This window comes from Condylostylus longicornis, unplaced genomic scaffold (assembly GCF_029603195.1).
Source record: "Condylostylus longicornis isolate FDR11 unplaced genomic scaffold, ASM2960319v2 ptg000017l, whole genome shotgun sequence".
Lineage (NCBI taxonomy): Eukaryota > Metazoa > Arthropoda > Insecta > Diptera > Dolichopodidae > Condylostylus > Condylostylus longicornis.
Genome location: NW_026577986.1, coordinates 5,937,287 through 6,009,375, shown reverse-complemented (window position 1 = coordinate 6,009,375; position 72,089 = coordinate 5,937,287). Strand labels below are relative to the sequence as shown.

Sequence of the window (72,089 nt, the reverse complement as noted above, 5' to 3'; positions counted from 1 at the left end):
TATTGTGTCTAAACTTATGTACGCAAAAATATATTGAATTTAATAAAATTATGCATTATCATCTCTTTTATCCTTCTTTCGCATGTTACTGTAAAACTTATCGATAATAATATTACAATTTAAACATTCAAATATCCTTATAAAATACGAAGGGCAAGAAAAATTATTTTCCGAAAAAAAACTTTTGAAATTTTTTATTTGTTTTCATACAATGTTATGATAGAAACCGGAAATAGAAAAAAAATGTCATAATTTAATTTTGTATGTTTCCTTTAAAAAGGATTTACTTTAAGCATTTTTATTATTGCGTTATATTATTTTGTCTGCACATACAAATATACAATTAGCTTAAAATTTTTATAAAAAAAGTACCTCTAATTCTAATATTAAAATTTGGCATTGATATTCGATTTTCTTTTATAAAACTTAAAAATATTTAAGGATATTTGAATGGTGGGTGTTCCAACTGCTGGACACCTCAAGCATATAATTATAGTACAAATTATAGCGAATTAACTGAGCGATAATTATACCAAATAAATGAATAATCTAAGACTAGTGAGAAAGACTTCATATATTACTATTGAATTTCGTTTTACCGACCGTATTGTGTAAACCATAGGTAGGTGATGTGATGGCAAAAAATTTTTCATATCGAGTTTTCGGTGGGAATGCACCTCTCCATAGTAGGGAAGTGTAAATAAACTATTTTTAGCAACCTGTCGGTCTGTCGGTCTGTGTGTGCACGCGTGTATCTCAAGTTCGGTTGAACCGATTTGCACTTATTTATCATTTTGTTGCAAATTTAAATTCCAAGATAAAAAACCGAAAAATAATGAGGTGTAAAGCATTTCATAGAACTTCTTTATTTGTCTGTTAATTAGGAATAACAGACAAATATTAGGAACGTTAAAATTTCCAAATCTTTAAAAAAATGCTTTTCTAATATTATTTGTAATATTTTATTCCACATCTAGAATCTCATAATCTAAACTACTTATTTCTACATAATATATTTCTTCTAGAAAAGAAATTCTCATAATTATTACTACCAATATCTAGGCAGATTATAAAATTTTGTAGCTCTTTTAAAAATATAACCTTCATTGCCACTTATAGTATTACGACTCATTTCAAATAATGTAAGCAGTTTCTTTTTTTTTATTAAATAATATCAATTAATTGATTTAAAATTAAATTAAATTGGAAAATGAAAGAGTAAATTAATATTTGTATATAAATTATAGGAAATACAAAAGTACAATAAATTATGAGTAGCTGCAATACAGTTATGAGTTAAATAAATTTTGTAATTATTAAAGGACTCTTGAAATATAATATTTTTTTTATGTAATAATATTTCTTAAGCATAATATACATATGCATTACAAAAAATTATAAAAATTTTAATTATATTAATGTTCTTTTTATATTTTTTTTCTTTTCAAATAAATTAATTTTAAAATGATTAAATCTTTTATTAAACTCTTATTATCCTTTCAATTTAAATATATTTTATAGGTAACTATGTAAATTTATTAATGTTGCATATTATGAGTGACAAAAACAAAAAAACCCTTAAGTACACCATCATTCTACTTAATAACGATTTATGAATATAAAAAAAAAATAATAACTTACTATCAAAATTTCAAGGATTTATTATTATTCACTTGATACAATTTCACATATACATATGTGTTACTTGGAATATTAAAATAATTTTAAAAAGTTTTTTAAAAGCACAATGGTGAGCAAAAGGAAAGGGGGAAGTAATATTTTTAATATCCTTCCAGAAAATCAAAATAAAAGCAAAATAAAAAAAAATGTTGAAATAAAATGAAAATTTTTATAAAAAGCCAAAAAAAATGTAAGTCAACAAGTCTAAAGATATTCTAATGGGAAGGAAAAAAAAATTCAATCCATTTATAAAATTATTAAATATTATAAAAGAAAAATCATAATAGTAACGTAGGTGTGTAGTAATGTGTGTGTACATGTGTGTTATAGGATAGGAGTTTCATTCATTTTTTAGAAAAAATTTAAAATCATGTTGTGTATTCAACACTTTTTCAATAAAATTTTTAAAATTGTGAGAATTTCACATTAATTTGCAATAATTTTAGAGCAAATTAATGTGAAATTCTTTTAGAGCAAATTAATGTGAATTTTACTTTTTGGAATTTGAATAAAATTAAAATTGAAAATAAGTTCAACGCAATTATTGAGATATCCTTTTAAAGGGATTTCAAACTTATAAGGGTTAGTAAATTATAAATTTCAGTAAACCAAATTAAAATTGAAGTAATCTGAGGTTTAAATGAATAAATTGTATTCATTATTTTGTCTGCTAACAGATTATAAACATTCATATCGCTTACCGTCGAGGCCGCAAATTCATGTGTATAGCATATAAACTCATGTGGCATCTATGTGCTATGTATAACAACGTAAATTTAGTTTTTGCTTGAATAGTACATTGCCATATCATAGGAAGAGAATAACACAACATGTATTATACTCTTTATTTTACTTTTATTTTTGAGTGAACATAACTTTTCTAAAGTATGATATAAAAACATAATAGTAAAGGAATAGGATAAAACTAACATGTGTAGTAGATTGATTTTACTATTTACACACTATACTATTCATGAATATTATACAGGTGATAAAGAAAAACTATAAGACGTGCAGAGCTGTAAGATTTTTACATTTTGTGATGCGAAATTGAAGATTATTTCAAATTAACTACAATGACTATTTCTGGGCCGGCATACGGATTTAATTTTAAATTTTACTTCCTACATTAGACAAATTATTTATGTAGAGTGATACATACATTCATTTTTTAATTTTTTTCCAATATTTTTGAAAATATTTGAACTTAGTACAAAGGTCGCCAGGGGCTTCAAGTAATGAAATAATGTCATGTTTTTTCATATCTATACGAACGAATGTTCGAATTTGTAAGTCTGAATAGTAAAATTTTTATTATTTTTATTCCTAAGTAAATAGGCATTATATGGATTAATTAACGATTTTGTTAAATTATAATAACATAAAAAATGTGTTGATTATTTAAATAAAAAACTGATATTACAATTATTAGAGTACTATTCCATACGCTAATAATTTATTGTAAATATAATATAATTAAATTTTGCCGGAATATTAAAACTAACAAGGATATTGAAAATTATGCAGGTACTGATAATTTGTATTAAATTAATTTTTAATATAATATGTCACAATAATTCAATATTAGGTTATTTTAATTTCATATTGACTTATTCATGTATCGTAAAATATATTTATTCTTATTTACATTTTGTTAATTGAAAATACTGGATTTAAATATTACAAGGGTCATTGGAGTGGAATTTACAAAGAATATGTAAACAGCGAGAAAATTCGGCAACATTAAATCAAATTAATTTTTGTATTATAAAATGTTTTTTCGAATGAAATTAAAATAATTTAATTTTTTCTTTCAAATATTTTATAAGTTTATTTAGTTATAGTAATTTCCGAGATTATTTTAGAGCAAAATTCAATTCTCATTTTTCTTCATCTTTTGTCTTAAAAACTAAATATCAACAAATAATTAAATTTTGATTTTCTCACAATTTCATCTCTGAAGAAAGCCGAGCATTTAAAGAAAAAAACGCTGCCTTAAATGGCTTTAGAAAAAAATTTATTTGAGTTATTATAAAGTGCAATGCTCTCAAAGTAAAGAGTTCGTAAATAAAAAAATTGCTAAAATCGTCTCATACTAAAATTTCATAGCTTACATAAATATCCAAATTAGTAAATTCATAAAATTTACTATAAATTTTCTATATCTAGCTATCTAAGCTCTTAACCTACATATTATTATAATATTAACCTACACATAATATCATGTGTGTGTACCTATTCTCATTCTTTATAACATTCTACAGTAGTATAGGTTATGAACTCATATGTTGTAATATTCTTATTTCATTTTTCAACAAAATTTATTAGAGAAAATTTTATTCTTTTTGTTTTTTTTTGCATATACTTTCAGGATGTACTTGTAAAACTCATTCAGGACTCATTTTTTCCCTGAATAGATAATTTTTTTTATATATTTTTATTTTTTTTTTTGTAAACTTTTTAAATATAATGTAAAAGTATGGATTGTGTAAACCTATATGTGAAATAAAATTTATTTTCTAATAATGAATTGAATTTTTTTATTATAGAAGAAGAGAGAGGAGTAATAGGTGCATATTATAAAAAGAGGTAGATTGGTCTTTTAAAAATGGCGATGTATGCCTACATACATACAAAAGAATTTATGTTACGGTTTAAAAGAATAACACTTATGGTTGAAAAGATTTTCAAGTATACAAAGTATTAAAAGAATAATATTGAATATTATTTATTATTATACAGGGTGTTTCGCATAATATTGCAAATATTTTCAGAGAAGAATGATTTTTTGATCAATTTACAGTAAAAAAATGAGCGTGGTTGGGGGAGGGGGGGGGGGGGGAGGGGGTGCATTTATGGTGGCGTTTTTGAGCTACAGCCTTTTGGAAAAAAAAGGGCCATAGTTTCCGAGATAAGTCTTGTCAAAGTCAGAATTTTTGTATTTTTTTGTATTTTTTTTTTAAAGAGTCTTCGAAAATTTGTGTTATTTACTGTTTTTTTTTTTAGATGCGCCACAATGAGGTCTAAAAGTTAACATATATAAAATATTTTCTTCTATTTCTTCATAGTTTTGCTAGTAAAACATGTTAAATGTGATTAAAAATATGCGAAAATATTAATTTCGTACACATTGCATGCAAATTAAATAAGCCCTCAATGATTACTCTTCGGCGCATGTTTTCGAAAAGCTATAGCTACACCTATTCCCGCTCAACTTTTTACTGGGAATTGATCAAAAAATCATACCTGAAATTATTTCCTGTCTTATTTGAAATACCCTGTTTATTATAACATCTATGAATTTACAAACTTAAATATTTATATTAAAATATTTATGAAAATTAAAATATTCACAACTTGATTCTCAAATACATGTATGCAATAACATTATAAAATTAGTGAGAAAGAGAAGGGGAAAAATAATGAGAAAAAGAGAGAAAAAAAGGCTTTTAACTTATTATCGCATGTATATCTCGTTTTGCAAAAAAAATTCAAATTTATTATTTTTTAAATTTTCTTAAAGAAAAATTGAAAAATATATACGATGTACACCATTATGTCAACATTCTTAGAAAATAATCATAAGTATTTGGTATATTTACATATTACTTAGACAAATCTTATAGGTACTTAAGGAGTATGACAGTGATTTAGATTTTCACTTCATTTCGGAATTTATTTTTTGGAAAAAATTATCTAAAGAAAAATAATTTTTTTTTTGCCATTTTTATTTACGACTGAAATAATTTAATATCTAGAAATGTGAATACGAAAATTCAAAAATGGCGGTATATAGTATTTATTTATTATGTATAAAATATGTATGTAATTTACTTTTTATTTAAATGTTATAAAATTTCTATATATGTATTGATTTCTTTGTATTTTGTAATATTGATGCGATGTGCTTAAATTATAATGAAAAGAAAATTTAAAGGAGAAAAAAAATATATTTTTAAAAATACGTGAAGGTCTTGAGAAAATTTCAATTGTATAATTTTTTCTTCAAATCATTAAAAATTTTGAAGGTCATGGAAAGGTCAGCAATATATTATTATTTTTACAAGAGATTATACCTTAAGATTATTTGCAATATTTTTTTGTATTATTTAGTTTGGAAATTTAATTTTGAAAATTTTATCAATAATAATAATAACCCCAGTATGTAAAATATTTTTAGAGTGCCATTTAGATCTAAAATATCATTAGTTGCGTTTCAATTACATATTTTTATAATTATATTAAATTAAATTTTGCAAACGAGTCTTCGCGTAAATATAAGAGATTTTAAATTTTATATTAATTGCACGAAAATCCCAAGAATTCATACAAAATAAATAATTTCAAGAATTCAGAAGCTCAAGAATTTGTTTTCAAGAATTCAAAGAATTTTTAAGAATTAATTTTGTAAAAATATTAAATTTTCAATTAATTATAATGAATTTTTACACATGGTAATTTTGTAATTGGCTCTTAGCAAAATATTTTGCCCCCATAATCATATTTGTAATACAATTCCAATCAACACTATTGATTGAACAATAACAAAACCATTTTTATGTGATTAAATGGAATGTATGCATACAGCTATATGCATAATTTTTGCATAAATAGTAGATTCTGAGTTCCAAGGAAACTATATTGTGTTTTTAAAATAATATAGAATTTTTAAATTATTCTATTTTTGGTGCAAGGGTTTTTACACAAATTCGAAAAATGGATGCGAAAATTCGAAATTAATACGAACTATTCTTATTTAATAGTAATTTTCTTTACTCACAAGACAAATTTAGGAGTAGTTGGTCTATTAACAATCTGCCACATAGTTAAAATTTAAAATAATTTAAAAATTCAAAAAATTTTAACTAAAGCAATGACGTTGACTCTGAAAGAAATTAATTTATTTACTCGTAATTGTAGTAAAATACGAAACAAGGGTATTTAGATCGAGAAAATTCGTGAAGATGGTTCTTTTTTTCGGAAAACATAGTACCCAAACAGTGATAGTAAAGTTAAATATTGTTATTATTTTTGTATATGAAATAGTTAACTATTATTTTTATAATACTACAATTTGACATTATTTTGATTTGAAAACTCCATATTGGGAAGCACATTTCGTTATTGTAGTATTGAAATGTTGAATATTTTTTAAACGAAACTCTTCGTCAAATTGGAACAAGAATTATCTAACTCACCTTCAAGAATTACCTTCAATTCGCACTCGTCTATTGGAACAGTAATTAACTTAACTTCATTAAATCAAGTTCTTAAACTTTTAATTTCATATTTAGAATATTATATAGGCAATAGTCAGTGTTGTTGATTGTAACAATAATAAGTCCTACATATCTTTCAATCATATTCTCATTAACGGGATTAAATTACAGCCTTGAAAGCAAAATATTTAAATTTCAAAATATATAAACATTAACGTGAAAATATGCAGACTTTATTCCATTAAATTATGCAAAAAGAAAAACAAAATTAATTTCAAAAATTGAATTTATATTGTTTTCAATTTTCAATTTACATTTTTCAAATAATTAAATAAAAAACCAAAATTTCTGTAGCACATTTTTGAAGGTTTGTTTGTATGTAGTTGTAACCGAAATTTTCCCACAAAAGGACATGTAAACGAAAGAGAAAAACAAAAAACAAAATATTTTAATTTAAAAAATTTTGTTTTTCTATTTTGTTTTGCTCTATTTCTATATTTTATTTGTTTTATTAAAATTTATATTCGAATTATAGGTATGTGCTTATCGGAGCAAGAAATAATGGGTTTCTAGGTACAAATGAAAAATGAAAAAAAAAATGGGAATTTTCAGTTTTGCTTTTAACTGAATACTAAATTTTTCCCAAAAATCACTAAAAATTTAACACAAAAAGCAAAAAAAGGGTAATATCCAAGAACTATTTTGCTGCAAATATTTTTTTTGTTTTTTATCTAGAATTTTTAGTATTTTTAAATTTTCTAAAAATTCCGTTTTCATTTCATAATTTCATACACTTTTTCTTTTTTTTTGTATTCGTTTTTATTTTAGGATTTTTTAAATTCTAAACAATATGCTTTCTGAATTTAAGAATTTTTAATCAAATTTATTAAAGGAATGAAAACGTTTATGTTTGTACAGAAAATTTTGTTCTGACTTTTATTTTATTTCAGTATAAGGGTAAGCAATATTATTCTTTGTTTGGATAGTTGGAATGCATACTATACGTAATAAGTACATTAAGGTGAATATAATTTGAAAACAAAAGGCTATAGTGAAATGAAAGAGCTATACATAATTCCTAAATATTCATATGAACTGATTCATATTGAATGGAAAAATACTCATTCCTTATAATTAAAACCAATTTGTATTTGAATTCGTTGCAGTTAGCATTCTTATCTCGATTTAAAATTAAAACAAAATCTATTTATATGCTTTTGAAATTCAAAATACTTTCGGAATAAAGTCTCAGAAAAACTTTATTTTTTTTTTTTTTTTTTTTTTCAATGTTTTATTTTATTTCGGATTTAATTATATTTGTACATAATTCAAAATAAAACTAAAAGAATTTACATTTATTTTTTGTTTTCTTTTAAAATGCACATGGCTTAAATTTACAGCTCTCTCATTTATCAATATAGTAATTTATCCTTATCCTTAATTATCATTTTTTTTTTAAATTTATATTATGCAATTGATTTTATTTTTTATTCTACTATAGAATTTTATTGTTTTGGTATTTGTGTTGGAAAAATTTCCCTAAAAAAAACCAACAAACATAAGTTTTTTTATAGGTAAAATAAAACTTAATAACTAAGCTTAATCTAAATTAAAAACTAAAACCTAAACCTAATATTTTTCATTTATTTCCAAAAATATTTTATGTTATTATTCAATTTATTTGAATTTGGAATAAATGTGTCATATTTGAATAATTCAGTAGACCTATCATGAATTAAATTTAAATCTATTGGTATTCTTTTATCATTCGCGTGTCTTTTATAATGATATATTAATGGAATAAAATTGTTTTTTTCTACACAGTTGATACGGTCAAGGAAAATAAATCCTTCAGGCGGAACAAATCCCGTATTAAGAGTTTCTAAAATATAAAATTCATCTTCGTACCAGGGGTGGCAAATTAAGGAGTTATCACTAGTCTCTGAACTTCTTTGAATATGATTACGAATAAGACGTATTATAAAGTTATCAATTCTAATGATATTTGCTTTTTCGTAAATTGTTTTGTTTGAGTAGAAGTGTAGATAGTCTGAGGTAGGTTTTTTGTTAAGATTGGTACAAGCGCGTATACATTTGCGCTCAAATAATCTTACCTTTTCCATTGTAGAAGCACTAATGTTGAACCATATTGGGCATCCGTATGTCAATATTGGTCTGATATAGCTTTTATAGCACAGTAGTTTTACCTTTTCATTAAGCGTTTTGTTGTAGAATAGCTTTTTTAGTTTAAAAAAGGCATTTGTCGCTTTCCTAATTTGGTTATCGACATGATTTCTAAAATTAAATAGATGATTAAAATGAACCCCCAGGTATCTAATATTTTTCGACTTGGGTATATCCTTTTTATCCTTGTCCTTCAGACTGAAATCCTTCCAATTCCTTCTTATATTGTTGTTAACTTTATTAATGACATTCCTAAATAAAATTGTTTCGCATTTGCTATAATTTATTTTTAATTTCCATTTTTCGCAATACTTGATGACCTTATTGAAGTTACTCTGTAAATTAAATTGAACAGAATCTACGTTTTCGTCGGCAGAATATATGAGTAAATCGTCAGCAAAAGCTATGCTGTAATTAAATCCTAAACCGTTGTTTAGAAAATCCAGCATAGCGCTTACATATATATTGAAGAGGATTGGGGAGTTCACAGTTCCCTGTTGTAATCCATTGGTCAAGTTAAATTCTTTAGAAAGCTTCCCACTAGTAGAAATTACACTAAAGGATTTCTTGCGTATTGAATCAGCAAGTAAGAAAACCAAATGAAGTGGAAATTCATATCTTAGTAATTTATAAATAAGGCCGTCTAACCAAACAGTATCAAAGGCCTTTTCCAAATCGATAAAACAAGCTGCAATGCATTTGTTACCATTGATATGTCTACATATATCAGAGGAAAACTTCGTCATGGCATGCGTTGTGCTATGTTTATAGCGAAAGCCAAATTGATTCTCGGGAATAATATTTCTTTCATTGGTCTGTTCAGTTAGGTATCTGTTAATTATAATTTCATATATTTTGCTTATATTAGGCAGTAAACTTATAGGCCTAAAGTTGTTGGGGTTATTTGCATTTTTTCCAGGCTTCTTTATTGTAATAACTTTCGCTTTTTTCCATGATTTCGGGAAATAACTTAAATTTAAACTGTTATTGAAAATTATACAGTATCTGTTTATAGCCTCGTCCGGTAACTGTTTTAGTACTATATTTGGAATTTCGTCCATGCCTGATGAAGTTTTGTTTTTTAAGTTTGAAAATATGCTTTTTAGGTTATTAAATGTTGTAAAATAGGAATTGTGCGTTTGATTTTCTTTTAGTTCATTTGATCGTGTGGTATTATTAAAAGTAACGAGTGATTTATTATTATTTGTGTAATTTGACAACAAGTTATTAAAATTATTTATTGTATTATTAACGGTATCATGTATATAAGAAAGTCTTCGATCTGTTTGGTTATGTATTTGTGACAAATGCGAGGCCATGGTATTTACCAAGTCATTTTCCTTTTCAATTATAAATTTTCCGTCATCTAATTGCAATGAATTCGTATCTATGTTAGCTTCTGTTAAAATGGAACAATTATTTGTGGGAATTTTCAAGCGCAAGATATTTTCTTGGTTGTAATTTCTAAAAATTTTTTTTATTTCAGGAAATAAACTTTTATTATTCGAAATTTTTATGTTTCTAAGTCGGTTTTCCCAATAACAATTAACAGATTTTTTAATATTTTGTTTAATCAAAGAAGAAATATTTTTAAGAAGTGAATTAACTCTTACAATTTGAGAATGATTAGTATTTGTATTTGATTTCAAAAGTCTGAATTTGGTTGAAAGTAGTTGACTTTTATGTTTTCTTAATCTTTCTATAATTGGATTGGAATATTTGTCAACACTGTTATTTTCATTTGTATAAGTTGGTATAGAGATATTCATTGCACTTTTTATTATAAAGCTAATTTTTTCCAAGGACCCTTCTATTTCAGCTATTGATAAATTTCTATTATTTGGGAGGTTATGAAGTCCTTCATCTAATCTGATTTCATGCCTTATGTATTTTTTAAATTGGTTCCATTTCGCTTTTTTATATACGAATGTTTTTTTACTATGTGGTACGTCGCACATAAAGTTTTCGTTGTCTATAGAGAGTATTTCTGTACAAATAGCTAAATGATCACTGTCATATATTAAAGTTTCTAACTTGTTGTTTGTTGCCTTAAGGGATAGTCTACAGTCAGCCACAATTATGTCTAGAAATGAGTTACCCCTAGTGTATGATGGTATGATAGAAGAATATATGGTACTTCTATACTGAATAGCGTTCTCATGTAAAAATCTATTTAAAAAAATACCCCTAGGATTATGTTTTGAATTACCCCACAATGAGTGCTTGGCGTTTAAATCCCCTGCCAAAATATAGTAAACATCAGTGCTTCCCAAATTCAAAATATCAAAAAGTTTCAAGAATTCTGTCTGAAATAAATGGTCATTTCTAAACGAAGCATACATTGCCACAATATATAGCAACTTTCTATTTTGCATTTGAATTTTAATTACACAGTTTTCCAAACAAATAAAGTTATTAAGAGCAAATAGAGAGACAATTTCATATTTAATATTTTTTTTAATCAAGATAGCTGTCCCACCCCCTATATTTTCACCTATTCTATCACTTCGTATAATATTATAATGCTTTAAGGTTAGTTTTTGATTTGGACTTAGCTTAGTTTCACATAATGTTGCTATATCTGGATCGTTATTACTTAAAAAATCGACTAGTGATAATTGCTTTCCCAAAGAACGACATGAATTTATATTTATAGATACAAATTTTATGTTTTTTTTTAATAAATTGTGATTATTCATATAGTTTTTCAAATAAAAAATCTATTCTAGAAGTTTGATTTTTAATTTCGTTCTCTAATTTGCCATAATTTTCGCAAAGTGTAGTAACGTTTTTATTAAGTTGATCTAATATGGTCATGATATTACCTATAAAATTCGGATTATTATTGGGAATATTAATGGGATATGAATTTTTATTAGTATTAGAATCTACATTATTATTCAAATTGTTATTAATTACATTTTTACTATTTGATACTACATTTGCAAAAGAAATATGAGGGTTAATAAATTTATCAACAACATTAATTCTCTTAATATCATTTTCTTGTTTTTTTTGTTTACTTATCTCTATTTGTTCCCGTCTCTTTTTGTATATCGGACATTGTCGATAAGAAGATGGGTGACCAGCTGTATTGCACAAAACGCAAAACAATAAATTAGCCGGACTGTTCTTTTTTATTTCACACAAATCTGCACTGTGATTTTGTCCACATTTCACGCATCTAGCTTGCATGTTACAGTTGAATGAAGAGTGATTAAATCGCTGGCATCGAGTGCACTGTACAATTGATTTCTTTTTTAATTTTTCCCATTTAATTATCTGATTGTCTAAAACTTTGATTGCCAAAATTTTTTCTACAACACTTTCGGGTCCCGCTTGGACTATATATATTGGTAACTTTACATTTTCAATTGTTGATTTCTTGTTTGTCATTCTCACTATTTTGGTGAAATTAACATTTTCGATATTCATTTCTTTTAGTAATTTTAGTATTACTTCTGGTTCGTAATTGTCATGTAAACCTTTTAGCACGAGATTTATCGGTTTATCGGTTTTAGTTGTGTACGAATAGCATTCTACGTTTGATTGTTTTAGTGCATCAAATATACTTTTATATTCTGCAATATTTTGAGCATATAAAACGTGTTTATATTTATTATTAGATTTAATTATGAAATTATCAATTTTTAGTTGCAATTTAATTAATTTTTTTATTGTATTTATGTCTTCAGAAGTGATTATTATAGGTGGAAGTTTTTTAATAGTAGGTTTTTTTGTGTTTATATTCTCATTGATAATTTTATTATTATGTGCTTTAGATTGTTGCTGTACATTATTTTTTGATTTTTTTATGGTGTTTTTTTTTTTTAGTACCTCTATAAAATCATTGTTGTTCTCATGTTCCTCGATGAATTCATCGTTGTTGTCATGTACCAATTCACAGTCATTAATGCTCTCAGATAGTTCAACATTTAGTGATTTAGCATTATTTTCTGTTTCCATTTCGTCGAGTATATCAAAACGATTTGGCGATTTATTAGCATTTTCATTAAGTAATTTATTAAGTTTCAGTTTTATATTATTTAATTCACGTTTCAAATTTGCGTTATCGAGTGAAAGTGCTCGTATTTTTTTATTTTTATCTGCTAATTTTCTAGCAGAATTCACATTTTTATCCATAATAATATGCGTTTTTATTTTACCAGATAATTTATTTTTTCTTTCATTGTTAATAGGTGCACTACTAACCATGTGCTTTTATACAGACACACTCATCCACAGAGCGTATATGCATACACATGCACACTTTATAGTATAATGTTAGTTTAATATCTTATTGAAAATTTAAATTTAATATATTTTTAATTTTTAGAATATTATTTTTTTGCTTTCAAAAAACCAAGAGAAAAAAAAAAAAAAAATTGAAGTTATTAATATATTATCAATTCAATTTTTTATTTTGTAAGAGGAAAATAGTTTTTGCAACCGTTCAGTATGAGTATACAATCCAAACTCGAAAAACTTTATTCTTTACCGTCATATTATATTATTTTTGATTGCATATATTGAGGGGCAGAAGAAAAAAAATAATTGAAAAAAACATTGATGTTTTGAGGAAAGTATTGGACCATTTGCGATGATAATTTATGTCAGGCCTATAAATATAACAACATTTTCTGATTACAAGTTATTACCAGTTTAATAATTATATTATTGCTTATATATAAAATTTATTTATGCTTTTTTTTGCGGTGGAAAAAATAACTTCAGTTTTAAAGATTATTTTTGATTGTTAACAATTAGCTAGTAAGTTGTCAAAAAATCACATAAATGTTTAGGATAATGTAAGACCCATATTCGTATTCGGAGTGAGAAAATTTTTTTTTAATAAGAAAATAGGTTGTGTTTTAGGAAGAAAATTTCAGCTCTATTGGACCAAATGAACAGAATGGAATTGATAAAAAAAAATTATTTTATTTATTAATATTTCAGTTAATTATAAAGTTGCTAATTGTTATTTAAGTTAAAAGTTGTTATTTAAGTGAAAATGTCGTCAGTTTATCCCAAGAATATGAAATGCATTTTAAAAATCGTGTATATATTTTGGAAATCTATATAATTTTAATTAATTATATTATAAAATAACCTTAAAATATTTTTATTAATCTCGTTTCATTGCATGATCGTTTAATTAGGACTTACTTTCTGATTTCAAGTCAATTAACTTTGATTAAAATATATATATTTTTTTTTGAGAATTCAAATTAATTAATCCAATTTTTTTCTCTTTTTTAGATGAAGAAAAAAATAAGCTTTCAACTATTTTGTTGCATGAATAATCTCTTTTTTTTTCGGCAATTTCTTTAACGTACGAACTTGGAATTACAGATATTTGCATGTTTATAAAACAAAAATAAAATGAATTAATAGCAAAAATTCATTTCAATTAATTCATTTTTAATATAAAAGTTTAAGTTGATTACTTCATTACTTTCAATGCATAAAAAGAAAAAATTGTTGCTTCTTCTTCTCTTTAGATTGAAAAAAAAATATTTATGCACATCCTTTAACAGTATTGAATTCCTTGAAACGAATTTTTCAAATTTTTTGGCTAAAGAAGCCGCTTTTATTATTTATTATAATTTAGATTTTTCGTTTTTAATTTGTTATGTGTGGAGATTTTAAGCATTAAGAATATTTAAATAGTTGTAACTAAAGCTGTCATAAATATGCAAACGATATTATTTTAACAATAATGATATTACCTCATTATTTGTTTATTATATTTTATAAATTCATTATTAAATCCATTATTATTAATTTTTAATAATAATGAATTTTTGAGAAATTAAAATTTTTTTCTTTAAACGAAACTTAAATAAATTTAAACTAAATGGTATTTACGCCTCATTTAATGGCAAATAAAAACTAAGGAGCAAAAATAATCAACTCAAAAGAATCATAATAGAATCAAAATTTTTACAAAGGTGAGAACACAAAGAATCTTAAATCCTAAATAAAATCCTAAAATATGCCAAATTTAAGAGCTTCTATACTATTTTTCCCGTTTAAATAAAGCAAAATTATATAAAAAATAGCTTCTCTGGAAGATCAGTTTGAAATATGCTGCAAACCCCTGCCTATAAAGAATGGAGATTAACACTGATTATGGTATTAATATTTTATTGTAAGTCACCACTCTTATTTCATTTCATTAATAATTTATAAATCGAGACAAATAAAAAAATCTGATGTAATCAGCACATAACCGACCGCATTGTATATTGTCTAGTTAAGTGAAAGTATTACAGAATATTATTAAAATGTCTTTTAAAAACTTCTTTCCAATTTTTAGGACATTAGTAAGCTTATAGTTAACATACCTAGAAAAATGTAAATTTGGCTCTTAGTAGAGTTTCACTTTGTGCTACCCGAATTCCCTGAAATGCTCGAATTACTTACACTTCCCTACTATGGAGAAGTGCATTCCCACCGAAAACTCGATATGCAAAGTTTGTTGCCATCACATAACCTACCTATTGTTTACACAATACGATCGGGAAAAAGAATTTTTTCCAGAAAATTATTAACAAAATCTAGCATATTTTTATTAATTTTGGAAATTTACTATTCATATGATTCTTATGAATAAGACAGTGATAATCAAAAAATTTGCCTTTCAATATAAACAGGAGAAATGAAAAAATCCTTTACAAATTTCCTCTATAATGTTTCAAGTTCAACCTTTTATATTTTGATTTTCCTTATTATTTCTCTTCCTATTTTAAAAAAAATAATATTTTTTTTTAATTTATTGTTCAATTGATTCTTTTGATCCCATAATTGTTTTGTGTTCGAATTATATTTTTATTGTCTGCTGTTCTTTGTTCTTGTTAAATTCTTATTCCGAATCATATGGTTATAGTTACTTGTATTAATAATTTTCTTGAATAACGTTCATTTTTCTTTTACATTTGAATGTAAAATAGAACTACGCTGTACTTTTTTTTTTTTCAAATTTACCATTTTGTATATTTTGTGCACCCATTTTTCTTTTTTTTTTTTGTAACAATTCTGTTTCTGAACGGAAATAGGAAATTTTTTGTGTTTTTGTTCTTTTTTTTCAAATCGAAACAAAGCGATTTTAGTTTTTCTTATTTTCATTTGCTTTATGTATGGTTCGTTCCTTTTGACAATAAAGGAATAAAAATTTTTTTAAAGTGAAAAAAAAAAAACGTTTGGAAAAAAATTGCATATCTCTAGGCTATCATGATAAGCTTTGTTTTTAAAATATTTTTTTTCTGTTTTTTGTTCTATATGAATAGTTCCATTCATGCTTTGGTTTTACGAGGATGTGCCTCAAGTACTCTACTATGGTATACAATAGAGAAAAACACAAGAAAAAAGAAGGGAGAGATTAAAATATATTTTTTTTTCCGAAAAGGGAAAAATAAAATAGAAAAAAAAATTTGCTTAAATTTTGGAGGTAGAATAAAAATTTTCTTTTTAAATTTTTTATCTGAAAATGAAAAAATATTTATAAAGCGATATTTCAAATAGGAAGAGGCTGAGATGTGAAGGATAGCCCTCTTATTTTCTTTTTTTTTTTGATTCTGGAACAGATTTGCTTCAATTAACAAAAGTGCAATAGAACTGAAAGAAATTACTAATGAATTCAAAATGTAAGTATCATGATAAGAAAAATTAAAAACCCTAAAGTATTTTCAAAGCTTTGAAATACAGTACGAGTGTTGAATTTTAAAATCATTTGAGCACATACGGTTAATAGACTCCCTCATCTCCATCATTTTGTACATATATCCAAGTATAAGTGCATTATGTATGGTAATAACGCAATTTCTATTGATTTAATCTTTAATAACCTCCTGTTTTTTAAACTTTATTTCATATTAATGTAATAATATGTAGCGTAATATGTAAAAGAAAAAAAGAACTGAAAATTAAATTGTGGTTTTCACATTTGAATAAGCAATTTAAAATGAAAATGTAGCTATGTATAGTTTTTTCTTCATAAAAGTACATAGATTTCTAGTAGATATAGATTGGAATATGTATTTGAAAACCAGCATGGTTACTGGAATATTTTAACGTTTCACATATATTTACATATACAACCATTATTATATTGTATATTTGTTATAAAATTTTCCAATTTTTTTTTAATAACTTTTAAAAAGTTGGTAACTTAAGAGAAAATAAAGTGAAAATAAACCGCATATGTATTATTTAATTTCTGATTGCTAAAATGGATGTAAATATGATGTTGTATAAAAGAATGTATTCATCGAATATTCTATAATAGTTTTTTAAATTATTTTCCTTTCCATATCGTCGACATTGTATATTCTACGAGTAGTAAAAGTCCTGAAGTCAGAAATAAATTCGATAAAATACGAAAAATGTTGTAAGGAGTCCTATACAAGAAATGCGAACTGAGCACATTTTCCATTTTCAATGTTAGAACCATAGCTCGACTTTATTTTGTGGCTTGTATTACTTATTAAAGGGTTAAGACTATGCTTTGTATGCTTTTCCTTTATTTAATTTAAACATGAATTTTTTATTTATAGAATAATTAATGTTTTGACTCGAACTCTTTACCAAGATTTGCCGATATTTTGTTTTTTAAATAATCTTATAAAATGTTCCAAGTTATATGTGCAACAACGTTAAGAATACCAACTACGGTTGCGCTAGAATGCTGATAATATGGAACATCGGAGTAGACCGTTTTGATTTATATTGTGTTTTCAAATTTTAATATGAAAATTCTCTCCTTCCTTTTCTCCATATTATTTTATTTTCTTCTCTTTTCAATATAAAATTTTTAGTATGACTTTTTCATTATAATAGAAGTTAAATGAACTGTTAATTTTAATAACTGAATGAAGTAAAATAAAATTAAAGCTAAGGAACTATATGATTGCGAAAGAAATTTTTACTTTACATATAAAATAGGAAGCGGTTTAATTTGCTTAAATTTTCTTCACAACATGTGTTAAAAGGAGGAAAAATTACAAGAAAAAAATAAAACAAAATCTTATGCTGTTATATAATTTATTATTTTTTTGGATGAGGAGTAGGAAAATGGAACAAAAACTTGAAATAATAAAAATCGGATTCAATAAAAATTTTTAGGAGAAATTTCAGAGTTAATTTTTGTTTTTAAAATTTTGAAGAAAATTTCTACTTTAAAAATATTATGTCTTGGAACTCTCGTTGTTCCTTTAACGATTCTCTTAATTGTATAATATTATGTTTCAAATATTTGCATGTTGATTTGCTAGCATTATTTTCTATAAATTCGTTCGATGGACCGTATTTTTTATTATTATCCCTAAACTGTAAGTTTATATACCTGTATCTATGCCTTAATAAGTTTTTCTGCTAAACCCTTTGTTGTGCTTTATACTGATCGTTTATTTTGCTGAGATTTGTTGGTAAGAGGTACTACTTTTAAAATTTCAAAAGTTAACACTGTAGGCCCTCTAAACGGTATTTATTTTGGAACATTAATCAAAGATCGTTCCAAAGTTCTTAAAATAATATTAAGATATACTTCCTTTTTGAGAAACAGCATCAAATGATCATGGAGTAAAATTTCGGCAATCTTGACACTATTTATATTTGCGCTTCAAAGTAATGAGGATAACTCCAATGTAAAATGTTCCGATACCCATAAATTCCAAAATAACCTGACCGATACGGGTATCGATTTTTAGCGATTAATTAATAAACGTTGCTCTTGAGTTCTGATAATGTTAAAAAAAAAGTTTTTTTCAGAAATTATTTCATAATTTAAAATAAGTAGACTATTATTCAATTTAATGTTTTTATATTATTTTATATTTTATGAAACCTGCCGTGTCACGAAAAAATAACTTCCTCTTATGAATTTCTTAATATGAATTACGCCATTTATTTTATTTATATTTCGAAGGCGTTTAAAAAAAAAATTTTTTTCTTCTCTTCTTAAATCCTTAAAGTTTAAGTTATCTTCTTGTTTTTCTCCTTTGTTATAATATTTAATTTTTTTAAGTGTTAAGGGAGTAATACTATGATTATATTTAACAGTGTTCACATATATACATTCATTCACATAAAAGTATTAACATAAAAAAATATTGGTGTATCGTACAATGTAAGTGATTGAGTCATCATAATATTAAGAGAGAGAGAAAAGCAATGAAAAGTGATCCTCATATGGTGGATAGATTTATGATACTCTTTACATAATATTAATAAGAAAAAAAAACAAAAGTAGAAGAAGAAGGGAGAAAATAAGAATAATAAGAAAAGCAAATAAAAAGTACAAAATCATTTCAATATGCATGCATTTTAAGAAAATTGGGTGATATCAGTTTATATTATGAGACCTTTCTGCAATTCTCAAATATATAACTAGATATTTACATATATGTAGTTACACATATGTACAAATTATAAATAAATTTTACATATATCCTTTGCTAAGAAATTAAGAGTTTTATATTTTGTAATAAGGATATTTTTTGTTTTTGATTTTTTTCTCTTTCCTTTGATTGATTTTTGGGAGCAACACAAAAAAAATGAATACTCGTATTTATTTTAGAGAATACAGGAAATGTAAAGAAGAGAAGCAATTGAATATTGCATATTATCATAATTTTGTAATCACAAATTTTTATCTCTATTTTGTATAAAAGTAATCATACTAATGAACCTGGAAACAAACGAAAAAAGAGAAAATCAAAAATGAGGATGAACTATAAAATTTTCATTTCTTTATTTATCATATCAGATGTAAAAAGTTTTTAATTTTTAAATTATATTTTAAAGGTAAGAGTCATTTTTACCATTGTTATATAATAATATGTGCATAAACATAGTTAAATTGTATGATTGCATTGCATCTTAATAGACTTGCAATAAATTACCCCATTTAAATTGAAAGGAAATCTCAGAATTTTTGATTCGGGAAAGGTGAGTGAAGATTAAATAATTTTTGAATTGGAATCTTTTAAGCTCATACCAGGGGAATATTATGATAATGAACATAAATCTCTCTCTAATTTACATAATCAATGCTTTTTCACTCCCTAGTAAGTATAATTTGCATTATAGATATAATATATTATTTTATCTGTGTAAATGTAATAAAATATTTGAATGTAATTCTAGTCATCATCTTGCAAAAAATTGTCACAAACTAGATCATTTAGAATACTCTCTTTAATATGGAGAAATATATCAATTGTACTGGAGAAAGTGAGCGCACATAATAAATTTTTTCTTTGTATTTTCTTACTTATGACGAGAAAATTACGAGAAATCCGGTTTCTTAGACAGTAAAGACAGTTTTCTCGTTACTTCGTCGAGAAGTACTCTGAAGTAACTCTTTTGTTTTAATAAATTTTTTTAATTAATAATTTCCATGAAATTTTCAAGAATATAAATAATAAATTTGGAAATTTCCTTTCTTCTTTAAAAATACTTTTAATCCCTCGTCTATAACGAAAAAAAAATATACGTTTTGTCAATAACCAGACTCAAAATTTAATGTTTTGAATGTTAAATTTTGAGGAAAATTTTGGTGAAAATTTCTTTGAAGGATTTATTTTATTTTTTTTAATATTTTGAAATATATGCGTAGAATCATTTTAAACTAGACAGAGGAGCTACTTTCCATTTTAATTAATTATTTTTTTTTTTAATTCTGTTCATTTTTTGTTTTAAAACCTAACAAACACTTTAATTTTCTACAAAAATAAGAGTTTTTATAATTTTTTCTAAATGCAAAAAAAGTATCAACAGGACTTGTAACGTGCCACGTAACGTAAACGTAAAATATGATATCTATGTAATTTTTAATTCTCGAAGGATCTTCCTGTACTAATATTTTTATTTCTTAATATTAAAAAAGTTAATCAAAAAAGAAAAAAATCATTTTTTTTTAAATTGTGTCAACAACCGCAACAACAATATTTTTTTAGGTGTAATTTATTACATATATAACATTGCATATTGGTAGGCGTTTATATGAAAACAAAAGAAAAAGAACAGAAAATTTATCAAAATGTATGTAAGTAATGTTAAATAAAATGAAAAATTCTGTTACCAGACGTTAAAAAACTCGTAAAATTTTATTACCCTTTTTTCTCATTTCTATGTTATTTTGTGTGTTTGTTTTTTTTTTTGTTGATAATATTGCTTTCAATTTGTTTCCACCAATTATTTTGTTATAGAACACATTTACATTTCTATATAAAATTTCTATAAGAGACGGTTTGTAAGTATATATGGAAAGTGTATCAAATTTTCTATACCTATGTATATATTATGACTTTTATCCGCTACCACAAACGTTAGGTGGCTTTTGAGTAAACGCCATACTATATTAAGCTTATGAAAATTTTGTGGAAACTCATTTTATTTTCCATGTCTTTTCGTTTTATTGCTTCTTCTTTTCTTTTCTGTTTTTTGCGTTTTGGTTTAAAAGCTGAACATTAGATTACTTAAAAATACTCATACCTAATATAACATATCTACTCACAATAATTGCATTCATATTCAAGAATAAAAAATATTACTTACATACATTTTATATTCATATGTTTATACCATTGATAAAAGATATATTCAAGTATATCTGAAATTGTAAGTTAAGTATAATACTGAAGGTGATACAATTTTACTTGTATAATATATCTAAATGCAATATGTATGTATATACAGGTAAAGAGTGGCCCAAAATTCACGGAAGTTTTGAATTTTGCGCCATTTGTGCGCCATTTGCTAAGCAGAACACAAATACAACGTGACAGCTGACAGTTCAGGTTTATAAAAATGGAACGATATACAAAAGAACGACGCATTTTTAGTCGTGCAGGTCATTTACCCGATATGCTATTCCATATATCACCGTATTTTTATTTATAAACATATGTTTTCTATCAAAATTATTTCATGCGTGAATTTTGGAACACCCTTTACCTACACTGTTTGTGTATGTAAAAATAAAAAGTAAGTGAAAAGCAGTTATCTACTTCAATTGAGATAATAATAATATTTTTTTTAGGCGAGAATCCTGCAAGGAAATAAAATGAATGATTTCAATTTTGTGGTTCTTTAAAAATTACTTTAATATTGGGTATCATTCAAATTTTATATGTATATATATATATATATGTAGATATTGTATAAAATATAAAGGTAATTTCTTCTCTACCTCGATTATATTATTATTATGTGATAAGAAGATTAATAAATTTTATGTATGTATATACATATGTATATCTTCGCATACATATATCTACAACCACATTGAATACTTCTCACAAGAGAATATTGTGAATTATAAATGTTATTGTGAATGTGAAGTTAGAGAATTTTAATTTATTCTTTTATTAATGTATATGATATGTGCGAGAGGTTATTATTAATGGGTAAATATAAAGTACTTTTTGTCGTGTGAGTTACGATACGATTGAGATTGGGAGAAAAAATTATTTTTATTTTATCATATTATAACTTCTTCCTTTCCTACTCCACTCTCTTGTGCTTTAAAAAAAAACACTTGCATGATAATAAATAAGATGTACAAGAATTACGTTTGTGTATTTTTTTAACTACATTCATTTTATCATCAAAAAGCATAATAATATTATTAATACGATTTAATGGTATCAAAAGTACTATGGATGAAAAATATACGAATAATATAAGTAGGTGGTAGGTAAAATAATTTAATGTTATTGTAATATTATAACAAAAGTGTCAACGTCAGTATGTGGTGTCAGTGTACTTAATATCATCCATTCATTTTTTTTTTTTAAAGAAATATTTTAATTTTATACCCCTTTGTTGTAAAAATATTTAACACGCAAATATTTAATTTTCACACTTTCTTTCTCTAAATTAAAAATATTCACCGTTGTTTAGTTAAGTACAATATTTGTAAAAAAAAAAAGAATTTTTTTTTTAATCCGTAAAAGAATATAAGAACTGTCGACACAATCATTGTCGGCAGTTCTCATTTTGCTTAAACAATATTTACACTAGCGTGATGAAAATATTATTAAAGATCTTACGTGAAGAAGTTTTAGTTAGATTTGCATCTGCTACAGCATTTTCATGGTTGTATTGCGAAAACTTGAAATAATTAAGCTATAAATTTTATAAATATTTACAATATTTCTTTTACAGTTAAAAAAATAAAGCTGTTAGAGAAATCAAGGTGCTTTTAGAATCTTGTAACTAAAATGATATAAATTAATTTGAAGATTTTTTAATTTAAGACTTTGAAATTTTTGTTGAAACGTAATTAATTTAGGAAACTTTTTTTTTTAGTGCAGGTGTTAAAAATCATCGAAGAACAAAGATAGACCTACCCAAATTGTCGTCAGGCCTATTAATGGTGTGGGTCTTTGCCTTCTACCAACTTAAAACGCACCTGGATGGTCATAAATTCCCAAGGCTAGTCAAAACTGAGTAACAATTAGTTTTACTCTACCATGTCATGCCAAAATTCCTTATTTTCTCAATTACTTGGGTGTCATCCAAATCCCTATGAATTTGACTAATGCAAACATACCAGGAAGTACCATGATGGATAATCACGATTAATAAAAAAGAAAAATAAAAATTTTCATGTTTCACAATGTTATTTGGGACCATGTGGTGAATACTATATCATCTACTAAGGTGAAATCAGAAAATGTGGCAAATAGTGTAAGTTTTACTCTTTCAAAATTCAAAAAAATTTTTGTTTCTTTCTTGCGATACACAAAATAGCAATAGAAAATGTACAATAAAACAATTGCATTGATGGTTATGCGTCCTTCTTTCTCTACTAATTTTATTACTGAGGCAAATTTTCAAATTGAAAATGAATTTAATTTAATAAAATTCTTTAAATTTAAAAACATATTTAGATTGTAGGCATAAAAATGGTAGTTTCTGAAATTCGTTATTAACTGAATTTTCTTTAATTCTCATTGCTTATTTTATTCTTTTGTTCGCATAAGAAATAAACTCGAATTTTCCTTAAAATTTAAATTTTCTTAAAAATTCTGAAAATCTTAAATTTTCTCTCAATAATTTTGTAATTTAATTGTTATTTCAATTTTTTTTTCTTCTGTTCATTATGAATTTTCAATTTTTATTTTAGAATGAGAAAACTAATCGATAAAAAATTCTTGTAAAATTTTTCTTTTAAATCATTTTTACCCCTAAAACCTTTTGTTTTTATTCAGAATATAAACACAATTTTTATATAAATGACGTCTATAATTTCAAATCAATATGAAGTATGTGTATAAGTGCTATTAAAATGAAAAAGAAATAGAAGAGAAAATAGAGAAAAAAAAGATTTTTCTTGAAGATTTCAAAGCAAATAAGAAAAATCAAAATTCAAGGACATTTTTCGCCCTTATTTCCTTTTTTATATATATTAAAATATTTTATTTATTTTCATCCCTTATTCCATTTTACTTTTAAAAATTGTACAATTTTTCTATTAGACATTAAAAGAATTATATTTTGTAAATAATAAAATATCCTTATTTATTCAGGTGTATTTTACAAATACAGACCAAATCAAAATAATAAATTATATAAATATTCATTTGATATAGGGTGCCATCTGCATAAGAATATATAAAAGGTTTTCTTGTAATTAATTATTATAGAATCTGTATGAAATAGAACAAATAATTTATAAGTTGGTATTGTCAATAAAATTCAAAAATATTGATAAAATATTTAGAAAATGATAAAACACAAAATAAAATGAAGAAATGAGTCGAACCCTTTGTTTATGAGAGACTCTTTATTTATTATTCTTTTTATTTTTCTTTACGATCCTACAATACTGCCGCAAATTAACACTAAAGCTAAAGTTTTTATGGTAAAATTTTTTAAGAAAAAGTTAAGAGGGCATTTCTATTATACCTCTTTTACAAATGCAGTGAAGAGCCATTTACAATAACGTAAGACACCAAAAATAAAAAATTTGAAGTGGGAAAGGTAAAATACCATAAATTCAAATTTGAAACACTATTCAAATAAATTTCAAATGAGGCAAGCAATATAAATTGTCTCACTGTTTTATTAGAGTAATTTAATTGCATACTTTTAGGGAAACGAAGTATTATGATAAAAAAGTCTATTTAAAAAGGTTGTTGAATTAAAACGATAATCAAATCAATTTTAGCATTGCACTGCATTTTTAAATAGGAAGCATTGAATGATTTCTTTGAGTTCATAGACATTTTAATAAGACCTGAAAAGTTAAAGCAATAATTGGTAAAAAATTATTATGAAAATCAGAAAAACAATTCCACCTAGAATATTTTCTAAGTGAAATCTTTAAAAAAATTCAATAGCAAACCAGTATTTTTTTCGTTGTCGTACCATTAAGCTATGAATGCCGAAAATCATTTTAATAAATTCAAAATCGCCCTATGCACAATAAATATATAATTCGAAATTCCATAAAAATAAAATTATGTTTTCTATAATTTTAAAAAATGGACCTTGAATAAGAGAAAAAAAAATAAATGAAAAAAATTCAAATAAATAAATAAATATTATGTGGAAACGTGTAAGCATTTCATTTTAAATGGGAACAAAACGAAAAAAACAAAAAAATTTTAATACCACCATAACAATTCACTTTCTGATTATATACATAGATTTTTCTATTTTCTCTTTCAATTTTATATGTATTTCAATAAATATATTATATACCCCAAGTCCATAATATATAAAACATTTTATATCGCTTCGTCTATGTAGCTCTTACTACTATGTACTTGCCCTATTAAATAAAATTGTTCCCAATGGAATTTTTAAATTTTATTTTATTTTTTTCATTTATTATTATTTTTAGGGCAAAAATATATAAAAACAAAAATATCTATAATAGTATTAAATTGTTTAAATATATTGTTAGTATTCACATACCAACATATTCTAAATGAATATCAAATATAATATGGCTATTATTCCTATAGAATTTAGGCTGAAACTATTGAAAGGACATTGGATAGAAAATATTGTAGAAAAGTAGAAAAATCTCAGGAAAATGTGGAATTGAGAATGAGTTTTTCACTCTAATATTTTAAATATTTCGAAAAAATTGCTTTTTTTATATGTTATATACATATTATAATAGTATATTCTTTTAAATATATTAAAATTATATTCAGTGAAATACTGGACCATAAGATCTTGAGCAATAATAATAACAATAATAATAATTATTATTATTATATGAAATATAACTTTAATAATAATCTCTTATTTTTTTTACAACAATAAAAAGAAAATAATTTTTTTTTTTTAATTTGCAAGGACAAAACGATGGAATGAGGGCCAAGAATAATAATATTAACCAATACTGTTGTTAGTACATGAAACCGGTTTATGCTTTAAAAATTCTATCCTATACATAACAATTATATAAATCTATGTAGATTTTATTTTATAATGAGTCTATGACTTTTATATGATTTAAAAATTTTTTTTTGTATTTGTAGTGGTTATGCTATAAAAAGGATATTAAGAGAAATGTGTATAGCTATATGAAGAGAATACAAAGTTAAATGTATAGATAAAAATGATAAAAGATTTTTCTATTTTTATGTGTGAGTATATATATATATATATATGATTTTTTTATTATAATTGTTACCTGGACAGGTATTTGGACAATAAAATGGTATATCATTATAATTTTATTTCTTTTTTTTTTGTATTCTTGTATAATATTGAAATTTTACGGTAGACATTATATTTTATTAATACAAGGATTTCAAATAAAATTTAATTTTGATTTAATTTTTTTTATAATTTTTACAAAATCCTTTTTTATAACAATAACAATATTCTTAGATTAAATATTTATGTGAACCTTTAATTTTATAATACATTTTTTTTTTTAAAAATAGAAAGATAATTTTTTTATAATACATGGAAAGTTTTTTAATATTAAGAGTATATATAATTTTGTAATATTAGAATTCTGGAAATTTTGTGTGTATATAGAAACAATACAATTTTTTGGATAGGATACTCCAAAAACATAATGTAATACTTCAACATAAAAAGAGTACAACTAAGATGATTTTTGAAAATTGCTTAAATTTTCCAAATTCGGAATAATGTAAAAGTAAACAGTATTAAATTTTCTATTTTAGGCACCTACGTTCTATATTAGGGACAAAAAATGAAAATTTATGATATTTTTTTCTTATAAATTTAATAATGTGCTACAAAATTCAAAATTTCTTTATACTCGTTATCAAGCTAATTTCAGTACTAGTTCTAATCATTCCGATAATGTTATAATATTTCCAAATTTCTGCTATTGCTTAAAAGCTTAAAATTGTGAGATATCTAATTTCATACAGTTCAATGTGAGCGAATCAAAATGAAGTCTCTATATGGAATTGTATGAAAGTGATAAGTCATTTTGTACAGATGCAAAGTCATTACAAAATTTTGTGATTCAGGTTTCTAATTCAATTCTAAATACGTTCTTCAGTTTTTATTATTTGTTCACACTTTTATTCCCCTATTAATTTAGAAGAACACAAATTATTTTCGCTTTTCGGCTCTTAATTTCTGTATAAAATCTAAACTTGTTTGAAAGTATTTCACATAATTTTCTTAATTACTTCATTTTTCTATTAAATTTTTAATTGTAATTATGTTGTATACCGAAATTACAAAAATAATTGGAATAATTACAATTGAAATAAAAAAAAAAAGTATAAAAGGTAAGAAAAATTTTCTTCATAAATTTTTCTTTTTTAAATCAGATTAAAATTAAAAATCACTTTAGAAATAAGTGAAAAGCCTCTTTAAAATCTAAAATTTTCGTTTAATTTTAATATTCCGGATTAAATTTTTGTTTTCTACAAAGAATGTTACATTAATTTGTGTATAGGTTTGTAATTTTGTACATATTTTGCATACACTTTTTAAATTTTATTTTTAGAAAATAAATTTAAATATTTTCTTCTTGTTTTCTAAAATCCTTGACAATGAAAGTCATTTCGTTTCTACAATATATACCTTTCCTATACACTTTCATTTTAAGTTTATACATAGAAGTTTATCCATTATCAGTGTTTGTATGTATATAGCAAATATTTGTATGCTTGTAAATTTTATTACGGTTTTTTTCATTCATTCATTGTATTTCCTGGCTTTCTTTTCTAGTGAAATATAAAAATTCTCTCTCTAGCTTTGTAAATTTTATAGTTTACCATTATCATAATATTCCACAAAGGAAAAATTGAAAAGGACATTCCAATTTTGTCACTTTTTTATCTTTCTTTTCTTGTATTTCTTATTATTTTTTTTTTTATTGTTTTTTCAATTTAAGCAATTTTTGTCTTCTTTTCAATTTTGAGAAAAAAGAAGGAATTTGTTGTTGTTATAACAAAAAAAAAACACAAGACTGTAAACAGACAATATTATGCCATTAGGACTTCAAAAGGATATTTTTGTTATATTTGCTTTTTTTTCTTTATTTTTTTACATAGCACTACTATGTATTTAAATAGATTCGAAAATAAAAATTCTTTTAAGGATCTCAGCAACAAAACACCAAAAATAAATAAGGAAAAAACTAAACAACAAAAAAAAAAAACATGTTAAAACAAAAAATTGAATAAAATGTTGAGAAAAGCTTTAAGAACAAGAAGGACATAACTAAGCACGAAGTGATATAAAAAGTAGAAAACATTGAAGGAAAGAACATAAAAAAAAATTGAAATCAAATAAAAAAAAAAAACGAAGTAAACCTTCAAAATCCTTACAAAACATTTATGAATTTTCAATTATTTATCCTTTCTTGTTTATTGTATTATCCTTTATATATGCATGAAAAATAAAATGTCTACGTGTTTAGGGTGTTTTATAATTTTTGTTTTTTATTTTAATTGCAATTTTAATTTTAGCAACAAGAGTTTTTTGGTTTTTTTTTTTTAAATTAATTTCATCTAATTCATATAAATCACATTCGGGAAATGAAAATTAAAATTGCGCCTGGTACATATGCAATACAATTGAACTATTTGAGTATAACAAGAATAAGGTTTTGATAAGGAAACAAATACTGGTAAAAGATCAATAATACTCTTAGAACTTCCAAAAATTTGTTTATTTTATAATTATAGTATTCAAGGAAATTTCTGTCCTGGAATGCCTTAGTTAGGTTTGGTTGCGAAATTTCCGAAATGACTTTTATTTGTGTTGAATTTTAAAATTTTGAGGATTTCATGAAGTTTAAAAATTGAATTTAGTTCAGTTAAACAATTTTTATTTAATACAATTTGTAATTTTCTCAATTATATGGAATTTTACTTTTTTCCAGTGGTCCGTGTCAGAAGCGAAAAAGGGTGGAGAAGTATTGCAATTTTAAAGATATCGGACCTCGCAAAATTTCACAGGTTTATAAATCACAATTTCTTTGCTTTTTAAAAATCAATTTTGGACCATTAAATCCTTATTAGCAATCAATTAATAATTTCATTAAAAAATTAGGTAATAGAAAATATTATAAAAAACCCTGTAAATCAATTCAAATTTTCTTTTTCAAACATATTATTATATTGGTCAAAATGAAATAATATTGATAGCCTAAAAAAATGAATAAAATTAAAGCAACAATAAAATAGAAAAACAAAAAAAAATATAACCAAAAAACAAAGAACAAGAGAAAGAAAAGAGCAAAAACGCTTAGAAAATGCCATTTTTGATATCATGAATTTAAGAGAAAACTTTCCTTTTTCTCTCACCATATGCACATTCAGGCTTTTAACTAAATTTATTTTATCTATTTTTATGTAAGGATTATCTAGGATTTTCTACATAAAGTTAACAAGGATTTTGTTTTTCTCTAAGCAATTTTTTTTTTCAATTTGTTTTCTTTTTCAACTTCTTGTTTTTATTTATTTAAATTTTATTAATTCAATAAAAGAATAGAAAATACAAAAAATAAATGGAAAGAGTAAAAACTTTTTATATTTATTTGTATTTCTTATTTTTTTTTCTCTCTTCTTCCTTTATTCTCACACTTCATTCTCTTGAACTTTTAAAATATCTTCTATTTTATTGTTTATGTTGTGGATACCCCACAATTTTTTGTACATTATGTACAAAAATGTCTCAGCTGTTTTTCAGGGTAATAAATTATGTTTAATTAATGTCTAGCCAAGATAATATGTTAAGTATTTTAAGATATACAAAAATGTGGTTGTCCAAATATTTAAATTTTCGGCTATAGAATAAATGAGAAAGCCAAAAGAATAAGAATAATAAAAAGGAAAAATGAAAAAATATTTTGAAATATTTTAAAAATAAAATAAATTCATTTTTGATTGCAATTCATTTAAATTCTCTAGACTAGGATAATCGTTTCATATTTAAATGAAAATTGAGTAGAAAATTTTAGTAGAAAAGTTTGATATAAGGGTATTATAATAAGTATACGCAGGGATTTGGTGATTAACAATATTAAAATTTTTCGATATATTTTAAGGAATTTTGTTTAATTTATTTGCTTTGTTTGACTTTTATTTTTTTGTGGTTAATAAAGGAATTTTTGGATTTTTCACAATATTTTTAAAATAAAACTTTTCTTTTATTAATAAATTTCAAGGTTTTCAAGGTTATACAAGTAATATAATTTTTAGATCATATAAAAATATAAAGCCCACACGAGACATGGTCCTCTACTAGTCTCATTTAAATTTTTATATTTAAAGGCGAATTAAAATTTTGTACATAATGTGAGAATACTGGTGTAAGGAGGTGGATGAGAAAAACAAAATTTTGTAAATTTTTGGAATAATTTGAAAATAAATTTTGCATGAAAGGTCGAATTAGTTAAAATAAATTGATTTTTTTTTTTTGTTTTTAGTTATAATTGCTTGGATTTAATATTTTGAGTTATTTAAAGTTATTAATAAGATTTTGGTTACAGAACGAGATTAATGTACCAGTATATTCAGATGAAAAAATATACGCAGTCTACATATTCCTCGTAATATGGTCGTTTTTACATGCTTCAATCGTGAATATGCAATTATAGAAAATTTTCAACTAATTTTACTTATACTAGAAGTCGTATTTATTTTAGTCGACTGCTACTTTATATTAATAATAGCCGATTTGCTGAGGGGTGCGAATGACTTTATTTTGTATAGGTTTCTTTAAAATAAAATCATAAACATTTTGAGTTTTGAATATAATTTACTTTGATCGAAAATTTATTTGAAAATTAACTTATACAATATTCGTTGAACAATAAAAGGTTTTTACAAATATTAAGTTTCCAAAATTTTAAAACTTTTCATGCTACTTTAATGATATTTTCATAATAAATACAGACCAGCGACTATTAATGAATTATTTAAAATATTAGAGTTATGAAATTTTTACCATGCCTTTAGCGTCAAATATAATTTCAATGAAAATTAAAATAAATATAAAGTTCTTATATTAGCACATAAATAGTTTTTTACATATAACCATTTAAGAGATTGTAAAAAAAATTTCAAGTACCGAACGAATGACCGCGTATTTAGTAATGTGCGCGGCTAATTAAATAAGGCTCCCACAAAATATCTTTTAGTTAATGTACTGGAATTGAACGCCATGTATACATGAGATAGTGCTTGTGTGAAAAATAATTTTATTTTTCTTTTTTTTTCTGTACCCTTATTTCCTATTTATACCGAAAGTTTTATTTTTATTTTTCAAATTCACTGCACAACAATGCATTTTAATTAAGAATAAACAAATAAATGGTGTCGCTTAATTTATGCTTAATGAATGTGAATGAAATTTTTAAGTAAAATGTGAAATCAAAATTTATTTTTAGTGTTGTTGAAATTTAGTTTTTTTTTTTCTTTTTTTAAAATTAACACTTTGTTTTGTTAAAATAAATATTCGAGATAGAGTTAATTTACATTTCACATATGTATGTTGTATAATATTAAACTGTGCAATACAAAAGAATAGTAAACAGCTGATTTGTTTATGAATTTATAAAATAATGTAAAATGTATATGTAAAGGTTAAAACAAGATTCTCATACTAATTTGTACCACATTAGTTTGTTCAAAAGTGAAGGTTTAAATTTTTGCGCATAATATTATACTTATTCGATATGAAGAATATTTTTAAATATTTTGTTCAGGAGGGATATTTTGCTGGGGGGTACTGAATAATTTTCTGATTTTTAGAAAATTAGCAAAAAGAATTTTTAGATTCTATTTAATTGGAACTTATAAAATTTTTAATATGTATGATTTTATAAATGATGGACAGTTAAATGGTCAATCTTTAATAATTACACTTGATTTATTGTTAAAAAGTTTAAATATTTTCCTTTAACTTTATAATGAACTTTCCTTTGTAGCCATTATCAAAAGCCCACAATAATTTTTTGTAATTTTGGAACTAAAACCAAATGCTTGTTAAAGAGGGAAAATTTTTTTGGAAATTTCTACTGAACTCCTATTTTTAAAAATAAGTTAACATTTAAATTTTTTTAAAGAAACACGGCTTCTAATTTTTTCAAAAGAATGAATTTTCCACAACAAAACGAGCTTCTACATTAACTATGCCACCTACTTTCTCTGATAAAAATTCAAATTTTACAAATATTTTGTTAATTTTTATACATTAATAAAGCATAAAAATTATATCAGTTAGATACAGAAAAATTTGCATTAATACAAATATGAGTTAGTCTTATTCCTCACTTTTTCCATATTTTAATGTGTTATGGCACTGTTACTCTGTGAGCTATATTCAATAACTACAAAACCTTATTATCTATAATAATTCAGTTAAAATTGATTTACAATATTCATTTGTTTATTTTTCAATAAAAAAAAAACAAACACACTTACTAACAATTAAAAGTATAAAATTGTTTCAATAAAAATAATAAACAACACAACAGTAACAATAATTATACATGAAATATGAAAAATAAAAAAAATATGAAAACCACAAAATCATTATTAAATAAAGTAAAAACAAAATAATAAAAATGATAACTGAAAATTACAAACAAACAAGAGAAAGGAAAATGGAAGTTAAATTAAAATGAAAGTAGAAAATGAAAATCTAACAATGTTTTTTTTTTCATATACGAGTATGTACTCAATAAACAACACGTTTTAACAGTTATAACATGCTACGTTTACATTCATTATAATAAGGATACACACTTTCATATGTACGTATGCATATATGTACCTCTGTATATGTATTTAATAAAAGATATCAAAAAAAATAGTGACAGTGTAATCAGTAAAATGGGAAATTTTTTTGTTTCGGTTTTCATATGTAAGTCAGAGATGCACAAATTATTATTTTGAACATTACATGAGTGAAAAAGAGATGAATAACGAAAAATGAAATAAAATAATAAGAGAAAAACAGGAAAAACAAAATAAATACCGTTATGATAACCTTCACAACATTTCAATATTCTTTCATTTCTATTCACTTATTTTCTTTTTAATTTTCTCTTTCTTTCTTTTATGTCCTTTCTTGGTTTAATCAACCCTTCTTTCACTCCTGTATATACCTACATATATTAGTTTTACTTCATTCCCTGATTACATAAATTTTTTTTTCTCTCCTTCTCTCTTTTTTCTCCTTAACTTTTCTTCTTTCTCTTATATATGCTCGCTGAATTCTATTATTGTTATTGTGACATGAATGCACTATTTAACATAAAAAACATGTTCCCAATTTAATGTAAAAATTAAAATGGAAAAAACAAACCAGAAAAAGAGGAGTGAAAAACCAACATAATATTTTTATATATATAAAATAAAATAAAGAAAAAAAAAACATTAATATAAAAAGACAGTAAATTTTCGTTTTCAATTTATGTTTTCCATTTTACTAATGAAGATTTTTCAAATATACTTAAATTTTTTGTTGTTTTAATTTTGATTTTCTTGTTTTTAAGTTAAAAATATTCACAATATTTTTTATTTTATTTTACAATTTAAATGTTAGTTCACCTTTTACAATTTTTTGTGTACATATATGCACAAGAAATGCAAGTTGATTCCATAATATTTATAGTATAAAATAAAAGATGACAAAGTAGGGAATGTTGAACAGGGTAAATCAAGTGAATTTTGTATGAACATAAAAAAAAAACATAAATTTGTTGAAATTGTTCGAAAACTATTAAACAAGAAAAAATTGTGTGAGTATATTCGTCTGAAATTTTACAGTGCTCTCGAACAGCCAGCAGTTATAAGAAACATAGGAGCTGTACAAATTGTACTCAAAACAAAATGAATAGTTATTTTGTTTGTTAAATCACACAACAAGTGATGAATGAACAAAATTGAAATGTACCACAATAATTTATTTTTGACTTATCAAATGTATACTGACATGATACATTTAGATTGACAATCAAGTGTATAAACTTGGAAATTCTGACCATGGTAAATTTGTTAGCATTTTGTTAAAAACCTGCCTCTGATATGCATCTGCTTCACCATAATGGTATTCATCCAGCTATACTAGAGATGTGTCATAGCTCATGAATGCTATTTTATACGGAAATAAATTAGAATTTGTAGTAAAGAAATGCAAGTTTGTAAAGAAATTTTGATAATTAAATTTGAAGTAGTTGCTTTTCGAATTATACGTGGGTATTATATATTTCATTTGTACTATAATTTGGAGCCTTGTTGTCTTTCTCACTATTAAACTAGGCAAGTGAGAAAAAAATGAGTAACCATTTAAAATGAGTACCAATTTTCGACTGAGAAGAATTGTGACTTTATTTTGAAAAATGAGACGTTCAGTCGATAATTTTAGAAAAAAAGCAAAAATCCAAATGAAAAAACAATCTTATTGGAAAAGTAAAATATCTATTAAATCAGTGATTAAAAAAAGGAAATACACGATAGGGCTTTTAATCTGTTTTAAGGACAATCTTTGACGTCACATGTTTCAATTAATAAGTGAAAAATAAATAAATTTAATTTAATGTTAATAAAAATTTAAAGATCCTACACCTTTACATGGTCTATATTTCTACTTAACTTCTTCATGAAATTATTTATGTTTTCTATAAATTTTATTCCACATTTAAATTTTATTCCTTCTTAAATAGTAAAAGTGCATTGTATTTTAACCGCCCATTGTTGTATTGGTTTCTACTATCTTAACTTTTTGTTATTGTTTTTTCAAAAGTTATGTATCCACTCAATATAATAATAAAATGTTATACAAAAATACATATAAAATTATATTTTAAGAGCTGCACAATGACTTTTAACATCACCCACCAAACATTGTGTACCTTGCATATACGTTTTATGTATGTAAGAAAAATAATATTTGTTTTAGTTATTATTTTAGTTTAGAGTGTGAAGTATTGCACTTAAAAGTATATACAATATAAGTGATTTTATTTTTACTCATAACTATTTTATATAAGTTTTCTTTTTTCAATGCTTTTTAACCTTTATTTGTATAGTGTTTGAATGAAAATGTCGCAAGTGAGAAACATTTTCATTGATTAAATTAAAAATTTCATTTATTAAAATAAATATAATAAACTTTTCTTTATATGAGAGCAGTGTTATGTAAAAATTTTAAACTTGAATAAAATTCAAGTGGAATAAAATAAACACTATTGATGCATTATAAAAATTGTTGCCGTATTTCTACATATAGAAGAATAAAATTGAAGATTTTGGTTCTGTTTCAGGCAATTCTGAAGTAATATATACATGATGATTCCATATAAAGAGTACATATTGTATTAAAATCATTGTTTAAGGAATCAAAAGTGATTGAAATTTTTGTTCAGAACTGGTTGTTAAATCTCAACGGTATCCGAGATAAAGGCATTTTAATGAATTTTCACGAAATTTCTACTTGGCTCTGCTTTTTTACTTATAACTTCCCTTCCGTAGTAAAAAAGTAAGTTTCAAATGAATAGTTTCTGCAAAGGTTATTAAATAGCTTGAATGTCATTTATTACATGATTTTGTATCTTATATACTTTCAGAATACCAAGCATTCGAACTTTAGAAAAAATCAAATTTTAGCCTTATTTATTTTTTAGTTTTTTTTGAACCCGATGATAATTTCGTACGAAATTTTTTGAAACTTTGAATTGTTTTTTTTTTACAAAATTTTATTCAGTTGCTTAACTTTTTATTTAAGTCATTAAAATGTTAAAAAATCTTTAATAGCAAGGGACTATATGCATAAAAATCATTTTCTATATCAAGATTTTAGAGGCCCTAATAAAATTTAAAAAAATGTAAAAATTGTCCCTATTTTTTATTTTTATGTGGAAATTTAAATGTGAAAAATTTGAATTGGAAAACGGGCTATCAATTTCATATTAAGTGGAATAATGAAAATATGCCTGGATGCGGTACATCAGTCGATAAAAACCTAATGTTTTTAACAGCAAAAAAAAAAAATTTTTAGTTTTATTTAAAGCTTATTTTAATATGAAAATTTTTAAATAAATTTCATTTATTACAAACGCTTTAAATAATTATTCAAAATTTAAATTAATTTGTTAACACTTAGCAAAAAGAAAATTTTATTAGAAGAATTAAATATAAAATTATTTTTTTAAAATAGTGTCAAATTTAAAGTATACGTATGTGTATTTGTCTAAAGTATTCAATTTGGCAATCATTTCAGAATTTTATACAATATTCTAAAATAGTAAAAATAATTCAAAAAATTTTTAATATAAAAGGGGAGCATATAAAGCAAGGATAATTGAAAAATAAAATAGAATTAAAAAAAAAAGCAAAAATACTAATAAATAAAAGTCAGTGAAATTTTTTGAATTTATTCATTCTCTTATAATTTGGCTTATAGTTTGTGACTTTTAATAATTAAGAATTTGAAATTTAATTTTCATTTAATTATTTCTTATTACGTTTTTTTCTTCTTTACAAAACTAAAAATAGCTGTGAAATATTTGAATTGAAAATTATTAAAATTAATTTTTCTTTCCTATTTTTTTTTTCTATTCATTTTTATCTTCTTTTCGTCTACTTGTATTTTATTATTGCTGTAATATTTTGCATTCAATTTGCTTGAGAGCCTGGAAAATTAGGATGTTATAAATAGGATTTTATTCTTTTTAAAATTTAATTTTAAGAATATTTTATTAAAATATCGCAAGTGACTTGCATATATATTTGAAATTTTAAAGGAACATTTGAAACTGGAAAGAAGCGAATCAATTATTAAATTAGTCCTTATTTATAAAGTGATTAATAGTACGGTTTACAGTCAGGAAAATCGGAATAAAGAATAATATTGATGAAGACATATAAAAATATTGTGGTATTATAAATTTAAGGAGTTGGAATTTTATTTGTATGTGCTTCGAATTCCATTATTTTTTAATCTCTAACAAAATTTTAAAAATTGCTGTTACATAAGTAAATTTGTAAGTTTCATCGCAAAAATTTTCTGCATCTTATACTTATTATTTTAGAGCATAAAACTTGTTAGCTCATATGTTTTCCGATTAATTCATATTTTCCATAATGGTACAGTCTCTTAACTAATGAATGCAATTTCAATTGCTTTGGTGTATTTTTCGTGTTATGGTTGTCACCTTTTTATGGAATTAAACATGGTTTTACTTTTTGTTACGACTAAATTTTTAGACTCAGTAATTCTACCAAGCTATAATCTTAATATTAAATTTTTTAATATCAAATTAAATTCAAAAGAAAGCCAAATATAAGATATTTGACTTTAATTTTCCAAATCAATATAAAATCAAAAGCGATTTTCTATATTAGATCCTTATTATAAAAAGATCAGCCTTATCATTACTCATACATATAAATTTAATATAGCTAAAATTTCAGGTACTTTTAATACTAAAAACTTGTAACTTAAACTTTAACTATATATGTATAAATTGCATATATTGAAAATTCAATATGAAAAATCATAAAAATTATATTGGTACTTGAAATACTACTCAGATAATATTATACACATGTATAAAATATTCTGGTTCATATGATCCTTGACATCATATTTTTGTATTCACATTCTATTCACATAAAATAATTATTCTCATCACACCCCCATGATTTAAAGATGAAATTTTTATATATCTATTTTTTTTTTATATTTATTTTGTCATCAAAATTGTTCTCACCTATTCTATATGATATTATTTTAAGTCAACATTATGTGAAAATTTGAGGATCATTAAAAATGTATTGAAACAGTATTTTTGTAATTTTCCTATATGATACTAAAATTTTAAAACTCTTAACTTTTTCAATTTTAACTTACACTATGTATATATGTACATTACAATAATAAATATAGTTCAAATCATAATATTATATAATATATAAAAAAAATGTTAAGTTGGATGCATTTTTCCAAAGTAAAAATAAAAAGAAAAACAAAATTTACAAGGATATTATACGAAAATGTCTAAAGGTGAGAGAAATTCGTCATGTGAAAATTTAGAAAATTTTTAGGTGTTAATCATTAACATTGAATTAAATGAAAAGTGTTTTTATGTAATTTTTTTTATATACATGTATGTATATGTAGATATTACAGATATGGAAGAAGAATAATATATATATTCCGTGTATTCGAGATGGGGTGGGGTTCATGTTGCAATTTTGAATGTCAAGAAAATGGTTACAAGATAATGAGTTTTTTTTTCGTAATTGAAAATATTATTTTTTATTTTGTTTGTAATTTTTATTTTTGTTTGAATTAAAAAATGTAAACATTTTATTATTAGAGCAAAGTCAGTCAATCTTAATCTTCAAATTACATTAACTAATATAAAGTCGTTAACCTGATAATATTATTTTTCCGTTCCTATAAATTGCTAAAATTTGTATTTTTATTTTCCCCAAAAAAAAAAAAACAAATTCACTACCCACAAGGCAAATTTTGTTAAGTCGGCTTACGATGTTTTGCCCCTTGGATAGCGAATTAATAACTAAATTTTATATTTAGAACAATTATTGTTATTGAAAATGGTATATTTCATCCCGTCTAAGCTATGACTTGCAATTAAAACTTTCCGAAGTAATTTTGCTTTCAAAAATTTATTGCAAAATCTTTTAATTTTACCATAAAAATTGTTGACCATTTTAAAGCACTATAGCTGATCACAACCTTTTCTGATTTCTCAGGTAAAATATATAAACGTATCTGTGGTCTGTTATTTTTAATTAAATGATTTCATCGGGGACATGTCAATAAATACTATGACCGTACAGTAATTATATTCTAATATTCACATGCTAAATAATTATATTTGTTTACACTTCTCACAAACTGTACATTGTGCCCAAATAAAACAACCCATTTTGACAAACTAAATTTAAAGTATAAAAAATATTTGTTATTAATTTTAGTCTTTTAATAAACACCCATAAATTAGAATTTATAAAACAAATAATTTTTTATAAAATTCATTGAAATAATCAATAATAGCAATTTCAATCTTAAATCATTTCATTGTTTTATAATTTTCCTCTTATTTAATTTTCATTTTTCATTGTTAATTTCGGAAATAATAGCACAATATACAAAAGTATTATATATAATAAATTTGCTGTCATACAATATGATTTGTTAATAATTTAGTTTTAAAATTCTTAACATTACTGATATAATCTGACGGAAAACAAATTTTACTGCCATGCAACAAAATTTCTATTTCGTATAAACAATCTAAAATTTGATTGTCTAAATAATAAATAATTGCCTATATGACAATTTTTTTTTGATTTCTTTTACCAAAAATATAACACATGAATTTTTAATTATTTTTGTTCCGTAATAATGCTGCTATACAATATTTAGCAGCATGTTTGTGTGTTTAAATTTAAAATGAAAACTTTTTTATTAAAACTGCTATATTTATGGGGCTATATTAAGGAAATAAATATAATTCTAATACACTATTTTAATGCTAATAACTAATATCTTTAGATTTTAGAATTTTCCACAAATTTCATATACTTATTTGACGCCTAAACTATATGACTGTAATTTAAATTAAAAATATTATTCGAATAAGCGTAGAATTTAAAAAAAAAGATTGCAATGATACAATTTGAAAGCGAAATTTAACCAAATGTAAAATAAATGATATTCAAATAAAGTGAATGAATTTTATGAACCTATATTAGTATTTTAAATGGTAGTATAATATAATATTATATAGTTAGCAGGAGTAAAATAATTTTATGTATAATTGTTGAATCCTATACGTAAAATAAATATTTCGAAAACTAAAATTTTTACAACATGAAAATTTAACCCAAAAAATTTTTCCCATTGCATAAACATTATGAATGCCTATATGATATGCAATATTCTGTTATTAGTTTTATGTGCTGTAAAGTATAATAATAATTAATATAGTTGTAGCTGGGGTATTTATTTGTATAATAATATTTTCGTATACATAAGTATGATAAATGTGCATATGAAAAAATTTTTAACATTTTGCTATAACTTTATGTATTTCTACATATACTTAGCGCTTATAGTTTAATAATAATTTAAATAAAATCTTGTTTGGATATGGTAAATAAGGGAAGCCATGTCATTTGTATTTATTTTTGTATTCAATTAGTGAAATTTTATGTGAAATAATGTAATGCAGTTCCTTTTACATTATTTATAATTTTGTAAAATTATGTTGCATAGCATATAACTATTTATACATTTTTAAATTCCAAAAATATTTAGTATATATTTTTATATTGTTTTTACTTTGCTTTCTGTTGCTTATTAGTGTGTATGTATATGTTTTATTTATATATTATTGCAATTTAAAATTTTTGCATAATATTAGTTCTAGTTATAATAAAATGTGACTATTTTAAGCTACAAAATTTACGTGTATATGATTTGCTCATATATTATAAGTATATTAAAATTAAAATATGGTAAAAACGATAAAATATTATATAAATTCTTATATGTAGAACAGATTTAAATAGGAATTTTTTGTTAGACATAATCACTGTGGAGTGAAGATAGCGAAAACTTTATAATATGCCGTAATATATACATAAAACTTTATATTAACCTTTATAATATGCCGTAATTAAGAAAAATTTATTAAAAGTATCAGAGATCATGAGAATATAAGCAATTGCTCGTAATAATACTATTAAAATTTTTGCATATCGTACTAAATTTAGCTAATTTTTGGTATAATATTAAAAAGTAATCTTGAAATGGAATTAAGAAGTAATATTAAACTTAGAATAAAGTAATTATTGTTGTATTTGTTATAGCGAGGTGAAAATGATAATTAAACATTATCAGAATTATGTTAGAATATTCTTCTAAAAATTTCTTAATAAAACTGTTTGTATTGAATTTTAAATTTCCAAGCTTACATTTTTCCTCGTATAACTATAAATGAAGAAACATTATAAAATACATTTAGAATAATTTTCTTAGACAAATTTTATAACTTCAAAACAATAAAATATATATTCTAGGATGATTTCTTTAAGTTATAATAGCATTTTCATATAAAAATCACGTTACATTAAGTTTAAATTTTTTAAAAATAAAAACTAGTCCTATAATAATATAACATTAAAATTAGCTTATTACTATAATATACTATGAATATTGTGTATAAACAAAATTGTAGACCTCGCCATTTAAAATTCTATTACAAAATATCGAATTATTACTAATTAGGTTTCTGATATGAATATCACTTATTTAAAATTTAATTCAAATAGCAGCAACTTATTCTAAGTTATAAATTCTATCTCTCAATAAAAATTTAAATCAATGAAATTCATGTAAAAATTGCATATTTTTAGGGGAATCCAAATAAAAAATATTTTGTATATTTGAATTTTTCGATACAAAATAAAATTTATGAAAAATGTTAAATTTTTAAAATGAAATCCTATTTCGATTTTAATACAATTTATTTTATTAATTTAATTATAATTTAAAAAAAAACATAATATATGAAATTATAGAGTAGGTTACTGCTATATAAATTCAATTACAATTGTGAGAATTTCTTTAAATTTTTTTTAATTAGTTCTAGGAATATTTTGCTTAAGGATAATGTAAAATATAATATTATAATTATTAATAAAATAATTTCAAATAAATATTACAATAATTACATATGTAACTATATAAAATATAAATTTACTTACTTATAATTTTATTATTACAAATTTCATATTTTATTTTAAATATTGAAAATTTTTAATAATAAAATTATTATGGGTAATATTTATTTGGAAATATTTAATTTTCTTCTCTTTTATATTCTTAAGAAAATCATACGAAAATTACAAAGTTAAGAATTTTTATTATATAGGCATGAAATAATCTAAAAAAATATAAAGTTATTATTATGAAATTTATAACTAATTCTTAGAATAAATATAATTATATAATATAATTTAATTAACACATTTTATATAATATATATTGAATGTATAAGATGAAAATCAAGAATTTTAATAAAATTCTCAAATTTTAATAAATATCTATATATTTTATTGTATAACAGCAAAAATTATTACTATTGATAATTAATAATTTATTTAAATAACTATATATTTTAAAATAATATACAATTGTAATTATTTTTAAGGATCATCAAGTTACATTAATTATATCATATTGCGTTTTCTGTAAACTTGAATAAATCACAAAGAAAATTGAAAATTTTCAAATAATATAAAAATATATATAGGAATTTAATAATAAATTTGAAGTTAAAATTCTCAAAATTTTACCTTGAAGTTTTTCCTTTTTTGGAAATAATAATATTCTAATTTTAATTTTATAGAAATATTGTAGCTTTTTATATAAGAAAATATGAAAATAAATATGTTTAAATACTAAATATTTATTATGAATTTTTATGATTAAACAATAATTTCATATACATATGTACCTTTGTATATAATACGTTCAAGTATTTTGTAATATTTCAAGGATACAAAAATATTCTTTAATTTTTTTATTGTTCATTTTATACAAAATATTAAAAATATGAATACTTTTTCCTACATAATATACTCAATGTTATAATAAATATTCATATAAATGAATATTTACATAAGATATTGAAAAGCAAAATTATATTTAAAAATAAAAGGTAGGTATATAATAATATATGAATGTAATATAGGAAAATACATAGATAATAATTTTAATTTCATTTTATTTTCAATTTTAGAGGAAGGATAATAATAATATTATAAAGCTGTTTATTATTATATTATATTGTTGTTAAGTATATGTAAGGATATTTGTAGCAACATTATAAAAGTTTATGTAGGTATGTATGTATTTTGTAAGAAATTGTAATTTTATTGTTACTGAAATGTTACATATTTTAATATTAGTCGTATTTGTACATAATATGGTTATAGATATAATGTACGTATACGATAATATGAATATTTAAATAAAATTTTATTGTTTAATTTTTGTTTTTAAAAATCTTATATGAATATTTTTTGTTATATTTTTATAATAATATTTTTGTATAACAATATTTGTTTATTTGAATACACTTAAATGTAAATATAATAAAAACATTTTTTTTTTTCAAATATTTTTTGGAGAAAATTTTCATGATTTTAAAAGCATTTTGAATGCAGGAATGTTGTTGAAATAAGGAAAATACAAAAAAAAAGGAAAAATCGTAAATTGCATAATATTTTTGATGCAATAATAAATTTCATATTTTCATATTTTTGTTTTGTGTATTATTTATTTATTATATTAAATAAAAAACTTAAATATTTTCATTTTATTCATATTCTGGTAATTTGAATTTGATAAAATTTACCTATGCAGGTGTAGGATGATGCAAACTAGTGAAAATTAAATAGTTGTTGTTTTAAAAAATTTTAATACAGAATACGATTAAATTCGCGTTTGCAGTGCCAGTAAAGATCTGTAATGGTAGTACGTTTTTGTAGTTTCCTGTAAAAATCATTCCGTTTTTGTTCATTAAAAATACGAAAGGATATTTTGTGAAGTCGACAGCATGAAATTTTTTTCTTCTTTTGTATTCATAACCTCAATTAGTAGAAAACTTAATTAGTAAAGAATATAAATCAACATTTTTGACACCAGAGTTTTTGTTGGCAGCGCTGGATTTGGAATCCTTGGAATATGAATTATGTGAAAAGAACGGGTATGGTGCTACAAATTAAGTTCATTAATTGTTCAAATCAATTTTATGATTGTAAAAGATCTATCTAATATGCATATGCATATAATTATTTATGTACTATAAATTGTCTATGAAAAATGTAGAATCATTACTTCGTAAAACTTTCCAGAAAATAATCCAGACTCACTTGCATATACATAAATAATATTTTAAGACTTTCATTACATTATAAGAAGAAATAATTCAAATTTCTTTATGTCCATCCCATATATTTAATGTTTTACTTTAATTTGTTTATTAGAAAATTTCAAATCCCTTTTGAAGTAATAAAAAAATAATTCAAAAATAGAAAAATTAAATTCGGAAAATTGTAATTCAACAAATCTTATTTATTTTAATTAAAAATCACATATTTAACTCTTATACCTTAAGGAAATCAAAAAAAGAATTTAAAGAAGTTCTAATTTAATTTTTAAATCAAATATTGAATTAATTTTTAGTTTTATTTCAATTTTGATTTTGTATCATGAGAATTTATAAATATTGCAAATAATTTTTGTAAGTTTAGTTGTTAAAATTTGTGAATATAGAAGTAAACTAATTTACTTTTTAAGTTAAAGAGTACAAGTTTGTGAGTTTTGTTAGATTTTTCTTTAAATTAATACAAAAATTGCTATAAAGAGAAAATTGGCAGTTTTAATATTCTGCTGAAAAACAATTGAGTAATGCAAGGCAAATAAAACATTTTAGTACATTTTATGCAACACCGGTATTAACCATATCCCAAGAAATGTTTTAATCAAAGCTGCCTGCCGATATTGCTCTAATCAGCAAGAATTTGTTGTATTTTATTACCATATTATGGAAATATTAATTTCGATTTAAAATTTAATAGATAAGAATTTATTTTTATTACAAGTACCTGCTAAAATAATTTTAGATGAATCTATAATGGATCATAAATAATGAAAAATTTTCCAAAAAAGTTGTATGAAATTTTGATCCATACGTCAACGATTTTAGATATGGATCAAAATACATCCCAAATAGATTAAAAAATGAAGGTAGATCAAAATAACATCTGAATATCTATAAAACTAAGGGAAATAGCGAAAAACGGATTACATATTCTGAAAACTCATCCTCGAAAATCTATAAAAGTGTTCTCAATTCAAAAATCACGAAAGTTACGTATATATTAAAATAAAATTCAGGCGACGCTATACTGCATGTTCATGATTTAAAACGCAAATTCACAAGTTTTATAGAAATTTTATAGGGTTAATACCCTATAATTGGTTCAGTTAATAAGTACATTGAACTACTGTACTGGATGATGATTGCATGTTATTAAATCAAAATATTCAAATTAATTCTCTCATAGACTATATTAAGGATAAAATTAATTACGAATTTATATATTAAAATTTCTATATAAAAATTTTATATCTATTTAATATTTTCATGCTACATAATTACATTAATATTTTAAGTTCAATTATTTTACATTTTTGTAAATGAGAATTATAAAAAAAAACATTTTTTTTTCTAAATCATTTTATGACTCTAAAAATCTCATAAAAAATCTTTATATAACTTTATTAATATAAAAGGATTGATATCCTTCATAAAATATTTATTAAAAAATATTATGATTTTTGTTTTTCATAATATAACAAAATGATAACAAAATTATAATAATGATCAAAGAAATACAATTAAAAATATCTTTATAATCCTTGTAATTTACCATAAAAATATTTAAATTTATCCTTGACTTGTGAATAATTAAAAATGATTAAAATTTATAAAAGAAATTTTTGTGATTTTAAATTTTATCAGGCATTAAAAACCTTTTTGAATAAAAAATATTTCAAAATATTATAAAATGAGGGTGTTTTTTTAGACAAAAACGTGCACGGTTTACAAGCTCTGAGCTCTCATTCTGTTGTTGACATTCCGCTTTTTTAATATTCAAAAATTTCATTTACTTATAATGCTAATTACCTGAGATGTGCCGATTTTTTATATGCCAAAATGTAGCATATGATCAAAACTAGTATAGCTGCCTCTCATGTAAAAAACTTTTACCATCGCATTCATCTCGTTTATTATAGAATTTGAAGATTGCAGATTATTTTCTTATTAAATCTGATTAAATTTTTCTAGTCTTACAGAATATATAAATTGAAGCAGAAAATTATGAAAAATATTGAACAGCTTTATATATTTTTTAGATCGTAAACAGTTGTACAAATTTTACAAAATAATGTTCACTCGAGTAGAACCTATAATGTCTAAACATAATTTTTGAAAAAGCTGGGTAAACAGTGTTTTTTTTAGGCTTACTATATACGTTTATTAAACAATATTGAAATAAACATATAGGAGCCTAATTCCCTCAATTCTTCAAAAGAACATAGAAAAAATTTACCTCGAAAATTAAAGTGTCTAATTTGTACGAAATTTTGGTTATGCTTTAGAAAAAAAATTTTTCTATTCCAAATAGAAAATTTTCATATTTTCTAATTGAAATCATATGAGCTAAATAAGTTCATATTTAAAAAACATACACCATTAAATTTATTAAATAAAGCACAGTGAATTAAAGTTTATAGTAAACTAAACTAGACAGTATAGAAATTTTTATAGTCGGAAATTAAGTTAATTACTGTATTTGCATATATGTACCTATTTAGACCCATATTTCTATTTACATCTATATATATAAAAAATACATATTGAAATAAATTTGTATATATAAAATGGGAAGATCCTTTGACCCTTTTCTATACAAAAATCTACACACAGTATATTTACATACATAAATAATATTCAAATGAATTTGAATATTTTAGATTTTTATCTTTTGAAAACAGGACTTCATAGGCTACTGAGCAATTATTATAATATTACCTATATCAGTATTTGTATATGAGTATATTTATTTACCAGTATATATTTTTAAAATAGTCAAGGTAAATGTAAGGATTTTATTCTTAGTAATGAAGTATACGTATTCAAAAATACTACAAGCTTATTGCCAATGGTTATAAATGTATAACAATTATATTATAATTACATTAGTGTTAGAACACATACACAGTTTTATGAATTATATTAGGACGTACATAGCTTGTATTCGGACGTATACATAGCTATATTTTTTTACTATGTACATCGTAATACGACGACCTCAATTTATTTGTTAAAGTAGGGGTATTTAAATTTTTATTTCTTATAAAAAATATTTAATTTTTTCTGTAGTTTTAATTTGTAGAATCTAAAATACACACATATCAGAAAAATTGAATAATATTAAAATATTTTGCATAGTTTTCCCTAGCAGAATTTTAAATGAAGGGATATTTCATCCGCAATAGCAATTAAGGAATCATTGAATAGGATAAGGATTTAAATTTTAATTTGAAGGGATTTTATTTATCATGTGTTTAGCAAGGGTGAATATTTTTTTTAAAACTTTGTCAAGTAAGATAAATTTTCATAATTTTTAATGTAATCTTAGCACAATTTATTTTTAGAGAATACCATGTTCAAATACGATACGATATAAAGTAATGCATTTCATTTATATCATTACAAAGCATAATATACAAAAACACAAATTTTTGTTTTCATTTTTAATATTTGAATATCAAACGCTAGTAATGTGAAAGTTCTAATTTTCATTAAAGTCGATATTAAAACCAACCATTATAACAAAAGTTTTGATCAGCTAACTTTGAGCAATCATCCTCACTTTCAGTAAAATAAAGTATACCTCAAATTTGAAATTTAATAAATTTATATTCTTTCAAAGTAGATGTATGCAGCTCCAAACATAATATCATCTTGTAGAATTTTTATAATAATAAAAATTCTATTATAACAAAATATTTAAAGTTCTTTGTTTCATAACTTGTAACGAAGGCATCGAAGACCTGTTTGTTAATTTGATCTATTGTTAGATTACTTGATACAAAATTCTTTCTATAATAATTACCTCTAGAAATCTTTCATAATCTGTGCAAATTTTTGTGCGATTTTAGCCATTTTATGTTTAAGTAGTGCGATTTATTTTAGAAGTGCCGGTTTATTGCGACATTTTAAACTTCCTAAACTTATCTGAAATGACTTGAATTGAGGAATAAAATTTTAGAATTTGAAAAATCCTGACTCGCTAAAAACTTTTTAAATAGACAATTTATTTTCTTCGTAGCAGTTAGTTTCGAAGAAATTATGAAAATGGAAAAATTGATTCCGATATCTTCAGTTTTCTAGAAAAATTTTGTAACATAGCTAATCGAATTTATTTGCCAATCGTATAGAAAACCAACTTAGACCAACTAAATTTTCTAAATTTTAATATTTGTTCTGATCCTTTTTCTCACCACATCTCTGCTTATTAATGAAATACCTTGTACTCCACTTCTATAAATAGTAAATGGAATTCATATATATCCTATACTTTTATTGTGTGCATGTACATATATATGTTCAATTTTTTTGTTAAAATATTCCTCCTATACATATACATTTCTATAACATCGGAATATTTTGACTGCCGGATGTCTTTTGTAGATTTTTAAAATTTATTTTAAATTAAAATCAGAATTTTTTTTTTTTAGAAAAAGATTTAAAAATTAAATTTGATTTGTTTTTATTATATTTTTTGACTTTATTTTATTCTATTCTGTTATACATATAAGTAATGGTATATATTCGAGAAAATAATAATAATATTTTCTTTTGAAATTAATTCCAAGAATAAATAATCATAAATTTCGAAAGTTGAACATTAATGATCACAAAAATGAGGCCATTAAATGAAAAATACTTTGTGTATTAATAATTTATTTTAATTCAAAATAAAAATCTCGCAGAATATTATTTAAATTTTTAATTTTACAGTAGTTAAATTTTATTACTAAGTGTATTGGACTTGGTATTTTAAAAATTTTTTTTATGTGATCTTTTTTGATGATGACGAAAAAAAACACAAAGTTTTTTCTTAAGAAAATTTAATTTATATTTTATTCATTATTTTGTATAGTAGAAGAAATTAAGATTTAGACGACTTTACAGAAATTTTCTTTCAATTAGGTTAATGTCTTGTATTTTAATAAATATTTATTGGACTGTTGAGAATTGCATTATAATGTTTGGGTGACAAGAAACTTTTATGCTTTATTTAATATGACGTGAATTTTTCTTACCCACAACATGATTTAAATACAGTGTTTATAATTTATGTATTCTAAAATTTACATACGGGCTCTGGCCCTTATATTCTGCAAATTACAAAGGAAGAAAAAAAGGCTCAATTTTTCTAATATTTAAGATTAAGATATTATTTTATAATTATAAAATTAATAAAATTTTATGAGTACTGACCAGGCAACTGATTTTTTTAACAAGGATACAATATAAGAATTGTAGCACCTATTTGGTAACTGTTAGACCAAATATGATCATTTACTGAAATTTAGAGTCTTGTTGGGAGAAAACCTTCTAACAAAAACTGTAGGCCTTTTAACTTGCATTTAATTTTATCATTTACTTTAATTTTGTGCTGATAATTACATACTTAGTATTATAATATAAATCTCATTAGTGAGTTTTACAAGAAGTCGTTTCCTTGGTCCTCTTAATTAAGATAAACACTGTAATGTGTGTACTTCTTAGAAAATTATATTGTCAATCATTTTTATATTTAATTTAAAATTTTTCTTTTTAAAAACCATAACAATTATTTTGATTAAACAAAAAACTTCTTGAAAAATTTCCAACAAAAAGTCGAAATAAAATAATATTAAATTTTTTCATATTCTTTAAAAAAAAAATAGCGTATCTAGGAAACACCCTCATAATATGATAAATTCTTTTTTCTTTAACACAAAATTTTTTTTTCCCCCAAAATGTAGGCCAATTTTATAAATAAACACACATCATTATATTTTACACATATTGTATGTGTATTTCGTCGGTCGTATTGGTAAATAATTTTTATAAAGAAAAAGGAAACAAGGAAAAAAATTTTTTGGGTAAAAATTATTTTGTTTTTTGACAACATAGGCGTCCTGTCATGCCCACATTTTGCTTTCGAAGTGAAAATATGTGTCTTTTTTTCTCTGTTGCTCCGTCTCAGGCTCTTGGCCTTATAGAGCTTTCATTGGCCTTATATAAATATACATACATACATAAAGTATATTAAAACCATGTTAAAACGAATGTTTTATTCCTACAAAATTTTTGGGCTAATAAATTCATTAACAAGATATGTATTCGTATGTGACTCGTATGTATATGTAATGTATATAAATGTGCTTAATTTCCTCTATTTACTCTGGTTTCTTTAATATCGCACTGCATTAATATCTAGGTAAAAAAAGAAGAAAACACAAACAAAAACAGTCTAAGATATTGAACAATCAGTTAATCTCAAACTCTGATTTAATTTAAAAAAATTTTATTGGTTTATACATTATTAAAAAATTTTTCTAGTAGTTCGGTTTTAAATATGGGAAACGATAATGGTGTTTAAGAAAATATTGTAAGTAAGGCAGGTCTTTTATTAGCAGGTATTTTTTTTATTGCTTTTTTCTATAAATTTGCAGGTATTTTAAGAATTTTGCACACGGCCAAAAAAAAAAAACTAGACCAAGTAGGCAAAAATTTAAAACAATAATTGTGTTATGCAATACCGGTAAAAAAAAAATGATCAGGAATCTAGACATGGTTCTTAAAAGCACTGGGTGGGTTAAATTGATGATTTGTAGGTCTGAAGTGCAATGCCTTTTAGGGAGTTAGTCACTTAATTCAACCAACCATGAAGATATGCGGCGTTCAAAATTTTCAAATGGAATGAAAAACGCGTAAAAACATTTCAGTCGGAATGAACCGATTGGATTAATCATAAAATTTTCTGAATATATTTAGAATGTAGTCGGAAATACCTTTATAAAATTCTAAATTAAGATATTTATTAGTGTTTTTGAAGTATTTAAAATAACCTCTTTGAGTTGTATGGCCTAACTCATTATCCAAATTGGTTCAATTACAATAACAGCCGTATCTGGGAAAAGAAACAGCTTGTGAAAGCATTAATCGTTTTTGAGTATAATCGTGCTGTCGGACAAACGCACTAATTGACAGACGGATAGATGGATATGTCTAAATCAACACAGAATTTTACGCTGAGTAAGAATGTATATACATGCCCATACCGGAGACAACTCATTAAAGTGGTTACAAACTCCATACTAAAATTAATATACCCTTCACGTAGGTCTTCAAGGGTATAAAAACGTAACTTTGTAAATAAAAATTTCCTATTCCTTTTTAATCAGTTCTACATTTTCTTCCCAATTAGGCTATTTCGTGCTACATACTAGTATAATTATTACATTGGACCTTATTTTTATATATAGTAACAATGTTTTTTAAAATTCAGAAATTAAATCAGTTTAGAATTAAATTCATGCTTAAAAATTATTTTCACATTAAATAAAGTTTCCCATAGTATTATAAGAAATCAAGTGAAAAAATATAAAATTCTCTAACCAATTTTATATAATACTATTATATAAAATAGATTTATATAAATATTATTATTATATTTTACACATACAGACATACATACATAAACACATAAACCTATATCCTTAAAAAAAATTAATTTAAATCATATGTAAACAAAAATGTTCATACTCCCTAACCTTAATATTATATTCTTTCCTAAATGACTTATAATAAATTTAAATAACATATTTATATAAATACAACATGTTATTTTATACATACATTTTATAATATCTAGAATATTATTATACACTCTTAGAAAAATAAGAACACTAGTTTTTAAATTTAAACATTGCTTTAATTTGATTTATATTTAAAAACAAATTTTATGCTAATTTTTAATGCTTTTTTTTCAGACTCGATAAAAAATTTAAAGTCTTGTTCTCATATAATGTTAAGTAGGCAATATTATATATGGTATCCTTTGGAAGGATATGACAAAAAATAAAATAATTTTCATATGAAATTTAATCAAAAATTTTGAAATAAGTAGAAAATGCAGGTATATTTAAAATTTTTGTTATAATAAAGTACGATGATGATATTATATGAAAAATTTGAAGCCATTTCAAGGAATTCAAGTTGGTTTCTTCTTAGTATAATGTTGCGAAACTAAAATTTTAAGAATATGAAAGCAATATTATGAATTGTTTTCCTCATATTTTCTCTAAGAATTATTTTTAATTTGGAATTGTGTTTTCTAGGTAGATTTTTTTAAGAATTTTTCACATAATTTGCGTCGAATTGGAGAAACCTATTTAAATTTGAAAGTTAAATTTAAAATACTTTATACTACTTAGCTAGAGAAGAAATTCTGAAAAATCTGATCAGGGACCTTGCTATATGTAATTCGATTTTCTTGAAACGATTTTTGTATTTGCCGAAATTGAAAGGTAATACCATACAAATTGACTGAATTTTTGCGAAAACGAATATCGTCTTATAAAAAGCGAATTAAATAGTATTACGCCGTTGAAAATTTGTTTAAAATCTGAATTAGCTTGGTCATTCTTAAAATTGTTCAAATTGTTTAAAATTAACCACTTTAGGAGCTCAACATTTCGGAACATTTTGAAAGAAATTTTAAATTATTCTTCTTGTTTTTTAAATTTTGGTTTTCCAGAGTCGATAACAAGTTTTTGAATGAAATGTATTCAATTTATTGTTCAAATTTATTATAGAATGAGTAAAATCATCACTATACGATGTTCAAATTTATAAATGAACAAAATGTGTTTATTTGCTTACCAAACTCAGAAATGTAGTTAATTAAAATTTGATCAGAAGATTCTCGGTTACAATTTAAGTAACAGAGACTAAAAACGTTAATATAAGAATTGCTCGAACATTAATATTTGTATATGATCTGCCAATAAGAAAAAGAAAAGGACAAATAAAGTTTATTTTGATTTATTTTTAATTTCATTGCTTAACTAAACTTTAACTTTGGTTAATAAACAACTGTACATAATATTATATAATTATTATATTATATAAAAGTTTTTTATCTAATATTTTGTGTCCTTTTCTTTAAATTAAAAAAAATCAGGTTTATAAGATTTGATGTTTTAAAATGGGGTTGCATTTAGATTTTGTTGTTGTTTTAGGTTTTCTGCATATTTTTTCTATATTTTTTTTTTTATTTTTCTGTAAGGATAACAAAGGATTTTTTTTCAATTTTTTGTTTTTTTTTTTTATAGTATTTTCATATACATTTAAAAAAATTTTTTAAAAGGGATAAAGGACTGAGATTTTCAATACACGTACATAAGTATAAAATTCTCTTATATTGTGTCTTTAACTTTTTTTAAAATATAACAATATAAAACGAACATAATATTATGTCCTTTTGGGTTAACAAAAAATCAAAAAAAAAAAAATAAATAAATCTGGAACAAAAGTAATAGTAGAAAATTGTACCAAAGAGGATAATTTAAAATAACATTATATATAATAAGAATGAATTATGCATTCATAAAATTGTTAACAGTGGCCTTATATTATATATATATATATATACATACATACATATAGTCCTTTTTCTAGTCCTTTTAATATTATTATTAAATTTAAAATGTCATTTATGTTCATAATAAATTTTATGTATTTTTAAATATTTTTAAATTATTTAAAAAAATATTGTTATATAACTTTAAACAAACAATATTGATATATGTATGTAATGAAATTGTGTTCGGTATAAGTAAAATGTTAAAAAAAAATTAAAATACAATTTAGATTTTATGAGAAATGAGAAAAAAAATGTGACTCTTTAAGTATTTTATTGAAAAACGTTTAATTTTTTCATGAAATATGAAATTTTTTAAGAATTGTTGAAGATTTGCAAACTGAGATTGAAATCCCATTTTCTTAATTTCAGACAGAGTTGTTTAGCCCACTTAATTGGTTAAATTAGATTTTTGTTCAACTTCTCTGGTTAAAGTAACTATGAGTTCGGGTAATTTAAAACCGAAACTGGAATATTAGTAATTGCCAATACAACGTGTAATTGTTTATAATTGTTCTTATAGATTCTTATAAGAATAACTAATGCAAATTTCTTCATTTAACTACATAACAGATGAATGACGTAATCAAAGGAACAAATGAAGCCAGAGAAATTTATTAAAAAAATTTTCTTTTCGAACTGGACTGGAACCATTGGCCTATCGCTTTCTAGGCGGATGCTCTACCAACTGAACTACAGAGGTCGAAACTAGAATTTAATTACTAATTATTGAGATTTTTATAAAATTCATTGAATAAACTTAAAATTATTTAATATTTGTAATAAATTTCTAATTTTTTAAAGATGAAATTAATAAAAATTTTGAAAAATTAACTGGGCTTATTTTGAACGTATTTCTAATGGTTAGTGAAATTTATCGTGAATTTTCTTAAGTACAGAATCATCTTAGTACAGAAATTTCAATATTTTGTAACAAAAATTTTAAAATTACCTTCCACATTAAAAATCATTTTAATATTTTTATCTTTAATTTCCAGTACGGATTCCTTTCTGATATAAGTAGTATAAATTTCCTTAAGGCTCAAATTATTTTTCCTAATATACGAGTACTATCCCCTAGATATATGCAATCATTCATACTACACAAATTCATTTCTATGAAACAAACTTTCTAGTTTTGTATTTCTTCCTATATAATATGTTTGACCAACTTAATTTCCGTGTTATATTTTATATTTATTTAAGGTCAACCCTTTTTTAACAAACTGTCACCAGAATGCTGTAATTGGCACTACATTAATTATATATCTAAAGAAAAATAATGCAACAGTTAGAGTAAAATTATGTAGTTTGTGGTACATTCTGTTTGCACTTCAATTTTTTTTTTTTTTTTGTAAAAATTACATAAAAATTTTTTATTCCTTAAAAATATTATTTTTAGTTTTTTATAAGAATTTTTCCATTTTTATTTTCTATACATTAAAATGTAACCGGAAATCAAGGTTATAATAATTTTCCAAAGTTTGCAAAAATTTTTTTATATAGCTACATAAAAAATAAAATAAAATCTTTTTATAAAAAATCTCAACGAATACTTTCTTAAAAAAATTACTAGGGTTTTATTTAAAAAATGCAGAAAAAAAAAATCAGCAGGATGTTTTCATATATAGGGTCTTAGGTTTATCATAAATTGTTATTTCTATTACTCAGCGTTGTACTACTTTCATAATTTTCTGGAATATATATAATAGCATATATATATGGAAGAAAATATAGATATACATATAATATGAAACTTAAAGGACTTTATAATCCCTAGACAATATTATATTGAGTCAGAAGGTTTTATTTTTCCCCCAATCAAGTATAGAAGGATTTTTGAATAATACTTAAGATATTATATAAATTTGTATTATATGCATAAATTATAAATGTAAGTATGTTATTACATATATATACGAAATTTAATGTTATACTTACATTTAAATTTTGCATATTTTAGAGATGAAGTAGAGATTACTATGTAGCTAGATTTGTATAAGCATATTTAATTTTTTTTTTTTTAGTATAAATTTTTAGTGTTGTTTTAGGAAAGAAATGGATAACTATATACAAAAAGATGGCAGCAGAAGGTACCATAGAAATTGAAAATATGTTACAAATTTTCATTTTTTTTTTTTAACTTTCTTAATGTAGAACAGCCAAAAAAATAGGAAGAAATTTAAAAATCGGTAACATTGGATGTATTTTAAAGAGATTAAAATTTAAAATAAAACAAAATATTGCTGATATTTGAATTATTGAATCACATTAAAGGAAAAAATTAAATTACAAAATGTTGTCTTCGGAACATTCATTAAATTAAAAGTTTTCATTTAGAAAATTCTCAAGTTATGCTATAGAAAATTCTTATGGGCATTGAAAATTTTTATTAATAAGAATAATTTCGAAAATTTTTGGCAAAACAGATTTTTTTCCGAAATGTAATCAATCAGAATTAAATTAGCACTATTGATTCACAAGAATCAATTAGTATTGTACATGTTTGAAATCAAAAATTTTATTAAAAAAGAAAATATTAGTTAATTTGTGTTTGTAGTGAAATTATATACTGTAAAATACTAATTTTTATTCACTTAATAACAGAAATGCCCGTATCCTTGTACCATGTATTTAATTGATATATTAATTGGTCAGGTCTGGTTAACTTTTGTATTTGTCAGTTCGTTTAAACTGAAACTTTACTGTAAGTCAATATTATATTGATAGGTTCAGAAGCAAAGTGGCTTCATCCTCACTCCGAAAATTTTTACCCAAAATTTAATTTTTCCTAGTGCAAAAGTGACCTAACTCACATATTGCGGCAAAAATTTTGGGAATGAGGGTTGAATCACTTTGCTCCTGGATCACTCATTATTAATCATTATTTTAAAATTAACACATTGAAATTTAAACAATTTGACAATCAGTTTCTTAATAAGGTGTATAAGGTATAATAATAATTCCCAATTTAGAATACCGTATTTGTTAAAGGACTGGGTTCAACCAAACCAAATGTGAATCAAATTAGCTCCTTAAAATTTCTTAAGATTCTTAAGGTCTAATGTGGTACGAATAATGAAAAATTTCTACTCAACTTAAAAAGATTATCCATAATGTCATCCATTATTCAATTATACTTAAATTTTAAGTAAAAAAAATAATAATCTATAGGATAAGAACGAGAACCAAACTTTTAATATCAAAAAACACTTTTTCAACAAAATTGTGTTTTTGAAAATTTTTTAAAATTTTAATTTTCTTCTTCCTTTTTTCATACGAAATTTATACTACATTATATGTATATGTGTATATGAGTTCACTTTATATTGTGTCAGTGCATTTATTAGGTATATGACAGAAAAATTTTTTAACTTTATATTTTTTTCATAATAGATAGGATATTAAAAAAATTTTTGTCTCTTTTGAACATAAAATTAATTACTTTTTTTCTCTCTCGTTTTGTTCTCGTTTTATTTTTGTTGCAAAATATGTGAAATATGGGAAAAATTGTAAAGGAAGTCGAATGTCATAACCAAAGCACTGATTTATTTATGTTTCAGTTATACTTTTAATGTCATACTACAGATGTATTCAATTATAATTTAAACAAAAAAAAAAAAGCAAAATTATTATTATAAAGAGAGGAAAGAGTTATTATATGAAGAGAAAAAAGAATATTATTATATGAGTATATGAGTTGCTTTTTTATTCAGAATTTTACGGTATATAAAAATTATAATGATATAGAAAGAACAATATAAAAAGAAAGACGTATACATGACATTAATATCCTTTTTTTAAAATTCTTTAGATCTTAATTAAATAATGCATTCAATTAAATTTATTAAAGCAATTTTTTGTATTCGTTTTAGTAGCATAAGAAATACAATTTATATAATTATAATCTAATTTTAAGATTTATTGCTTGTACACGTCATAATTATTATGTGTAAATGTGTGCATCTAATTTTCCATTAAAAATTTAAAATATATTGAAAACTGTTATATAAATTTATGAAAATACGTATTCAGAATATTGTTGCCATTATATTATTATGTGTAGATAATACAATAAAATTATCTATTGAAAAGTGTTTACCTATATAGTATGAAAGGGGTGCAAAAAAAATCTAATTTGTGAATTGCCTAAGTCGAAGGCTTGGTTGCCTAAGCAAATTAACCACTAATTTGCTTAGGCAACCAAAATGGATTTCCACTAAAAATTTTCACTACTTTCTTGACTAATTATTTAACAATGAATAGTATGAGATATTACTCGTAGATATTGTTAAAATATTGAAAGACTGAATTAGAGTAATTAAGTAAACAGTGTTAATAAAACTCCGAAAAAGATTACAAACACAAAGATTATGGAAGTTGATTATATTGTTAATATTATTTTTATTACTTCAAGGCTCTTCTATTTTCCTACCAATTAGCAATCAGTTTATCATAATTCGTTTTACGAGGTAGATGTCAATTTACTAAAATTCTGAACATGCACGTTTTTAAATAAAAATGTTCTCGACAGTATAACACTATCTGAAATGAATTCAAGTCATAAAGAAGGGAACAAGTTATAAGAGAATCGAATACTTAGTAACCGTTGACAAGTGGATGAAATTTACATACAGAACTATGGCAAGCAAGTTAAACATTTTTCGAATTCCTTTTATTTAAAAATAATGAACTGGAAATATGTTTTAAAAAAAAGTCTTATTAATTGTAATTAAAAATAATAAATTGTTAAGAAAATTTTACATTCATTCTATTTTGTAGCTCCTTTTTTAAGTCTTCTTGCCTTCATTCAATTATATATTAAATCTAATTTTAAAATCTTGTATTTTAAAATATAATTAATTTTTGTCTAAGAAATTTAAATTAAAAATCATTGAAAACTTTCATTAATTAAAAAAAAAAAATTCTTCGACATATTTTTTTTTTCTTTGCATATTTTTAATACTTTGCATAAACTAATTTGTTCATAGAAGTGAAACAAGTAGAATTTCTTAGTTGTCAGTCTTATTATTCAGCTTAATTTTTCTTAATTTAATTGATATTCAATGCAAGAGCACGACAACTCAACAAAAATTAAAAAAAAAAGCATTAAATATGCATACAACAACTGTACATAGTAGTTAAAAAGGATAATGGAAAATGTGTTTCTTATTATTCATTCTCTGTTCCTTGGCTTTTGTTCTCTTCTACATATTCTTATATATATATATATAGTTCTGTTTTTCTTATTAAAATTTTCTTCTCATTTCTTTGATTAATTTTTTTCAACGTTCTCTTTTCACTATTTTCAAAATTTTCTTGAATCTAAAATCATAATACAGTAAATCAAATATTTATGGAAAAGCTTGAAAATAATTTTTATAGTGTTTTAATGTTCCTTAAATTCCTGGAGTGCATTTATGAATTCATAATGCATAAATGTCTATGAAGAAACATACTACTTCTATTACTTCTATTTTATTTCATTAAAATAATAAAATTTTAGTAAAACTTTTCGGTCCAGTTTAACATTATCTCTTTCTTGACATTAATCTTAAAACAGGTGCGAGTTAAAAAAAATAATAATATAAAGATTTTTACATAAGGGAAATAATAAGCCAGTTTAAATCAGCAAAATTCAAAGGCTATATATTAATCTTGTTATATGGCTTTCTCTTAATTTAAAATTCTAATTGAGTAAATAATTTTATTGCTTCACTTATATACTATAGTAATGACACATAGTTACATAACTCTCAGTTGTGCCATTTACAAGTAAATTTACAGTCATTAGTTGCATTCATTTTTATTATTATTAACTTGAATTTGGTATAAAATTTTGTCCAAATTTTTTTTAGCAGTATTAATAAAAACAGCCAATGAGCTGGCTGAATCGTATTTTATAGACCGCCTTAGTTTAAAGAATAGAATTCCCAAATATTTTTCAAACAAAATTGCAGTAAAATTTTTTTTTAAATTTTCTTTAATTAAACACACGATTTACTGTATTTAATGAATGAAGAAAATTTAATTGTTATTATAAAAATATTCTTAAGACACAATATAATTTTTTTGATTTAATTACCCTTTCATATACAGAAAATCAATTTTATATTATTTTTATTGTACTCACTTGTTTTCCATGAAAAAATCTTTGTTTACAACCAATATTAGTGTGATATAATAATAGTATGCATGTAGATGCTGTATACTTCTCTGAATATAGGTTATTTATTATTTAGCGTAAAGTCCTTTTAAAATATCCTTCACATTTAATAATAATAATAATAATAATAATAAATGCCTGAAAGTTTTTTTTTTGCTATATATTTTCGAATTTTTTTTATCATTACATTCATTTACTACTATAATATTATATTTTGTTTTTGTACATTATGCACAATAAAGCATAAAAAATTTCAAGGATAACGATTGTATAAACTTTCTCATTGGTTTCTTTTTATTTTTTGTTATTTTGATTTTTATATTTTCTTTGACATGAAATTAATTTATAGATCTATACACATTATGTATGCAGATAATATTGTGTAGATATGCATGAGCTGTAATATGCATTTATTATAACACACAAAAAAATATTCTTTACTAAAAATGTTATAAAAATAATATTTTATGATAATAAATGAGGAAATGAACATTGCCTATTATAAAAAAAAAAAAATTTTAGTTTCGTTTTTTTTTGTGCATCATTTCGCTATTAAAATATTTTCCTGAAAACGACAGCAATAACAAGGATAATGCATCAGAAAAATGTGCATCCACATACATTTTATACTTATGCATTATTATAAAATTTATTTTTATTGTTTTGGGTGCTATTTTTTTGGTTTTTCTAGGCTACCGTGATCGTCATCACTGTCGTTGTCATTGTCAATTACTTTTTTTTGCTTCGTTTTGTATAATAATAATATTATATGACATTAATTATAGAATATAAAAAATAATAATATTAATTATACATATAAGCATTATTGTAATGAGTGATTGGACATGCCTTTTTTCCTCGCGTTCTTACTTTTAAGACGAAACGATTTATGAAAAAAAAAAATAATTGAAAATAATATTGGTAGAAAATTTTCATAAATGAAATTTAAATTAAATTGAACTTGTTGAATAAATTGGATTTCTCAGGTCTACAAAATGGTAACAGCTAATTATCATTTAAGGAAATCGATATTCCGGAATCTTGACCTAATAATAAACCGAAAAAAACTCATATAGGGACTTTTAGTTTGCATACATATTGTTTAAATAAGTATGCATATAACAATATTTTCTAGACCCTATAGAAATTGAATACTTGAATAAAGTAAGCTTTGGTTAATAATATTATTAATAATTTAAAGTTGGCATTTTTCGCATGTAAAATACATACAAATTGTTAACCCAACTTCGATCAAAATCAAAAGTTATTAAATGCAGTTACTCAGGGTGCCAGTTACAAGTTTTTGGTGAACTTTTAGTAGAAAACTATTTTTGTGCAGAAACTGTTTCAAAAATAACCTTGCAAAGTAAATCCTGAGACGAAATACAAGAAAATTCTTAAAATCAAATATTGAAAATGTCAAGAATTTCGTTTGTAGCCCTAAAATGAATTTCAGCTCTATCATGAATTATCTTCGCAGCCCGTAAATTCGAAAGTTTACGAATATCATATTGTCAATTCCGAATTACTAAAATTCTACTCTGAATCTTCGTAATAAGAAAGCAATTTAAATAAGGCGGTCGTTTTTAATTTTTCTCTAAAATTAAAAAGCCTCTGTGTTCTTCTTCCTCTGATGCAGCAACACCATGATGGGAAATGAATTCCGATTTGATTAAACAAATTTTTTCCAATATTTCCAAAATATTCAAAAACAAAAAAAACTTTAAAACTTTCATGAGTATGAAAGTGGTATGCTCAAATCGCAACAACAATTTATATATAAGTAAAAATTTTAAAACAAAATGCTGATATTGATAGTCCGAAAATTTATGCTGCCATTCCTAATTCATAATTTCTACGAATGAAATTTGTGATAATTCAAAAGTCTACGTCGTAGCTGAGTTCATAGTTCGTAGGATTCCACGAGTGGAATTTATAATAGGGCTGATTATGTTATGTACAAATTCTTGTTCGGAACTTATCACTGTAAGGCATGAGATTCTAAAAAAAAATTTTCTACTTTTAAAAGTTCTTCTTGAACTGATTACAAACACCTATATATTTGTATACTACACATGTATATATAATATTACATATACGATTTCAATGGAATCTGAATTTTTTATATTTAGTTCTTGGAAATATTTTGCCTTCTCCTTTATTCTTTTAACTACATCTACTTTATTTAAAGCTTTCACGTTTTAATTTTTCATTAATAATATAAAATAACCTTCAATTTTTATAAAAAAAAAAAAATTAATTCAAAATGAATTAATTTTCATCACTGTATATAATTGCTTTATTACAGAAAATCCAATGTCAGAAAATATTAATCATTACTTTTATTGTATAATATGCAGTTATAGTCTTTAATCAAAGAATTAAATTATTAATTGAGAATAAAATGTCATACATATTATTTTATTCAATGAAATTTTCCAAAAACAAAAAAAAAAGATTCTTTACTATTAATTATAAATTCATCTTTTATCATTTTTAGTATTACATTGTAAATTTGTTGTATAACAATGCAATTATGGCATTGTATATTGTCATCTTTATAATTATGTATGAATTTTAATTATAATTATTACAATGCCCTTTCATATATTTTTGGAAAATGCTATAAAAGAACCTTTTAAGATTAATTGTGTTATGCATAGGGTATACACATAATAATAACGATAATGTTATCTTAGACAACAAAATACAAAAGTTTAAAGTATAATAAGGTTCAGTTAACAAGGTATTATGCTTAGTATACCTATGAATATTATGAAAATGTAAGTTAACATTATAATTTTAAATAATAAAGGAATTTTCTAACAATTTAATTGAAATTTTGTTTGTTTATCGATGAACAATGAAAAAGATTCATTGTCTAATTCTTGTGATAAATTCATCATCGAGAATTCAAAAAAAAAAAATTTTTTTTTTTTGTTATTGTAATGATTACTTTGTCTTCCACTTTTTCTAGATATAGACCATTTTAATTGAAAATAGTCATGTCTTAATAATAAGAATTAATGATAAAGCGAAAAATTTATGATGGAAAATCAACAAAAAACATAAAAAAAAAACAAAATCGAAAAAAATTTGTAAACGCGCTTTTTTTTGTGTAACAAAGGATAAAAAATGAACAAAACGTCTCCTTTTTTTCTGACAATAATAATTTTGAATACATAGACTATAAGACATAGAAGAAAAGGATCTTAATATTCTTAACGTATAAGAAGGGTAATAGAAGGAAAAATTTTCCACCACAAGAAAAATTGAAAATTAGATTGTTACAACTTTTTTAATCTAATTGTTTTTGATTGATTTTGTGATTTTTACTATGGAAAAAGAGATCTTGAGAACATTGAACTTTTCATTAATTTGATTTCTTTCCTTTTGATTTTCTGAAATTTTTTATTTATTGTTGTGTTTTGACAAGAATTTCTGAATTTTTGCTTCGTTTTTATACTGAGAAAAAGTAAATCAATCATTTTTCATTTAACACTTTTAATTTTTCTTATAAATTTTTTTTTGTTGCTGTTTCACAAAATTTTCATGCAAATTCAGTTTAAAAAAGGATAATTAATATAAAAATTGTTGAAATGTTCTTAAAATTTTATTTTTATTTTATCATCTTTTAATCTATTTTAAATTTTTGTTACATAAAAATTTTAATAAAAAATTAATTAATTTATTTTATTTTTTTGTATAAAAGACTTACCTCCGTAATTAGTTGGTGATGGTGGTGATGCTGAACCGGGATTTAATGCTCTCGGTACATATAAATTTAAATATAAACAATCTTCTGATTGATTTGTTAATAATGGTAATAAACGTCGTAATTGTGCTAAACGTCCTCTAGGCACTTCAAGTAAAGCTTCTGGACCATTTGGTGGCATTGGTACAGATTGAGGACAAACTGGTGAAAAACGATCAGCTAATTTTGTATTTTGCCATGTTGATGGTGTTACTGGTGGCATATACCTACATAAATAAAAACAAATATTTTAAAGCAATTAAAATCGCTAATGTTTTAAAATAATGTGCATAAGGGAATCTTATCAATTAAATAAGAATTAATTAACATTGTAATGAGTTTTGTAATTATGTCCTAAAGGTGTTGTTTAACACTTTTAACAATGAAAAACCTCTGTGCCAGTGTCATTCATAGGTCATTCAATTTATAACACCCCAATAAGCAATAAAAAATTTTATAAATATTAGGTGTAAAATTAATGATTTATCACCTTTGTTATTGAGTTAGGTATTTTAATATTTTACAATGCAGAAATATTTGCAAGCAATCTTAATTTTAATAATAATAAGGATTCTTCCACAAATATTCAGAAATAAGCAATATTTTTTGAATTTAATTTTCCCGAAATGCAATTTGCGAGCTAGAATTTGACTAAATATTGTTAGAAAAAGAATTTGAAAAATTGGTAATAAAGATTCATAGGCAGTTTACCAAAAATACTTAATTATTACGTTCTAGAAATTAATTAATAAAAAAATCCTAAATAATTAATTAAACCTAAAATCCATGTAATCGATAATTTTTAAAATTTCTGTAATATAAACATTGATTTTTCTGATCCTTTATAAAATATTTTTTTCTATTCTCTTTTAAATTTAAATAACAAAATTATTTGATGAATACATTCAAATTTTAAGAAATTATAAAACAATGTTGTAAATAACACGCTATCAGCCCGTATATATTCTTTGCCAGTTAATTTGCTTACTATGTTGGCAAAAATTTCTGTATACAATATACTCATAGCTATTTAATTAGCATTTAAATCTTACTGATGAAAATTTCTTATATTATGTTGATACCTACACTATTGAATTTTCCCTATAGTAAACTTTATAATAGTAAACTACGATATTATAATCTTGTAGTTTGAATTCTTTAAAAATAATGTTTTAAGAAAAAATAAGTTTACATTGTCTGAAAATTTTACTCCTAATTAGCATACATACATATTACAAAATTCTTATATAATTTTGTAAAATATCTAATTAGGATATTATTAATTTTAATATAAAGTATTTAAGAATTCTTTTAAAACTTTTAAATTTATATTTAGTTTTGAAACTCAAAACTTTTATAAAATAATAAAAAAAACAATCAGTTTTTACCTTGCCATACTTATTATATGTAATTTAATAAAATGAATTTTATATAATAATAAATTTTATTATTCAACATAATAGGTCGTACTCCACATTATTATAATTAAATCTTCTGAAACTTTTTACTTCAAGTATAATTAAAAAAAAAAAAAAATAAATTAAGAAGAAAAAAAAAATTTTTTTTTAAACATACCTTAGACCACCAACTGGCGGTGATGCAAATGGTACACCAAGATATGCCTCAACTAATGGTTCTGATCTTATAATAATACCTCTAATTGGACCATATTTTGTTTTAACAACATTCATACTATATTTTATATTATGATGAAATGAATATGAAGATTGTGGTACAGATGTTGCCAATAATATTGTTAATAAAACTTTTATAAAATTAATTGAAATTTTAAATGATTTTATAATATTAAATAGAATTTTTGTATTTTTAACAATTATAGAATTATTTAATTTTATATTTAATTCTGTTTTTCTTATATTCTTTTTATTATTAAACCAATTATTTTTATTATAATTAATATTATTATTATTAATTGTTACAGCTGTTACAGTTTTTATACTATTTTTTTTATTTAAAATAATTTTATCCTTGAAATTATTAAGATATTTTTTATAAAGAAATATTTTATTAAAAATATTAACAGCTATTATTTTAAAATTATTAAAAAATGATTTTGTAAAATAAAATATTAAAATTGATAATTTAAACCACCATAATAAGAATATATTTTTCCACCAGTATTTAAAATTTGTCAAAATTTTAAAATTCAAAGAATTGAAAGTGTCCTTTTTCGATATTCGTAAATATTGAAATAAATTTTTTGAATTGAATTTAATAATTAATTCATAAAATATTAATGAATATTTTAAATAAAAATTATAATATTTCAAATTAATTATATTAAAGGAATATTTAATAATTTTTAAATAAATATTAATAAAATAAATTTTATTTATTATTAATTTAGCACCATAATAAATAATTTTAAATGACCACCCATTAATAATTTTATAAAATATTTTTTTAATAGTTCTTTTGATCATTTTAATTATTTTTACTATTATCACTTTATCAAAATATTTATTATAAAATTTAAATGATTCTTTTATAAAATTTTTAAATAATAATGTTAAATTATAATAAAATTTTATTAATAAAAATTTTTTATACATTAAAAATTTCTTTATTTTTAAAATGATTTGAATGCAAAATATTTTCATTTGATGTATTTTTTTATTAAAATAAATTGCATATATTAAGGCGTTAAAATATTTACGGAGATTTATTATTAATTTTTCCAATATTATTTTTTGATATTGATTGTAACACATTGAAATTATAATATTATTCTTGGATGTTCTACTAATTTTATTTGTTATTCTTAAAATAATATCCTTAGAAGATTTCATCCTTTGTATATCCTTTTCATTGTTATTATTATTACTATAATTGTCATTATTATGATTATTGTACCTCTTCTTCTTGTAATTATGGTTTCGAAAGGTAAAACTTTTAAATAATTTTTGTAACATTTTAGATAATGTGAAATTTTTATGTAAAATTTTAAAAAATATTTTGTAATAATTGAAATAAATTCTTATTATTCGTTGAAAATTTGTCATATTGATAAATTGAAGAAATTTATTATTATAAATTGTAAGAATATTATCATGAGAGTTCAAATATTTTTCAAATTTTATAAAAGAAAATATTATTATTTTTAAAATTTTATAGAATTGTTTACAAAATATTAAAAGTTTTTGTAAAATATATTGAAACGATAATAATAATAATTTAAATATAATTGAATTAAAATGAAAATTTATAAAGTAATGATGACATTTTAATATTGTATAAATTGTTTTCCATATAAATTTTTCTTTATTTAAATTATTGGTCTGTTGTTCTTGTTGAAATTGTTGCTGATGCCGATGATCTTGATGAGATTTTAATATATTTTTAATATTATTTATTTTATTATTTGAATTTGAATTATTAATGTTGTTGTTGTTGTTGTTGAGAGATTGTTGATTATAATATTGATTTTGTAATTTGAATATATTATTTTTTTGAAATATTATTTTAAAATTATTAATTTTAATTATTTCAATTTGTTTTTTATTAATTATTTTTATGTAAATTGTGCTCAATTCAGTCTTTATATATTTTAATAATTTTATTTTTATTATTATTTTATATTGTTTTTGATTTTTTCTATGAAGAAATGTTAGATTTTTTTTGAATTCATTGAATATTTCATTTTGATCTTTAATAATGATCATGATTTTTTTGAAAATTTGTATATTCGGATTTAATTTTTTATAGTTATTTATATAGTATTTGAAACCAGTAAATATTATAATATTTTTATGATTTAATTGTTGTTGAATGAATTTTGTAGAAAATTGTTGAAGAAAATTTTCAATATAATATTTTTTGAATGAAACTTTATTATAATCTAATATAATAATTTTTATTGAGCAATTTATACTTTTTATTATTGAAATTATTAATTTATTATTTTTTCTAAATTTTTCTACAATATTATAATTAAATACATTTTTACAATTATTATTATTATTATTATATTTAGTTCGTTTCTTATATAGTTTTATAAAATTTTTATGATTTTTTATAAAATTATTTTCTTTATACCATAATTTAATAATTCTTTTATTAAGGTATGTATTATAATTATTATTATTATTATTTAAATTAATATTAAAATTTATATAACTATCAATTCCATTGTCATTATTTATATTATTATTTTTATTAATAATTTCATTTTTATTATCTATATTATTATTAATACTAAATTTATTAATGAATATATTAAAAAAAATTGATTTGATTTTATTAGTAAACACATTATTTAAATTTAAAATAATATAAAAGTATTTAATAATAAAATTAATATAAATTTTCAATTTAGAAATTATTAACATATTAATATAATAAATAGAAAATTTAATATATTTAAAAAGAATATAATAATTATAATTATTTAATATTAGAAATGATTTAATTATAAAATATTTAATTATTTTGTTATTAGAAATATAATTAATAAATAACGTAGATAAAAAATATTTTGATATAAAATTTTTATTATGAAAAATATATAAAAAATTTTTAATATTATTAATAATTATTTTATTAAAATTATTCACATTTATTATAAATTTATTTAATTTTTTTAATAGTAATAGTAATATTATTGAAATTTTAATAAATGATTTAATACAATTATTTCTTAAGAATTTTATTTTTTTACATGTAAATGGTCTATTAATGGTTGTTTTAAGAATAGTTATAATTGAAATTTTTATAAAGTTTCTTATATATTTTTTCTTATTAATTCTTTTTATAATTTTATAATATTTTTTATTATTAATATTATCACCAATATTATTTTTATTATCCACTTGATTAATAGTAGTATTATATTTTTTATTTTTACTATTTTTACTATTTTTATTTATTAAATTTAAATTTTGATTAGAAACTTTAATATTATAATATTTAGGATGATGGTAAAGGTGATAATATTGTTGATGATAATGATAATAATAATGATTTGATTTATATTTATAATCTATAAAACTGTTGCTATCTAAAAATTGAATATTTTTCGAATAACTAAATAATAATGGCCGTATTATTATTAAATAAATTAATTTTAAATAGATATTTAACGATTCGTTAAATTTCGTTAAAGTTTTATTAGTTAAGACTAGGATTTTATTAAATTTAATATATTGTAATTTTTTTTTAATAGCCTTCTTTTTAATATATAAGGACTGTAATAAATGTTGATGTACTCTTGATGATGATAATGTCGATTGTGACGATCTTTTTGATGGTAATAATTGTCGTGATACTGTTTGCGGTGGCGATGACGACGGTAATAATATATTTGGTGGTAATGATGACGGTATAAATTTGGTGATATTATTAAAGAATTTTTTATTGTATTCATTATTATTAAATTTTGATTTTGATTTATTAAAGAATTTCTTTGTATACAAATATTTTTGCATTCTTTTTTGTTTTTCTCTCTGTATAGTTTTAATGAATCCTTTTTGATGATCTGATGATATAGGCTGTAATTTAACATTTGTAAAATTTCTTTTGGTAATTTTTTCTTTCCCTTTATATAATTCAAATAATTTTTCATTTTTACTGATGTCGTTTTTCGATTGTCGGCTTTTTGATATTTTTTCATTATATTTTATATTAAAATTACTATTAAAGATTTTTATTATAATTTTTTTAATTTTTTATGAATTTTGATTATTTATAAATTAAATATGTTTTTGATGAGGCTTTTTATTATCTTTCCAATAGACAATAATTTTTTATCTGGGTGTATATAAAAGATTTTGTTAGTATTTTATCAGCATTTGTAATATTTTAATATTTGAAAATTGCAATTCAATGAATTCGTTATGCATCATATTCCATTTTCATATGGTAACTGAAATTGTAAAAATGAGAAAAAAAAAATTAAAATGTTATAATAAAAATTTTTTAATTCATAAAGTTGTAATCAAAAAGATGTGGAATTTTATTTTAAAATAGAACAAGGATTTAAAAGAAAATTTTTAATTTATATATGAGTTATTTTGCACTTTTTTTTAATAATTATAAAATGCGAGAATTAGCGCAAAACATTTGTATAATAAATATTCTGTCTATTGTTTTTTAAATGTTTCACTTCATGCAAGTAAAAAGCAAATTTTATAGCTCTCCAGTAATTGTACGCAAAGATGTATTAATAATTATAGGATATTGCTAATGAAAATTATTTTTTACTCTATGATATAAAATATTTAAATACTAATAATTTAATTGCCCCCTACTGCCTTAAAATGCGGTCTAGCTATAATTCCAGATTTAATTTTATACGTAGATCAAATTATAAAACTGACACAAATAATATAATTTTTTTTATGATTTAGCGTAGTAGTAAAAATATTGCCTAAAGTACACTGTCCTATTCAGTATAATATTACTCTGCCAAGTTTCCCAAAATTATAATAATATAGTAATATATATTATTCACTCGTATTCTTCTCTGTTATGTGGTAGGAATTTACACATTGGAAAATAAAAAATTACGTCAAGGTAATAACACCTTCCTAACATATAAGAAAAATTTAGCGTTCTATTTTTTTTAGGGGATCATTGCAATGGTTTCAGGTATTTCCCGATTACAATTTCCTTTTTGTTAATATTACTAATTTATTTAACAAATTCCATTTTTTCGAAATTGAAATTAATTACAATTGGTATGCAATGCCATGTCGCTTATTAAAACTCACATTCCATTTTACAATATTATAATAAAATTAATACTCCAAAAAATTTGCTTTTGATTCAAATCCCAATAATTGATTTTTAATTTCTATATATAATATCAAAGCTTTCAAGAACCCAATCAGTGTCTAAGAATAGTAAGTAATCGGATCGAAATATTTTTTATTTATTTTAAAATAAACTATATTTATTTTGAAGTTTGTTTTTTAGAATTCATTCTATTAGCAAGGGAAATTATTCGCTTCATCGTATGGAAAATGAAAAGATTTCTAAGAGGATTATTTTAGATAACATTCCTCATTATTTTCTGTTATATTTGATGGTCAAGTCAACGATTTTTATCGGTTCTGATTATTACGCTATTTCCATGATTTTTTTTATGCATATATTATATAAATATATTTTTATCTGCATAATAAGTAATATTGAGTCGATATACGAGATAATTTTGCTTCTAGTAATGATGTTCGATTGTCAACGAAAGGACACTAATACCTAAATTGTTCCAACATTCAAAAAAATATTGTCATTAATCATTCAAAGGAAGATTATTTTATATGTGTAGATTATATTTTGTGTGATGTAGGCATACTCATTTTTGAATAAAAATGTTTATACAATGCTTGTAATAAAAATTTGATATTCTTGCAAAATTCGTAATACTGAAAACGTGTTGCTTGAAAGATATCATTTTGAAAAAAAAAATAATAAAGATATTTTCTACCGACCAAGAATTTGAATTAGTATTTTTCAACCAACATATTTTCCAATTCACTGTAAAATTCTTAACCTGCGTAATATCACTCTTGATAAAGTAAACAAGCTAATTATATAATTGTTATTGTTAAAGTGACCTTAAAATAATATAAGAGTGGGCGAATTTGAGCGAAATCTAAAAATAAGGAAATTTTGAATAAGTTCCGGCAATTTAATGATTTTAATTTAACATGCAGGAATGTGTTAGGGAGAACTCTTATTTTTTTAGTTAGTGAGTGGTAGTGTGAGGGAGAGAAATTTTTCCGGGCTACTAACAGTTACTAAAAAACTGTATTGGTACATAGAAATTTAGAAATTGTTACTATTTAAGAATATCGAAATTTCCAATATCTAAAAATTAAAATTCGAAAATTTTTCTAATTTAAATAAAATTTCATTTGCATATTTTTGTTCTCTATACAAAATAAACAATTTTATTTGAATAAATCATAGTGCAATTAATTAGTAGTAAAAATTATTTAAAAATTTTCCAATTAACTAATAGTTACATACACAAAATACATACATACCCGCAATAAAATATAATTTACTAAAAAATATTTATAATATTCGGGTCCTTTTTTTTATTGTTGGTTTATAATAGTTTAATTTTAATTAAATCAATTGTAATATTTTAAAAATGTTGATAAAATTCTCAAAATAGAAAACTATTATTATTATAACGTTATTTATATAAAATTAAATTGAATGTGGTTTTCCGATGTGCACATAAATAACTGAATTGTTAGAGAAAAAAATATTATTGCTCGAATGAAACTAATTACATAGCATTTGAAAATTCAATTAAACAA

General features: G+C 22.7%; 1 protein-coding gene across 1 annotated transcript; it reads right to left on the bottom strand.

The window, feature by feature from the left end:
• Nucleotides 1-32,642: 32,642 nt before the first annotated feature.
• LOC129606033 (neuroligin 4-like) lies at nucleotides 32,643-65,782 on the bottom strand. Its single transcript, XM_055516085.1, has 3 exons — nucleotides 65,374-65,782; nucleotides 63,763-64,025; nucleotides 32,643-32,704 (listed from the first exon to the last, which is right to left on the bottom strand). The coding sequence occupies exons 1-3, from the start codon at nucleotides 65,487-65,489 to the stop codon at nucleotides 32,643-32,645; spliced, it is 441 nt and encodes a 146-aa protein (XP_055372060.1). The 5' UTR covers nucleotides 65,490-65,782.
• Nucleotides 65,783-72,089: the final 6,307 nt, after the last annotated feature.

Bases quoted from the DNA above. Each gene is read 5' to 3' on its own strand.
- LOC129606033 (XM_055516085.1), bottom strand. From the start codon at position 65,489: ATGAATGTTGTTAAAACAAAATATGGTCCAATTAGAGGTATTATTATA. The intron at 64,026-65,373 runs GTATGTTTAAAA...TTATTTATGTAG, and splicing joins CCGCCAGTTGGTGGTCTAAG to GTATATGCCACCAGTAACAC. The intron at 32,705-63,762 runs GTAAGTCTTTTA...AATTTTTATCAG, and splicing joins ATCACCAACTAATTACGGAG to AGAAAGTAGGTGGCATAGTT.